A 72,089-nucleotide genomic window follows, 5' to 3' on the forward strand; every position below is an offset into this window, starting at 1 on the left:
ACTCCTTCCCTTCAATAAGCATTCAAATGAAATAGCATTCATGTCCATGATAAGTATTTTAAAAATAGTTTTATTTTGTTGTTTAACATTGTCTACATGATGTTTACAACTGGGATATTCTACTGTGTAATAAGAATGAATGAGCTTCACTGCAAGGATGCATCATTTCCATTAAACAATCTCTTAAAGTTGCATTTGTGTAGTGAACAGATGCTCAGTAAACAGGGGTTATTCTCTACTCCCACGCAAATAAGCCGTTATGTGTCAGCACAACAGAGGAGCCGACCCCACCGGAAACAGTTTTAGATAAGAACTGAACTAACTCATGCTGAATTAGTAATCAAAATAATATCACTATTACCAAAGCAAACAAAGTCCCCGAATGTTGATCTATCACTGCATGTTGGGGTACATACAAACTGAAAGATGAGCATAAACAAATGCTGGCCTCCTTCTTCTCTGCTTTTGACTGAAAAAACCTTAAAAGGTATTTTTTTCCCGATATGTGTGTTTCTGAAAACAGGATTCAGAGTTGAAAGCAACCCCAATTACTCCAGATCCATTTTAGTCATTTGTTTTACTTGTTCATATACTGACTCCCCCCAGGTTTCTTGTTATATCTTAGTCTAGCATCTTACTAAGTACACTGCAGTTATATTTACTGTGCAAATGCAAAGCTAAATATCAGCCCCATCAGGTATAGTGATTATTTAGAAAGGCCAGAAGAGCCCAACCAAAATGAGAACTCTTTCACCATTTCACCTTACTGGCTTACAGCTGTTAAAAAATTGCAAATTGCACGGCCCTCCGTATAGTGCGCACTGTACAGTGATGTGAACTGTGTGTCACGGACAACTGCATTTACTAAGCTGCATGAATAATTCCTTTGACAAGCAGCACCTTCCCCCATTATTTCCATCAGCAATGTAACTTCCCAATCGTGGACTTTCACCCATTTGTCTCGGCCTTGATTTTCTGGGCTGTTGCCCTTCTCTCTCTTTCAAGCTGACACCCAACACACAGAAGTGAAGTCCTCCCTTGCAGCTGATTGGGGTAAAGGCAGGAAACTAGTTTTCAGTATGCAAGTTTGTTGTACGGTATTCAGACAGACATTGTGAGGAAGCACCTACTCATAATGGTACCAAATTGAATAACATGATATAGACTTAAAGGACTTGCCTTAAAGGATGCAAAGCTGTAGCAGAGATATGTATGGGCCTTTTCATCTATTTATAGTGGCATTTCTTTGCCTATTACAACATTTACCCCTGATGTTGAAGCAACCTTTACTCCAGAGACCTTTTAAAATTCTATCTATGATCCTGCAGTGTGCTGGGAGTTTGACTTATTTAAAGTTCAGGTTAAATCCTACTAACTGACTCACACACATCTACTTGACAAATCTGTTGAATTATTTTATTGCCCTAAGAATGAGGGCATTTTCTGCATTGTTTAATATTCTTGTTGCAAGTTTCATCTTCATTTCATTTTCATCTCATCTTTCATGTTTTTGGAAATACAATCTGTCGTCCTGTAATACTCAGGAGACACTTGTACTCACTCAACCAATCCAGCTGACAACTGATCATATCACCAGTGAGTCTATTGTATTTAAAGAACAGTAGAATGACTACAGATTGTCACTTTCTTTTCATCATTTTCATGCAGCCTTTGCCTGCAGCTACCTTTGAATTCTAGAGAGACATCAGCCATATCAGTGACATTTTCCACCTGCTCCAGTCTGAGCTGTCTGGATCAGCAGCTTGAACTCATTGTGTGTGTGTGACGTGTGTGTGTGTGTGTGTGTGTGTGTGTGTGTGACTGTGTGAGATCGTTCAATCTCCTTTTCATTTCCTCAAAGTTAATTTAAAGTGGAACCGTCACAAATCAGCATAGTGTTGTGTGACCACTTTATACATTTCTGAACGCACCTTTAGTACATTTCTAAATCGCTATATCGCTATAAATATGTGTACTTTCGTTTGAAAAAAACCCGACCCAAATCTGTGCAGGCAACACGGAGTCACAGACCACCGGGCGCTCACTAGATTTTTTTCGGGAGCGGGAGGCGACGAAGGCGGGGACAAATCAGAAGCAAGGATGCCAGCCGGTCGGGCCTGCTAGCGCGGCTAAAACTACTACACAAATCTAATACACAAACCAACACTGCCAAGCCTCCTACTGACCAACACCAGATCGATCACACACCAAATGGATGAGGTACAAATACACACGGAACTGCTGCGTGATATTTTGGCTGAACACACTTATCACGGAAGGCAGCTAACAGCTAGCAGCTAACAGGGCGAGCTAGATACCAGCAGAATCGAGACAGGGTAGGTGAATTAAAACTGTTGCGAGGAGTGAGGAATAGTGGACCCAAACGCAGGGAGAGGCAGGCAGGCAGGAGAAAGTTGGCATAGAGGATTTATTGCAACAAAAAACACAGCACAGAGGCTGGAAAAACCCCCGGAAAAGAATCACACGGAAAAACTCACAAAAAAACGTAGGGAAGCACACGAACACACGCAGGGTGGCAGGGCATGGGCACAAACAGACACAAAGGAATACAATACGATCTGACAAGAGACAAAGGGAACACAGAGGTTAAATACATGAGGTAATGAACAAATGAGGGACAGGTGACACGACAGGTGAAACACATCAGGGCGGGGCAGGACAATCAACAAACAACACAAAAAGTAAAACTAGACATGACAGGACAGAAAACAGACTATCAAAATAAAACAGGAAACAGGAACCACTGACAAAAACCTGAAATCAACTAAACACAGTAACTTGACAACACAGAACACAGGAATTAACCAAAAAATACACTATAAACCAGGAGATAACTAAACAGAAATATACAGAATATACAAACACAGGGAACATGCACAAATAAACAATAAAGACAACAGAAATGAACAAACTGAAAACAGAAATATTCCTAAACCGTAACAAAAACAATGTCTGAGTTGAAAACGCATCTTGTTGTCACGTAAGGGCCCTGTTCATGTTCACTCTAAAACTTGCCCTGACAACTGCCGTTTTAGCTCAGTGGAAGCTTGTACACGTAGCTGCAGCTACTCCGTGTTGCCTGCACCGATTCGGGTAGAGTTTTTTTTAAACGAAAGTACACGCATATTTATAGCAATCAAGATTAACGTAAAAATTGTCCGGAATTCTCCTTTAACACAGGGCATATATTCTGTCTAAACAACCGCTTAGTGAAATACATAGCCTACATCTTAGATTACTTATCATACAGTTATTGCTTGCTATTGCTGTGTTTTTAAGTTTGGTCTTTGATCAACTTCATTGTATCAAAGATTGCTACAGGTTTCACTTTTCTTAGACCAAGCAATAATTTTATGTCAAGAGCAAAATTTGTAAAAAAAAAAATATATATATATATATATATATATATATATATATATATATGTTTTGCTTCCCTTCATAAATAATCTCTCTGCAGAAGCTAATCTCATGAACAAAAGACTTTTTTTACATGTTTTGTGAACAAATGCTGATTGTTTGGTATTTACAGGAAGAGTAAAAGAGAAGTGAACCTGCCCAACAAGACCTGCATGTCTGACTGAAAAACATACATGAATCATAATGGTATAACTATGATATGCATATGATGAATTCACAACACACCAAGTAGTAATGCTTGTTTGGATTCCGCAATTAGTCAAAGGCAATTTGTGTGTGCCATTTGTTTTATGTCAGATAAACCAGATATATTCTGATAATGCCTCAGACAAGTAGGACACAGTGGTTTAAAATAGTGAAGGCCAAGGAATGAATGAATGCCAGGAACAAAGAAAGTCTGAAAGGTCAAAAGAGAAATAGGGAGAAGGGTAGCGAGAAACAATTTCTTTTATTTGAGAAAGTTGGGCTCACAGAGTAAGTGGAGGGTTTAGTCGTTATCAGAGAGATAGAAGGGGAGAGTTGGAAAAATGCAAGAGAGGAGAAGAATATAGGGTCCAGGTAATTACAGAGAGAAACATAAGTCATTGATGTCTAACTTGACTTCCAGGATACTTACCCTGATTGAATAGAAGAAAATAGAACATGAAGTTCTCGCTGATGAAATAAACATTGCCTTGGTGATTAAAAAACTCTTCTCATACAGAGAACCCAGGCTTTACAAACAAGTGAGAGATGTGTGAAAGTATGTTAGGCAATACACTGACTGACTAAGATTACATGGAACAATGTAACTAAAATTCCAATACCACAAACCTTGAAGAGTGAGCAAGGACGAGATAACTATTGCTCTTACGTGTTATGCCTGTGATTACAGAGGCCTGTGAAAAATGTGAAGGTAAAGAAAAACAACTATTGAGATCGATAGAAGAAAAATACTTTGCATTCAGGAGATAACTGTTATTCAGATGGGTGGTATAAGTATTTCTTCAAGTGTTGAGGTTCCATGGGGTTATTTTACTTTTCTGACTCAAGTGTTGTTCTGACATTTTGAACATGTTATGAGGCTAAAAGCACGTTTAAAACTTGCCCTGTTTCAGCCTCCTGGGTGCTAACTGAAGCCGGAGGATAACAAGGTGTAGGCAACACCGATTGTTTTCGTTTTTTTCGCAACTGACAGCACTCCAAATTTACAAACAAAAGAGCTACGTGTTGAAATCGACCAGAATTCTACTTTAAGAGTGGAGACACTGGAATAAACACTGAATAGGAAATGTTTTTGCCTGAAGTAAATATTGTCCTCCTCCTTCATTGTCTTCTCAGAGTACACCAGAATGGTACATTCGGACCCCCCTAGAGGGTTCGGGTGTTTGTCACCTTTTTCACCTCTTAAGAGTTACTATCTCTCAAAAGCACTGGGCAATGAGCGCCAGAGAGAATTTGATTCGCAACATGTGCATACTTAGCCTGACAAGCCAGACCCACATCAAGATGTTGGGTCTGGGAACTCACCATTTGCAGGACTCAATCCGAGGGGCGGGATAAACGGTTGTCTTTCAAATTCCCTCTGCACTCATAGCCAACCAGAGCAACGCTAGTTGATAGATTAAACTTTTTCTAGATTTCTAGGCTAGTGCATACTAGCTTTGAGTTGCAAAATGTTCTTCTTCTCTTTCCACTTAGTGAAATTGTCAGTATATTTAGGATCCCAGTCACATACTGTATCGTGATATACAGTCTAACCATTGACATTGACTTCTCATCAACCACTGAAGTATTTCTTTGCCTTGCTTCCAGGACCAGGTTCACTTCCTCCTCCGTGTAGTGAGACAAAGCTATTTTTAAATGCAGGAAGAGGAGGGTGGGAGGTGCATGTTTGCAGCTAAGGTGTGAAGATGTATAATAATGTAAAACTTTCTTTAAGAATAATCCCATTTTAATGAGAGAAGACTCGGGGGCGCCTGGGTACCTCACCTGGTTGAGCATGCGCCCCATGAACGGAGGCTCAGTCCTTGCCGCAACGGCCGCAGGTTCAATTCCAAGCCAGGTCCTTTCCTGCATGTCATTCCCCCTCTCTCTTCCCCTTTCATGTCTTCAGCTATCCTATAAAATAAAGGCCTAAAATGCCCAACAAATAATCCTTGAAAGGAGAGAACACTCTACAAAATGCTTCTCAAGTAAAGATGTGTACAAGGGAAAAGGAATGACAGTTTTCAGTGCTAACTGCCCTGAACATGCCCCTTGATTAACACAGCTTCACTACCTTGTAGTAAAAATTAAGTAATATGCTTTAAGATGTGAATATGGTACTAAATAATCTAATATTTAATACATTCCTAAATGCTCTTGTCTTGTAGAGCCCCTCCCTTTGCACTTCAAGTAAAAGCATGCACATTAAGTGAGGATTTTGTGACAGCTAGGAGATGATTTCACAAATTCTTATAATTAACGTTTAGTACATTTTATAAACAATTTAATGTAAATTGCACTGTAATTAAAAGCATGCAAATGAGTAATATTTATTGTACAAAAGTGTGTCAAACCCATTTGTGATTTAGCTTAGTCAACTGATGGGGGTGATTCATGTTATTTTCTTCTGTCGTTTTGCAAATCATACCCAAAAAGTGTTGCTATGCCAACCAGTAAGTAGGATGAGTAGGTGTATCTTGACCAAACCTTGAACAACAATATCTCTACTCATTTCTGCTATCTACTCTATTCACGTCCTTTTTAAACTTTTCCTTTATCTTTTTTTCATTGCAAAGTGATGATAAGGCTGAATCGCATTTCTCATCTTAACCCTTCCCCTTACCCCTACCCCTTCGTCTTACCCCTAGCCCTTGTCCCTTGAAACCGAGTGGTAAGGGGTAGGGGTGAAAACTAGTGGTGCACGATATATCGGCCGTGATATAATATTGGCCGATATGGTCATTTTTTTACACATCGGTATCGTTCTGATGTCAAAATAGTGCCGATGTGAATCATTCCTGTGTATCTGACATGTGTGTAGGCTTAGATGTGATTGTGTGTGAGAATTTAGATCTAAATCTGACCTGTGGAGGGCAGTAATACGCTTAACAGGTCTATACTGCCGAAATCCTAGAAGAAGAAGAAGATGTGAGTGTGGGGACGGGGATGTTTGTTTTTGCAGATGGAACCTGCGGCAAAGTGGGACAAAAAAAATCTACCGGGAAATTTCGTAGACCACCGGCCCTCGGGGGCGGGGGAGAGATGAATGTTCGGAAATAAGAGGTTGCCGTGGCCTGCCGTACAGGTTAGTTTGACCAGCGGGCAGCAGCGGTGGCCGAAGCGGGCAGCAGCGGCGGCCAGAGCGAGCAGCTGTACCGGCCGTAGCGGGCTACTGACAGCACTCCGAATTTACAAACAACAGAGCTACGTGTTGAAATTGACCGGAATTCTCCTTTAAGTCACCTTTTAAAAAACAGAATGAGCTGCAAACATGACTGCATTTTCCCCACTGTTTGCTATAAACTGTGCAAAACAACAGATGCGTACCCTTTTTCAAAAGTGCCACTGAAATATGAATTTATCTTAAATAACAATGAATTAATTATGGTTCATTGCCATAGTAGAAAATCGGTTCAAAGTTCAACTTGGAGTGAAAGGTTAAACATTTGGAGGGAATGAGAAGAGGATGGAGACGGCGTAGACATCCTGAAGCTGATTGGCCAATACTAGAGACGTCACATCAAAGATATTTTATTGCCAAGTCCACGACATTAAACCTTTTCTCTCACTCCAGTCTAGCAAATGCTGGCTGGCACCCCCCACCCCCCTAAAATAAAAACTCTACGGATGTAAACGATTCACATGGATGACATATTATGATTCAAAACGGCGAATTTCGCCGAAAGGTGACAAGATAGTTTTGAGCAAGATAGTTTTGAAATCTGGAGGTAAAGATGTATTTTCCTGATTGTTCTCAATCCCAGGAATTTAAAATAGTGCTGCATCCTTCTTAATAAAACCGCCGTTCTCGCGGAGATAACTCTCACACACAGGAGGCAGCCTGCAGTTTTCGTTGTTGGTGGTTACACAAATAACCCATAGCACCAAGCTTCACTGCTGCTCTCCTTATCTACAGTTTAATATTAGCGCATTCATTTAGAACTGCAAACAAGGTTTGTCTGGTTATACGGCCCGGTTACTAAAAGTTAACCAACACCCTCCGGCCAATCAGAAGGGATCAGTAGCAACGATATGAAATCTTTTAAAAACTCTTTGTACCATCTCCATACACATATAAACAATGTGCAGAGGAGGAACCTTGATGCTGATATAATGATGTTGATGCCAACGTCAATGATGTCCACCCACATCCCGACAGGTGGCATCCAGAGCTCAGCAGTGGCAGTGTTTTCCACATTAAGATTTCAGCTTCGGTTTTAGTAGTGAGCTGTTCATTTACACAGAATTTAACTCAACATACCCAAGCTTAAAGGGGTGTGGTTTTTACAGCATGACAGCCACTGTAAATATATACTCAGTTCGTAGACAAGCACTTGGTTTACGACTAGTGCTGTTGTACGTGAACTCTCTGATCACTTTGCTCTTCTGCCTACACTAAAAACCCGACAGATTGGGCTGTGAGTTCACGATCGACCCATGCTGTGTAAATATTGCCCTGTCAGTTCATTATGCAGCTGCTGTTGTTTCAAAGAGCAACACAACCCTTTTTTCTTTTTTTACATAACAGACGAAACGCACCGGAGATGAAAGAGGGAATGAAATGATGGAGGAGGGGTGGAGGAGAGGAGTCAAGGCGAAGGAGGAGGGCAGGGAGGATGGTAATCAGATGTCACCGCTGCCTTATCCGCCTGTTCAGATCTGTGCATAGACACACACACATAGCTGGTATGTAGTGATGGAGCACATGGCTCAGGATCCGTGCCCCTTTGTTCATCTTTTCTCTCTCCCATATACCTCTTACTTGTGTCCATGTTTCTATGTACATTAGATGTATGTATGACGTATGTTCCTTCTACCTGGATCTCTCTCCCCCCCCCCCCCCCCCATCTCTTGGTCTGGCTGTCTGTCCCAAATGGTGTGCCCTATTATCTGTAAGTAAAGGACAAGCTGTAGTGGGAGGAAATTAATGTTCTCCTATTTTTCCTCCGTTGGCCTTCTTATAAGCGTCACTTCCCCACTCCTTCTCCCCGTATTCCCTTCCTCACTCCCTCTGCCTCAACACCAGTTTCATCATCCCCTCCTCCTCTCACTCCTTTGCCCTCTCATTACTCACTTGCCTCATCTTTTTTCCTTTTACCAACAAACTAGTTGTTTCTCTGTGTGTGTGTGTGTGTGTGTGTGTGTGTGTGTGTGTGTGTGTCTTTCGTGTTTTCTTTGATAGACTTTTAGCTGGCCTGCATCCCTGTTTTTTCCTCACATGGCTGAACACACACACGTTAGAAAAAAACAAACATCCTTTTCCTCTGCTTTGGCTCACTACCTATCGAGTTTGTCTTTGCTTTTTCTTTTCCTCTTCTCTGCCACATGCAGATGGTGAAGAAGAAAGAAATAAAAAAGAAAGGAAAAACAATAAGTGGTAGCGAGAGACAAAACAGCAATGATGTTCAAATTGGGAGCAGGAAGAAAAAAGCAGAAAAAAACAAGTGTTTGTTTTTTCTTTTGTACAGCTTGCGCCAATATACTATGTTTTGAGTTGTTTTAGAAAGCAGTAAGTGTGTATGTAAACATTGAATTCCAAATAACACCTGAAGTAGGATATGTGTTCATACCTGGAAAACTGTGTGGACACAGTAAGAGATCCAGTGAATGCTGTTCAGCTGCCAGATAGATGGATACCAACAAACAAATCACACACACACACACACACACACACACACACACACACACACACACACACACACACACACACACTCATGCATGTATGAGTAGGCACCATGCTACCATGGTTTAAAATTGCAAAATGCCTGTATTGCCCCATTCAACATATATTTGCAGTGACAAATTCGATGAAAGAAATCACACAAAATGTTCCACAATTTCCTGATAAGATCATATAACTACATATTCCATTAATAAAGAAATAAAAAATTGTATGGAAGTTGTTGATTTTGACTTTACATATCTCTTGTTAAAATGTGTTTTTTATTAAAAAAGCTTTGTTTTTAATATGTTGTCTAAATAAAGATTTTAATATTATAATCATGGTTGTTTTGTAAGTGTATTTAAAGCAGACAGACAAATGGTAAAATTAACATTATCAGGTGGTTTGTGATTTTTTTTGTTGTTGTTGTATCATGCCTTTCCTGAGGCTAAACCAGTCATGCTTTAGGAAACACTCGTAGTTTTAGGTCAAACTGTTTCAAAGACTTTTCTAAAGAGTTTTGAGACCAGAAAGAGAGGTGGAGGGAGAGATGGGGACTGAATGCAAATGAAGAGTAAGAGATGCAGTTATTCTGTCTCTCCAGCTCTCCAGCTGGGTAGTTTGCTGGCATCCTGCCTTCACTGGATGCTCGCGACACAGATAGGATCATCCTATCATCGCACTCATTAGGAATTCAGAGACAGCAAATATTACATAAACTGCAGATTAGCTAAGCCTTAATTTCTTAATACAGCTGGGCAGTTAGCTGGCAGTTTGCCACTTCAATAAGACTAAGCTTTTCCATATTATCATCACATCATTGAACTCACTTAGAATATAACAATGGCTTACATTAGTGAAGCATCTTCATTTCAGATGCAGTGTAATAGTTTGCTGGCAGCCAGCCACTTTGAATAGGCTCTGAAATTGTGATTTAAACAGGAACAAAAGATTTTTTTTTCCCCCTTCATCATTAGGACACATCTGATGTGTGGCTATCTACTAAATAGGGAGCAAGCACGATGTCATTTTTAAATGCCACGACGAGGGTATGAGGAGATCACTTCTGTAGCAAGAAAGGTAAAATAGACACAACAGAAGCCGTAGAGGACCACAGAGAGGATAGAAGCATGTGGATGAGTCATAGTAACCATCTTGTTTGTGTATGTCATGTCCTCCATCACGCCTCTTCAAAAGGTGCATGAGGTTAGGTCAAAAACATGTTTTATTCTAAATGTAGAAAATGCAAGAATTATTATTTGCCATCTTGATATACATTAGGGTACGGTTACAGTTATCCTGTCAACGATTTGATATCACAATGCATCACGATACGCCACCTCCTCAAATGTATTATATATTGCTACACATGGTTTTTATCAACAACTTCAAGCAGTCAAATATATGAACTCCCATTTTTATTGTATCTGCTGTTAAAAAAGATACTTTCTGAATGTAGCAGAGTCTTAACACAGCAGACAACAGACAGAAAATCAACAAGCAACATCAGTATGCAATAATCCATTATGGTATGTCACTGCATCAATGCAGAATCATCATCATTTTAACACCCAACCTACATACTAACCTGTGTTGGATCTCTTTGAAGAAATAACCTAATTTTCATTGATTACTGCATTTATATTATTATATTTTGCCTCCTGAATGCATTGATTTGAATACAGGCATAATTACACTGGCTGTGGAAAATAGAGCTTCAATTTGAAACATTTATCTTATGAGGTAACAAATGAGTGTTGAAAGTTAATGACTAAAATTTACATTTCACAACAAACTATATTTATCAAGTTAATACATGGATGGCGTGTTGTATTAGTCGGAATTGCACGTGTCAGCAAAGCCTATTTAATACCACTCTGACAGCCTGGCCTGGAGTCTGGAGTCTGTTTCCAAAACAAAGGAAATCCATGGACTGAAGATAAACTGTATTCTCCCAGCCAGAAAAATCCAGGAAACATGGATGAATACTAAATTAAAGGCAGGGTTGGTAACTTTTTCCAATATACACTTTCTTATATATTGTTTGAAATGGTCTTAACACCCCGACAGCAATAAATAACTCATGGGCTCTGATGAGGAGCAAAAAAGATCTGTCGTCGGTAGCTGCTGTAATCCTGTAAAAAGGCCCACCAATCACTGCCAAAGCCACAACATTGCCTGCAAGGGTACTGACTTACTGAAAAAAAGTTTTTTCTTTCCTTTAACAAATACATTTGTGAAAATGTGACCGCATGATAAGTGCAGGTTTCAAGAGCATGTGTCTATTGATTTCTAACCCTGCCTTGAGGAAAATTGCACTGAGGCCAGTCTCATGTCAGGCATTAGAATGGGTAATCAGCTTTTTAATTACATGCTTCCCGTCAAGCCAACTGACCCCTGGACACTGGCCTGCTGCGTTTTTCTGTTGTGCATTCAGTCCAACCTCCATTTAGTCAAAATGGTACTTTCTGAGCAACTTATAATAATTTAGGGAAATCTTTGTCAGTGATGTGCCATTGATGATAAGGAGTCAGGCAGCTACTTAAGTGCTGCTAAAATGCATCCCTACTGCTTCTGGGTGATTTATAATTCATGCCATGACCTTGCGAAATCAATTGAGCAAATCCAAACCCCTAACTCCAATGTTTACTGCCACTCTTTGTAAAACATGCATTAAGATACATATACCAAAGCTGGTGCAGGAAGGAATTTCTACTCCCAGTTGCGGCTGATTAAAGTGCAGCAGAATTGAAAAAAACAGATTACCGAAGTAAACTGAGGAGGGTCTTGATTGACAGGCAGCTTGTTACCAATCCAGTGGTTTCATACAGCAGCAGCTTCAGAATGCCACTGGACTCTCTCTCCCCTTTGAGGATGAGCAATTGGAACAGTGACAGGATGTCATCACTCGCAAAGCCATGACAACCAAACAAACAACAGCGCGAGTACAGCATTTTCTCCTCAGGCAGAGTGACAAACAGCAACGAAAGCCTCAATGGCTGACTTCCCATGGAAACCTCATGCGAGTCCTGCAAAATATGACAGCTAGTAGTATGGAAAATAGCGTTATGGGCACTAATTTTGATCAATTTACCGTTTATCAGACCCCTGGTGAGACAAGAAGCTAACGTTAGCGCACCATGCGGCCCCTCTGCCTCGGACTCTCCGCTGCAGTAGACGTATTCCCGCAACACACACTGTTTAAAATGTTTTCTAGGTTAGTAGGGATGCATAGCGCTCAAACCAACATTAAATAAATGTAATGTTCTCTTAGCATATTGTTTTGTTGCTAAACTGTATGTAAAACGAGCGGTGATGTTAAATCGCCTGTTTCACGTATCCTAAGGTGCCGTATACGTGCTGGATTTTTCCTTATCGGTGGTTAGCTAGCAATTAAGCCCACTGACGGCAACACTGTTGTTCATATTTTGCCACAATGTTATGTGAATCAACCTAGCCATATTTTATTTGTAATTAATAGAGTGAGTGATACAGTTCAGTTGCTTCATTTGGGCTTGTGAAGCTAAGGTTTTAATGTTTTCCTAACCTAACTTTGGCCAAGAGAAAGCAAAGGCTGAGTTTACTTGACATCACCGGTTCGTTATGTTGCTTCTAAGTTTCATACTGTGTTAAATGTGTTTAGAATATGGACTCACCTGCTCATGTCAAATATAAAGCCAAAAGGGTTGCTTGTATAATGTGTTGTAATGACAGAGTAGGGGTCAGAGATGCACATTGCAAAATGTGTTATGTATCTGGAATTGTTCATTAGCTTTGTGTGATATCTGTCAAGCTGAATATACTCACAGTAGTAAAACAGATTATATTCTGGTCCAAAGACTGAAATAGAACATAGCACAATATTCTGGAACACTGCACTCCAATTAGAGTGTTTACCACCTCTTGCTGTGTGCATGTGTGTGTGCGTGTGTAACAGTGTATATACTTATATCAGTATAGGTGTGAAAGACAGTCTGTCCGTCTCTAAGTGTATGAGTGTGTTTACAATTCCCTCAGCAGTTCTGGTCCTCTCACCTTTAATTGTATGTTGTATTGGCAGCCTGGTGCAGCAGTCAGAATGGCACATTGACAGATGGACAGAGCAGGTCTCCTGAGGAAAGTGGGTGATTGGTTCAGCTTTTTGTCAGTCAAACTGACAAAAACAACGAGACAAGAAAAATCCTCTTCCTCTCTCAGAGCGTAATCTATTGTATTTTCTGCGTTTTTATAATACATTGGAGAAGGAAAAGTGATGGTCATGCTTAAAATTTGAAATGATTATCTATTGCATAGCTTAAAAAAGCAGTGAACAGGTGATGTCTATTCTGTTGTATTTCAAACATTAGAAAATATAACTGTTTGTTATGACAACAGTAGGAACTTACAGTGGGTCACTTGGACAAAATGTGTTTTGATTAGCGGTCTTAGCCATGGAACAAAACTTCTCCTTTTGGGTCCTGTGGATATTTGTGTGGTTGCATAGCTCAGAAATTTCAGTGACCTCCCATATTACAAATAGTCATACAAAGAGTTCATTTTCAAACACTTTTGGGAGGAAAAAATCTTGGATTTATTATTCAGTGTCGCCACCACACTATGTAGACTGCTTGGCCATTTTGTCAAAGATTGCTTTGGTTATTATTTAAATGTTGTGCTATAGTATAAATAATTTGAGTATGTGTCACATTTTTTTACCCAAATGGGAGTAGTTATAGTAGTAGTTATCGGATTGAAATGCATAGTTTTCCATCCGAACCTTCATCTTAATCTGCTCCAACTGAAACTGTTGTTAGAGCAGTAAACACATCAGTAAATCCCAAAAATGTAATCAACTCTTTGAGTGCCACTTTTCAGTACATTAAAATAAATAGAAATGAGGAAAATCAAATCTCTTGACATTTTTTATAACTGAAACACACACACACAGGCAAAGCTAATGGTTACATGACTGCAATGCAACCAAAGATATTTTTCATGGTTAAATAGAGGAATATTGGAGCAAACAAGCCTGAGTGCCGAGTGCATCTGTACAATATTGGAGCTAGCTGGACCAACCCCTTTTTCAGGGCCAGCATAGCACAGTCACCTAAAAGCTGAAGAGGCAGACGGTGGATTTTAGCAACACAAATACAAAACTTTGACGGAACAAACTCTCATAGGAGATTTGGAACTTATTGCTAATTCTACAAAAAAGGATGGTAAGAATGAGCAGTTCCTTGTATTATGATAATATGGACTAAAAATGAAGAAATATCTTAGAAATGCAGGTATGACTGAGCCAGACAACGTGAACTAGTTTTTACTGACAGCTAGTGTACCCACCTGAATCCGACCATTTCAGTAAAGCTTAGAATAAAGCAACAACTGTATTATTTTATCTTCAAGTCCATTCTTGTTTTAGACCTGGTTTTAGTGCAGTCACTGCAATTAGCTCCATTCATTTTCCATGTTTCCTTTAGCAATGATGGTAATAACCTTAACATGACAGCCCACCGAGGCAACGCAATACATTGACTTTGCACATAATATTCCGTTTTTTGCCCTTATTCCGAAAAAGACGATATTCTGACTAAGCTGTTTCCACTATTCCACTAATATTCCCGTTTACATGTAGCCGTGCAAAATACGATTTTTTCAAAGTTTATAAACGGTGGACGACTTGTTGGACCGTGTGAACACAGCGTCCTGCTTTCATTCCTTCAACCAGCTTCTTGACAAGGTCAGAGTAGCAATGTTTGTGCATAACCAAAAACCTGTTGATATCCAAGTCTTTGATAATGTTTAAAAGTAGCTATGTTTCTCCTCATGAGGTCTGCAGCCTTGCAAACTGTTGGCTGGTTGGTTTTTGTACAGCAAACATAGCAATGCACAGAGCTGACCGTAAGCCGTAAACAGGCAAGAGGCCATAAACTGGGCGTAAACTGCGGTAAAACCCCTGATTGAGACTCATATTCCGAATGCGCTGTATACATATCCAAAGAATGCCTCTAAAACCTGAATTATACCGGAATATCCCATGTCTTAATGGAAAACGAAATATTCAGAAAAGGCCTTATTCGGAATATCCAACCGGAATATGCTGTTTACATGACCTGTATCAAATTCTGAACACTGTCATATTCAGAATAATAGTGGAATATTGGTTATGGTGTGCATGTAAACGTACTCACTGTAGTAAAATCAAAGCCCCACATCACACCATATGGTCAGTCGAGCGTCACTCTTTTCTGCTCTCTCATGACCAAAGTGCTGTGTGATTTGACCTGTCAGTAATGTGCAATGTTCCTTTAGAGAGAATCACTGAGGTGAATGACAGACTTTCTTCTCTGTGTCGGAAGCTATGAACTTACACAAGAGTTATAAAGAGGAGGGCTGTACGTTGCGCAATAATGTGTTACATGGAATTTATATAGGCCAACTGTAGTTTGTGTAGCGTGGTGTGTGTGTGTGTGTGTGTGTGTGTGTGTGTGTATTTGCTTGTGTTTGTACAAGTAAATACTTACTGTATAATATACAGGCTTGTTCATGCTAAATTAATCAATGTATGTTAAACATGTTTCTCTCATTCTGGTGTGTTGGTTTTATGTGTAATGACGAGGGTCAAGCTTAGGGTAAGGAGTGAAAGTTTCAGAGACCGTCCTCAACCGTGTGTGTGTGTGTGTGTGTGTGTGTGTGTGTGTGTGTGTAAGCAAGTGAGTTTCACGTTGTGTTGTGTGCCTCAGGTCTCTGCTCCTCTTTGAAGTATTAGAGCTGTGTGCTTTTGATATGAAGGCATTTATTAAGCCTCACTCACTCCCTCTGCGTGTGTGTGTGTGTGTGTGTGTGTGTGTGTGTGTGTGTGTGTGTGTGTGCATGCATGATTGTGTTTAGCACGAAGAAATCCAATCTGCCTTGCCCTCTCAATGTGAAATTGCCTATGTATGTGTGTATGTTAATTTGAAGACATTCAAACAACCCTGACTCTTAGCACTACATACTTCAAGCATTCTCAATGGGTTTGTATGATATCGTACAAAAACTCATGCACAACAATTTCATATATATCTTACGAAATTACGGTGACCGCCAACCAGTCATGTGATAGTTACGTTTAGCCGACCGGTCATGTGACAGTTAACTTCACACTCTTTACATTTAAATTTAGCCACAAAAGGCAACTGTCTAAGATTAGTTTGTGGTTTGTGTTAAAACACTGATCCCCTTAGCACTTCCGGGACACAAACTCTCTGTTTCCTGGGTGAAAGTCTTATTTTCCCCTTAACTTCTTCCGGAAACTCCGCTCCCCCCGCTTAAAAGTCCTGTGTTTTGGGACCCAACCACCAGTGTTGGGAAGGATACTTTCAAAACGTATTTCGTTACAGAATACAGAATACATGCCCAAAAACGTAATTTGTAACGTATTCCGTTACTCAATCTGAGTAACGTATTCTGAATACTTGGATTACTTCCACATTGAATTGCATTTTATAAGTGTAGGAATGCGGCCATCACATACAGCTTACTAAACAGGCCTATTCTGGTGTGTTCTTCTGTGTCATGGTTTTGAGTTTGAGTTTCTGTTGGTTTTGAGTTTCTGTTCTTGTTTCCTGTTTTGTTGTGTATTTGTTCTGTTTTCTGTTGTAGCCCTTGTTTCCTCCCTTGTCTTGTCTTATTGTAATTCCTGTCTTGTTTTCCCATGTGTGCCTGTATGTTCTGTTTCCTGTTTTATTTTGATAGTCTGGTTTTCTGTCTTGTCTTGTCTGGTTTTACTTCATGTGTTTTCCCGCTCTTGTGATTGTCCTGCCCCGCCCTGATGTGTTCCACCTGTTGTGTCACCTGTACCTTGTTTGTCCTCATTGTCCTGTGTATTTAATCTTTGTGTTTCCCTTGTCTTGTGTCAGGTCATTGTTTCTGTTTTGGAGTTCTTTTTGCTAGTCTACCCGGTTTGTCTCAGTGTTCTTGTTTTCCGAGGATTCCTATTTCTTTCTTCTACTACCTTTTGGATTATGTTGAGAAATAAATCTTCTGATTAACTTACCTTTGCCTGCGCCCTCTCTGCATTTGAGTCCACCTTTTTCTGAAGATCGTGACATTCTGTTCCAAGTGGCTGAATGTGTACCTAACCGCAGTTTAAGCTACCACGAGCTAATTTTAGCTAACGTAAGCTAACATGTCAAACGGGGCTAGTCAGTCTTTCAACGGCTCTGGGGATAGCAAATCAGCACGTAGGAGAATGTAAAGTCGCCCATCAACTATAAAATAGGAAGATGACCAGTAAAACTACAGCAGACGACTACCCTTGTCTAATTTAAAACATCTTACTTTAAGATGCTTCTTCAGGTTGGAGGTGGAGTAATTTGGACGCTGAAAGGAGGTTGGTTGCTGGCAAGCAGATGTTGCACTGCACAGTTATATTTCGTTCTCCCTGTTCTTTCTTTAATGTGAAATGTTGATTCCTGCCCTGGCTCTGTTGTGCCGGTTCTGGCTCCATCACTACCTCTATCAGTGATCACGCAAATAGCACATTTTTTCGTTTTCATATTGGGGCTTCTGGGAAATGCATGTTGCGAGAGTAAATAAACTTGTGAAACAGAGAAGTATCGTCATGTAATCCATTGATTTCAACAATGTAACTGTATTCTAAATACCAACTATGTAAATTGTAACTGTAACGGAATACAGTTACTCATAATTTGTATTCTGAATACGTAACACCGGTACATGTATTCCGTTATTCCCCAACACTGCCAACCATTAACCGGCCTCCTCCCTACGTGGATTTGTCTTATACAGCAGCAGTCAATGTGGGGCTTACAGTAATAAATATGTGGAATACATACAAATTACAGAGTTACTTTTTGTAGCTATATATAGGGATAATTTATGAGAAGAGACTGCATACCGTCATGGTTTGTCTTCACATCATAACATAATTGCATGTGCTCAATGAAAAAACACTAATACATCAAGCTAACCTCATGCAGCACATGGTGTTTAGAGGAAACACATTATCACCATCAGTGAGGGATAAAGAAACCTCATATGGCTAAAAACCAGAAAGAGATAGGCAGGCACTTCAGTGCTTACAGACAGTAGAATAGTAGTTGGGTGTATATGCAGAGACCAGCAGACAACTTGGGAGACAGACTGACTGACAAACAGGCAGGCTGGCAGATAGTGAGGCGGATATGGACAGATGGATGGTAAGAAGGCAGGCAAAACTAATCCAAACAAATTGACCAATTAGACTTGTCTTTTTGGAAAACAATTACAATTTAAATGCAAATAATGTAGCTTGTATAAAAAAAGTATATATATACATAGTTTTCCCAGCTGATGTTTAAAACAAACATCGCAATCTAGTGCAAGAAAAAGGAAGTGTTGCATTGTTTTTCTTTTATTTATAATAACATAATAAAAATACTTTCATTTTGTAACTTTAGCCAGGATAGCGGCATGGATTTAAGGAAATATTTCTAACTACTGGAAGTTTGTACAGACATTCATCGTCCCCAGAGGATGAACCCTACTGACTTTGATCCCTCGACTTTTCGTCCAGCGCCAGCAGCAGGTTTGTGGTATAAAGTGAAATGTCCCAACAATCATTGGATGGATTGGCATTTGGCATATATTATATATTTGGCACAATTTTGCCAATTATGTTCATGCCTACAGATGCAAAGATTAATCGATTAGTTGTCAACTATTAAATTAGGGCTCCAGACTGCGACCAAATGGTCACATTTTGCGACCAAAATTTGAGAGTGTGCAACTGAATTTTACATCCAGTCGCACATGTTCGACCAGCAAATTTGCCCCCTTTTTTACACGTTAAACGTCGAAATTTCGGTACCTGAGAGCGCGTAAGCTCAAGCTTATCTGTCCTCTCTGAAAATTGACAGAGAGCGGAGCTCTGACACAAACGCACGCACACGCATAGCTGCGGACGGTGCAAACTACGTCGGCTCTGCAGTTTTGTTGAAGTCACAGTGAGTCACGGAAATGCCGATAAAGTGGTTTCAAGTGTGGTTACAGTTTTTCAAAACTTCACGCAGAGAGCCGAAAGCGGTTGTGGTGCTGTTGACTTTACACTTCCTAAGCAGACACAACGGTGGTTCTGTGCCCTGGTGATTGACTGACAGGCTGAGGTTGTAAGGCAAGGCAACTTTATTTCTACAGCACCTTTCAGCAATAAGGCAACTTTATTTCTACAGCACCTTTCAGCAACAAGGCGACTTTATTTCTACAGCACCTTTCAGCAATAAGGCAACTTTATTTCTACAGCACCTTTCAGCAACAAGGCAACTTTATTTCTACAGCACCTTTCAGCAACAAGGCGACTTTATTTCTACAGCACCTTTCAGCAACAAGGCGACTTTATTTCTACAGCACCTTTCAGCAACAAGGCAATTCAAAGTGCTTTACATGAAACATTAAAGAGCAGTTAAAAACGGTCATGAAAATAAAACAGGCTAAAAAAGAATATACAAATACAAGAATAAAAGTTACAGTGAGTAAGAAATTAATAATTATTCAATTTAATAGGTTGTAGGGATGGGTTTGGGAGGAGAGAGGGAGGGGTTTTATTTTTGTTTAATTTCTTTCGAGTGTAACATATTCTAATAAAATAACAATGTTCTAAGTACATAGGATAAATAGGTTTGACAATATTTTTTACAACTGAAATAATTGTTTTGTAATTATAGAGGGAAAGTACCAAAAAAAAGGTACCGTTGAGTAACGGAACCGAATTTCAGGTATCGGTACCGACATTGGTTCAGTAGTAGCCTAAACAATGCATGTTTAATTTTAAGTTGAAGTCATTGTAATTGTATACTAGAGCTAGTATGTATATATATATATATATATATATATATATATATTTTTTTTTTTAACGATGGTGCTGTCGGTTAACCTTCTATGTTGCATCTTCAAAAGTGACACTGAATTTGAAACAGCACATTGTAATTTCTGCATCTATTATCAAAGTATTGATTAGTAATACAGTGGAAATTAGTAGAAATGTGAATATTTGGTTAGCATGTTGATTTACGGTGTGTGCCCCTAAAATTTTCAGTTGGGGGCCACTGTGCTCCTAGTGAAAAAAGTTAGTCTGGAGCCCTGTAAATTAATCGCCAACAATCGATAATCTGTTTAAGTCATTTGTTATGGAAAGAAGTTAGTATTCTATGATTCCAGCTTCTTAAATGTGAATATTTTCGAGGATCTTCACTCCTCTATCGCAGCAAACAGTATATATGAGTTGTGAACAAAACAAGACATTTGAGGACGTCATCTTGTGCTTTGGAAAACACTGGCCACTGACATTTTCGGACATTTTATAGACCAAACAACTAATCGATTAATCGAGAAAAAAATCAACAGGTTAATTAAAGTGCTCATATTATGCTCATTTTCAGGTTCATTATTGTAATTTGACATTGTATCAGAATAGGTTTACATGGTTTAATTTTCAAAAAACACCGTATTTGTGTTGTACTGCCCATTGCTGCAGCTCCTCTTTTCACCGTGTCAGGTCTCTGTTTTAGCTACAGAGTAGGGGTGCACGATATTGAAAAAATGTGATATTGCGATATCGATAATGAATATTGCGATATCGATATTAATTTCGATATTTTTAAACATATGCAAAATTACCAAAGTTATGGGAAAACGCATCAAAATAGATTTATAACAAATAAAACAAGTTTTCTTACAACGCAAGGTTTATTTCAACTGACAGTCATATTGGACTGGTCCAACATGTGTCTACAGAACAGGACATGTTTTACTGCTTGGACAGTATAAAATAAATAAATAAAGAGCATGTCTATAGAACAGGACATGTTGTACTGGTTGTATATACTAGGGCTTTTTTTTTTTTCTAGGGATTATTTTAATAATCGATTAATCTGTCGATTATTTTTTTGATTAATCGATGAATCGGATAAAAAAACAAAAAAGCATTAATTTACATCAACTCAATACATACTTAAATACATACTTGTTGTTTTAGTTAATAGTTGTGTAAAGGTAAGTAACCCAAAGAGCAGATACACAAACACACACACACACACACACACACACACACACACACACACACACACACACACGTTCACTTGAAGCTTATTCATTAAATTATTACCATCACTGTAGTAAGTGCGAGTTAAGTTCATTTGTACACCACATTTAAACACAGCTTAAGATGACCAAGTGCTATAAAAGAACTTTAAAATGAAATTAAAAAGTACAACACACACAAATATATTTGTCAACAATAACTGATATGGGACAAAGCACAGAATATATACATGACAATAGATTGAAAAATTAATGGGCCAAAAAAGGCGAGTGAATAAAAACGTATCTTTAGTCCTGCTTTACTACTGTTATTAACGAGCTAACGCTAGCTTGTCATGCTAGTCAGCTAGATAACGAGTAAACACCAGCACCACTGGAGAGACGTTACGTTCCTCACTTCAAAACGGAACAAAAGTAAGATTGTGTAGTGACTTTACCCTGCTGTTGAACTCCCTTCCTCCTCATCAAGGACTCCAACATGTTTACGTTTTAGGTGCTGAATCATCACCATGGTGCGCCCGTGCCATGCCATGTCGCTTTTGCTTATCTTGCAATTAACACGTTTTCGATTTATTTAGTGTGAAATGTTCCCACACCTTGGATGACTTAGGTCATACTGATTTCTCTGCCTCCACCATGTGTTTCAGAACAACGTTATAAGGGTCTCTCCGGTCTCTCTCCGTATTTCCTCTCTACCCCCGCTCTGCTCTTTTTTCTTTTCTTTCGCTCCACGCCGCTCCGCACGGCACTCAACTCAATTGCTTTTATCTCTGCGACTGAGTGGCGTGTCGCACGACACAACGAATCGATAATGAAATTCGTCGCCAACTTTTTTAATAATCGAATTTTATCGATTTTATCGATTCGTTGTTGCAGCCCTAGTATATACACGACTACAGTATAAAAAAACAATGCAATGCACATCTGTTGGCTTAAAACCAAAGTATTTCCAAGCTACCGAGGAGGAAGCATTATCCTACAGTCACATTAGCTACAAGAGACAGCTACCATTCATTTTTAATGGGAGTGGCCGTTTGGCCACGAGCGACTGCCAATCAGAGTGAAGGCAGCGTGAGGGCTGCGTGACGTAAGTCAGTGGCTCAAGTCGAAGAAAATAATTCAAGATGGCGGACAACGCTTCAGGACATCGTATTTATGTATATATCAGATGTTTGCCATTTAATGTCATATATTGTGTTACTTTTATCGAGAAATAAATACTTTTAAATCCAAAAACATCGTTCTTGTGACTTAACAATACCTCTGAAGTAACTTTTAAGACGTGGTTTAAGGTAGCACCGGAGAATTTCTGTTTACTGTTGCCAAGCAACCAGGGCAGGGGTAGGCTAGGCACGCCCAGGAGCACCCACAAGCGAGTGCATGTCGCTCTCTTTTGTAGCTAATACTTTTGGCCTCTAAAGTTTCTTTTCAATCTGTTATTTCGTCTTCTCCCAGAGCAACACTCATTTTCTTACTTTTGTGTTCTTTTTGCTCCATTCTTCGCTCTCTCTTTAGCTCCTTTCTTTTCTTTCGCTTCGTTTTATGGTTCTGCACACGGTGTGTGCGTCGAGCATGTGGGTGTGTGTGGTAGAGCTAAGAAAAGATGAGAGAGTGACGGTGATTTTCTTCGGAGCGAGTAGTGACCGTAGAGTGTTAGTGAGAGAAACTTAAGTGTCTCCTCTGTTCTTTCTGACCACGGTGGAAAATCTGTAGCAGGAAAAGTTAACCCTCTCCTTGATTTCATGTTGTTTATGGAGAAGGAGAACCAGGAAATGAGTCGGGGGAAATACAACGCTACCAAGTGATGTGTATTTTTCGAGAGGTGCATCAAAGAGTATAGACGTAACAAGAGGAGAAACTCAATGGAACTGCAGCTCCGCCATCTTGGACTGAATGTAACACAACATTCTATTGAGTTTCTCCTCTTGTTGCTTCTATACTCTTTGGGTACATGTCGGGCGGGATGCAACGCATACAAAATATCGCGTAATTATCGCGAGACTTTTGGTATAATATCGCGCAACGTGATATCGCGATAACGATATTGAGTCGATATATTGAGACCTCGCAACTTCTGTAACATCTTTGTTGGCAGTCGCACATGCGCAGTAGCTAGGTAAGCTCACAATTGCTAGCTAGTTGTTTCTCCAACTTCGGCCTGTACAAGGCAGGATTAGCCGGGAGACTTCTTCTAAACTAGGGCGCACTTCCAATTTTGCGTGGAATACCTGCAGAACAGGGACATGTAAGTAGTTCTATACAATTTATTTTGTAGATTAGGGTGAATTTGTGTGTGTTATAGCAGTGTTGTGCCATTGAGAATGAGCTAGCATGCTAGCGCTAGCATGCTAACGGTTAGCCCCCTAACCCCCTCGTTTCAGCTACTGACGTAGAAAGCCGTGCAGATTTTGAACAGGTCACCCGGAGACTGAAGGCAGGACACATTCAGAAACCTGTATCTCACTCAAAACAGCATGGATGTTTTTTTTTCAAAGTTTGTATGTGTGTGGAAGCACTAGAGACACAAATAACACCCCAAATCCCAGAAAAAGTGTTTTTTTCATAATATGGGCACTTTAATATTATAATAATTGTTTGTTGCAACCCCAATCATGCCATTTTGTTTCTATTCTCTTACATTGCTGATTATATCTATGATTCATAACTATCTGCATAAAGCACTGTTAATGTTCTTGTGTACAAACTTTTCTCTATAAAAAAAAACTTAATGTGCCTTGCATTGCACCACTTGTCATACATGCATGCAAACCAGAGTTCTGGATTCTTAACCATGTTTTTCATACACACTATACTGTGCAGATAGTGGGTTGTCTTGCATATACTACACCACATTTCGGTGCTTTCCTTTATCTTTGCTGTTTGTGTACACCACCTAGCTAAGGCTAGTTTGGCTGAATCAAATCTGTCCAGCTGCAATGCCTTTTGTCTTCTAGCCCCTTCTTTCTGTCTCTGAACCCCTTCTCCATTTGTTTCCCAATTAGTGTTTCTTTTATTAGAGCACTTTAGCTTAGACCTTCCAAATGACTGCCTCTCCCGCTCTCTCTTCAAGCCTCTGGTTTTATCTCTATCTGGCAGTACCACTTCCAGCTTTCCTCCACCTTGTCTTTCATCTCTTCCCTGTTAGCCTCCCCACTCATCTCCCACTAGAACAGCCTGAAAGCTCTCTCTCTCGTTCTCTCTCTTAAGCTTCCCTCTTTCTCACTCTCAACCTCCTTCTCTCAACCTCCTCCTCTCAATCTTGTCAAAACACCTTTTATCAGATGAGATTTAAAAAGGAACACTCGCCGCATGCTGTGCGGGCGCACACATTTAACAACATCCACATACAACATATACCCATAGACAACAATGGACCAACAGATCCCGTTGCTCTGGACGGAGACCATTGAAGGATAATAGAAGCACTTTTCCAGTGAGCGCCGAGCATTACTGCGCAGCCTCCAACTGAGAGAGACGATGTAAATGTGACGTGAGCAACCTGTCTGAAAGTTGTAAGTCTTCTGGTAGCTGTGCCAAGAGAAATCTCGATCATTCCGAATATTGCAGAGACGGAGAGCGTAGGTATATGTAAGGAGATAACATGGACACAGGCTAATTACTGCTAACTAAAATGCTAGTTAACATTAGTAATTAAACTTAAACAGCTAAGTCTGAACTGCCTGCGAGCTTCTCCTGTACTATACGGTAATTCCTCTACTATGCGACAGTAAGTCGTGTGGTTATGATACAATCGTTAGCCTATTTTTACAAAAACGTCTGCTATGGAGCCATAACGTGAGGTACAAGGTAATGGAGCCTTTTATACATTGTTGTGTTTCTTTAGAAATAAACAATGGACAAATAAAGTCTTTAAACGCTTCAGATGTAAAGTTATTCGCTGTCAAAGTTACGTCAAAATGAATGGCAGTCAACGGAATGCTAACATCGGGTGATCGTTTTGTAGCATCAAAATGGCGCCATAGGAGGTTCGAGCTCTGAAGCGAAGCTTACCCCCTTGCATATACCACCTCTGCATTACACAAACGCTGACTGACACACGCCATTGACACGTGATCATGACTGTGTTTGGACCAACACACTGGTTAAATAAATGAGTAGTACACACACACACACACACACACACACACACACACACACACACACAAGCAGAACATTCTTGTATTTCTAGAGCGTGTGATATTTCCAATCGATGCTGGAAGAGCTGACTATGGAGGAATTCAGTGTTTTGCTGAAGGACACTTGAGCAGGATGGATGGTCGCTGTCACACAGGATTGAAGACAGAGGTCCGGCAGCTAAAAGGACTGTTTCCCAGCTCACTAACCATTCGTCTCTGTGCTGTCCGTGTACTTCCAAGTGTGTGTCAGTGTAGTGTAGCAATGAGTGACAGCAGAGATAGTCAGAGGAAGAGGGTGTGTGACATGTGGGACATGTAGTTCCTATGGAAATACAAGACCCTGCTATGGATACAATTACAAGCCTACCATCATGTGCTATTCACAATAAATGCATGAATATTTCTGTAAAATCTGATTATTTTTGAAGCATTGGGAAATTATTTGCATGTGTGTACACTAATATAATTTCCTTTTTGCTCTTTAGCAGTTTAGTATTTACTTTGTGTTTTTACTTTGGATAACGCTGACAGCATGGAGTAATGTGCCCAGTAATTATCAACTGCACATCAATAAACATCTCAATAAAAAGTTACTTATTTTGGGCTACCTGCTAAGAAACAGGGTCTACTGTGTCTGTATTTCCAGGTGTGTGTCCCGTTGCTCACACTGCTTTCTGTTCGTTAATCTCATTATTCTCTCCATCATCTTGGCTTTGTTGGCAGCTTAACACAGGAATGGGATCAGGCTGGATTTGGTTTCCTTTTAAGGATACGGAGAACAGGTTCCTCACTCAATTCATAATTTTGCATCACTTACCTCACTTTACCCTACTTGTCTCTCTCCCCTATACCTGTCTCCATTTCTCTCTGATTATCATTGTCTGTCTTTCCATCTTTCTCAATATTCATCCCACTCGTTTCTCTTTGTTATCAATCACTCCCTGTCCCTTTTCTCCTCCTCCAAAACCCGTCTCTGCTCTTACTGATTAAATTGTGCTTTGTAAATGAAACAGAGTGGACTCATTTACCGCGTTTGTATTGATCTAGTCTGGATAAACGGAAGTGCATTTCCAAGATAATTGCCAGACATTGTGAGCCACACGTCCTTCCGCTCTCCGCTCTGTGTGTTGCCGTTCTCAAACTCTGTTCGCTTCGGGAAACAAATGCAATCAAACTTGGAGCTAGCAAACTACACGCTGAATCAGTTGAAATTGGCATCTGCTTACTCTGTAGCAACTAAAGTAAACTGCAAAAGACAATAGCATACATGCTGAATATGTGTTTAATTTCAGAACTTTAGGATTCTGTTGCCATACACAGTTTAATTACAGTTTTTCTCAATTGCTAAAACACTAAACCCTATTGTCTGAACCAAATGCTCAGTTGCCTGAACCCACTGATTGAATCAATCACTCTTTTGGCAAAACCATAAGCACTTTTCACCTGTTTAGACACAACTTGCCAACACATTTTCATTGTGATGCACCCGTGCTGCATAATGGTGAGCACAGGTGACAAAAGTCAAACACAATTAAAGCACAGGTGTCACCACTTGAACACAACAACTCAAAATTGATCACACTTGTGGCTAATGATGTGAGGGAACATATAAGCCAGTTCATAGAGCACTGGTTTGTGAGGTCCTACAATGGATAGAAATCTGAGAGGAAGAGTTCGTGTGAGAGGAGGTCGAGGTGGTCAGCGAAGACAAAGAACAGTAATATCTGATGAAATCAGAGCTACTGTGATTGACCATGTTCTTGTCCATGGTATGAGCATGAGGGAGGCTGGACAAAGGGTACAACCAAACATCAGTAGATTCACTGTGTCCACCATAATCCGAAGATTTAGAGAACAGGTAATTACCTTTTTTTGACATTATAGTACAGTATGTAAATGTTGACAGCAATTACTGTATGACATACTATATACTGTACCACAGTATACTGTAAGTAAATATATGTTTCAGTACATCACTGTACCAATGTACTGTAGTATTGTAATGGAGGGTTGGTCTAACTGTTTGTAGGCCTAGTATTCCATGTATATTTTTTGTAACTCCATGTTCTCTTTTTGTAGAATTGAAAGACTGCTACATGGGGGTGGGAAGACAGGTATGTTCTCCCCACACCAAGAGACCCTAATTGTTGATATGGTCCGTGAGAACAATGCCATTAAACTGAGTGAAATTCAGCAGATCATCATTGAGGACCATGTAAATTTTGAGGGTATCAACAGTGTCAGCCTCTCTACTGTTGATCGTGTCCTCAAGCGCAACAGACTGCGCATGAAACAGCTATACAGAGTGCCCTTTGATCGCAACTCAGACAGTCAAAGAGCAAAGATTCCAGTATGTACAGGTTGGCATATATCCAGACACATTCAATGTTGATTACTCTAAGTAGTGATTTACTGTAGTGGCCTAAATCACTTCTGTATCACTTACAAAACTATATCTATTTCTACAGAGGGTTTTTCAACTGGATGCAATGGAAAGATCCCATGAATACATCTACATGGATGAAACTGGGTTTAATCTCACCAAAAGGAGAAGGAGAGGCCGTAATGTGATTGGCCATCGGGCCATTGTTGGTGTTCCTAGGCAGCGTGGTGGCAATGTCACATTATGTGCTGCCATCAGCAATCATGGGGTTGTCCACCATCATGCCAACCTGGGGCCCTACAACACTAACCAGCTCCTCATTTTCCTCAATCACATGTGAGATGCTCTGTTAGGGCAGCAGGATGAGCATCCCATTTATGTTGTTGTTTGGGACAATGTGAGTTTTCACAGTGCCCTCCAGATTAGAGAGTGGTTCAATATGAACCAAGGTTTTATCAATCTTTGCCTTCCACCGTACTCCCCTTTCCTAAACCCCATTGAGGAATTCTTCTCCTCATGGCGGTGGAAGGTATATGAACGCCAACCTTACACCAGGGTAAATCTCCTGCAAGCCATGGGACTTGCCTGTGGTGACATAGGTGTGGAGGCATGCCAAGCCTGGATACGGCATGCCAGGGGTTTTTTCTCCCGTTGCCTGGCCAGAAAAAATGTGGCCTGTGATGTGGATGAAGTCCTGTGGCCTGACCCAGTACGGAGACATGATGCTGTGGCTGAGTAATGCACTTATTTGTATATTTTTGTACTTTATTTTTACATGGGCTTACTGTACACAAGTGGCAAACTCATAAGATTTCTGTTTGTTTTTACAAGTGCTACGTGTATATGCACAAGATTTCTGTTTTGTCTTTTTGTACAAGTGCTAAATGCACAGGTTTTTTTTTTGTTTTGCAACATGCATTTAGCCTACAGTGAACAATAAACATTTATTTCTCCAGCTACATGTCCTGAGCATTGTGTTTTCTATTTTTCTACGTAGTGTTTAGTGACTGTTCAGTAGTGTTTAATTTTGATTGACTCGGGGCATGATTTGACAACATAGTTCAGTTTTGAGCACAGATTGAACTGTTTTGAGGTGAAAGTTTGGTTTTGCAAGAAGAGTCTGAGGTTTTGTGAATGTAGCTTGAAAACTGGGTTTTGTGTTCACAGTTTAGAGAAAAGGAGAGCCGCTTTCAAGAAATGTGTCTTAGCAATCGAGAAAAACTGTAATTGTATGTTTATTTTGTACTATTTTTTTCAAGTGAATAGAGAATGAATAGTGAATAGAATCAAGTGATTCTATTCACTTTTATGTTTTAAAAGAAGCAGAAATGAAGCTGCATTATCTGACTTGTGTTACCTGGATGATATAAATGGGTGATACAAGTGAGATAAGTGGGTAGATTATGTTTTTAATTTGTGAGTTCAGTGCCTTTTTTAAATATGAGGCAACTTGATTCTTACCCAATGCCGAGCAAGACACTAAACCCCAAGTTGGCTATAATCTGCTATAAGGCCAGGAGGAGCTGGGGACTGATTTGGTTGATTCCCTCCACCACCTGAGCTACATTCACCCACTAGTGACAGCTGTCACGAAGGTTTCTTTCTCGCTTTTTTCCTCTCAGTCTGTATGAATCTCTACAACTCTCACCATCTCTTATTTTGTGTGTGTGTGTGTGTGTGTGTGTGTGTGTGTGTGTGTGTGTGTGTGTGTGTGTGTGTGTGGTTCCTGATGAGGTTAAGCACATGATTAATGGGTCTATCTAACAGCATTTACACTGCACTCATCTCTACTTACCTACACACAGGAGCACACACGTACACACTCTTAACAACACACATACACACGTGTTTGTCTCTCCTGCACCTCGTCACCCAGGGCAACAGTATGTAAATGATATGAAGATGACACAAAGTCAATTAGGAGACCAGCGAGCTATGACTCTGCAGAACTCTATTAGTGAAGCACTGATCACCTCTCTGACTGTCTCTATGACTCCCTCCCTCTCTTTCCATCCTGTTATCTATCTAGGTGCGTGTGCGTGTGTGTGTGTGTGTGTGTGTGTGTGTGTGTGTGTGTGTGTGTGTGCGTGTGTGCGTGTGTGTGTGTGCAGAAATCCATTAGTAGTGCAGTGATCATCTTGCAGACATAGCTGTGCTTCACAGCTGACAGTCTGTCTTTTTGCATTACCTTAATCACAACATTTCTTGAAGTTTACATAATGTTGTAAAACAATTTGCACAAAAATAGACAAAAACTAAATGGGTATATGAATACTAGTTTGGCACTGACAAACTGCAGTGTAGGTGTTGGTTCTCAACTCTTAACCGGGTCAATTCCTTGAATATCTGTCAAACCCCAAAGGGAAAATACATTTACTTCAAAACAGGTCTAATGAAGTAAAAGTTATAGTTAATTAGGGCTGTCAAGCGATTAAAACAATCAAATGAATTACAAGCTTTGTGATTAATGAATCTCAATCAATCACATATACCAATATTTGCCTTGAAAAGCATTTCAAAATATCCAAATGGATTTTGGCAGATGAGTGAATCAATGAATAGACATTAGGCTGGACCTAGTCTCACATTGCCAGACATACCTCCACAGCGCTGTGAGGTAAGGTCTGGCTACACCACAGATACATTCTAAGATAGGAGAAATACACGCTCTGGGTTGTTTGCATTTCTTTTAAACAAATCACTATCGTCTTGGGTGGCGCTAAGCTCCGGACACAGTGACATTGGCTCTGCAAAATAGTCTCAGGAAGGAACTTGTTTTGGTGGAACATTTGTGCCCCACAAAAGAAAACAACAAAATATTAAATGAACTATGAGCTATATATATATATATCAATGCAAAGACGCGAATAGACGCAAATTGAAGACGCGAATGGCGTTAATTCCCATGAGTTGTAATATTTGAACTTGAGCGAGAAATTCAAAAGCCAATCAGTGTTTAGATTCTCCTGATGTCCTAAAGTTGTTGAAGCAGAAAGGGAGGAACGCATTACTGTAGCTGTCTGTGGCACCCAGAGCTCTATAGAACTTACTATTTGGACAGAGACCGGATGAAAAAGAAGCTTTATTTGGGAAAAGTAAGCAGGTAAGTTGGACTACCTGGTAAGTTCTGAAATTAAATATATGTTGTCTTGTTGATGGAGCGGCTCCAATGTTAGCACAGCCCTGATCGATCCGAACTCCATTCAGAAAACAAGCATTTTAAAAGTTGTTTGTTGTGTGTCAGGGTGATTCTAGGCCTTACTGACTGAGGTTTTTTATTTCCATCCAAGTCATACATCTGTAAAATGACTAAAATACACTGCTGTAACACATCTAGGTGAGATATAGACAACACAAGGCCATAGCCATCTGTCTCAGCTTACTACAGAAAAAATCAAGTCAAAGTATCAAGATTCAAAAATGGATTTTATATGATTTTTTTTCTACAGGTATGTCTGTCCGTTTTTCTTGGATCCATTTGGAAAGTTCAAAGAAAAAAGCCAAAAAAGTGCAAAAATACAAAACTTCTCAAAAACACACCCACATCAATCACACACATACTTGAAATAACTATATACATAAATATATAGAAATAAGTAATTATAAATGGTTCAGGGAGTGCTATGCATTAAAACAGTCCCTGTGTGTGCTTTGAAACAGCTACAGCCATTACAGGGTTAAAAATGTCATCATGTTGCATGGGCTCATTTGAATCGTCTCCTTATTGGCTAAAAAGGTAGGAGGGTCTCATAACATGAAATTGTAAGTGGCTGAAGCAAATGTCGATCGAAGCCCCCATAGATATATATAAGGGCTAGATGTCTTACGGCGGAGTCTCTAACGTCATCACCGGCGGCCATCTTGTCACATGCGGGCTTTGTGGTACCTGATGTAAGGTGAGTGATCTGCACGAACACAAATACTCTTATCTCGCTGAAATCTTGACGGATTTACAAACGGTTTGGTTTCTTACAAACGTTATTAACGTGGCTATAATTCTGGATGCTTGAACATGTTGAAATTGCAGCTTTTCTTTTCGAAAAACGACTTAATCGTGCAGCATAGTTGTGTATCACAACTACTTGCAAGTTATCAAGGCTGAGACCACAATCAAGCTGTTCAATTATATAGGTTTTACTGACACCAATAACGATTTTATGATGACTAATCTTTTGTCTAAATTACAATCTTTGTGGATGTGATTGTAGTTATTAGCTGGCTAATAACAAGAAGCTGTGAGTGTGGTTGTAGTTATTAGTCTAGCTGGCTAATGACAAGAAGCTTTGAGTGAGACCTAGTAGCAGCTAACGTTACAGTTTAGCTGCTACCCAGCAATTTTACATCAGTGGGAGGGGCAGAATTGCTCTTTTTTTTCAATATAACTTAAGATGCACATGATTTCCAATCGGTTTGGTTTGTTAAAAACATCTTACATTGTGATACAGGAAATTGCTGTCTTTATAAGAGAAGATGCCAGACTTTTGTGCAGCCTACGGATGCTCCAATCGCCAGAGTCTCAAAACGAGAGCCCGTGGGATCACCTTTCACCTGTAAGATATGACAATATTATGATGATATTTGGGATAATCGTTAGTTACTTAGTGGATATATGTACAATACAGGTCCTGTTACACAGGAACAGCGGGGCTATGACATAATAGTATTACAAGATTGTTGTTGACCCAAGGCTTTTTTTAGAAGTTTGTTTACACAATCGCTGAATGTTTCTTTTGGACACCTTTTTGTAACTAGTTTAGTGTGGTTGTCTTATTCTAAAGTACATACATGCATACATGATGCATACATGCACACATGCATACATACAATTACTCCAAACATATGATAATTTAGGTGTGTATTTTTGTCCTTACCGTTAATGTTGAAAGAAGGAAAAAAGGGTTGGAAATGTTGACAATAATTTATATATCTGGGTACATTTCTCACGTTTTTAAGGTTTCCCAAAACCAGAAAGATGAGGAGGCAGTGGGAACTTGCCCTAAGAAGGGACGGTTTTGTTGCCTCTGACAGGACATTGCTCTGCAGTGAGCACTTCAGGAGTGAGGACTTTGACAGAAGGGGGCAGAATGTCCGGCTTAAAGATGGTGTTGTGCCACCATTTTCAACTTTCCAGCTCATCTTTAAAGGGTATGTGTATCATTGACCAACACTAATTCAAGGTGTATAAGATTGATATATCAATATGTGATTAAATGTCACTTTAGTTTTTGTTACTGCAAGTTATATAATGTGCTGTTTATTACAGTACATTTTAGACACTCAAAACGTCTTTACTTATGTTTATTTTAGCTGGTAGCAACAAGAAGCACAACCACCTCTAGAAGAGCGGAAGACAACCTGCCGATGGACTTGTCTCAGGATGCACCTCAACCTGATATTGTGAGTATTTGCATGTGGAATGTCAAACAAATGAGAGCATCATATGGCTTGTTATATTAAATCCTTTATCTTGGTGGGACCCAGAAAGGTCTATGATGGTGTTAGTAGTCTAAGAGCCCAACATTATTTGAGGTGGTACTCTGTGTAAAAAGTTTGAGAACTACTGGCTATCTCACTTGCTCTGTCACTCATACACTTGAATGAATAAACATGTGTGAACATTGAAACTACACCCAGGGGTAGGCAACCTTTTCAATCAAAAGAGCCAACCCAGAGTTGGGACTAGCAAGCAGAGCTGCTGTCTGTTTAAAATTCTCCTCCTCACCTATAAAGCTCTTCATGGTCAGACCCCTTCATATCTTAAAGAGCTCATAGTACCCTATTACCTTTTTTTAGAACACTACGTTCTCTGAATGCAGGGCTACTTGTGGTTCCTATAGTCTCTAAAAGTAGAACAGGAGCCAGAGCCTTCAGTTACCAAGCTCCTCTCCTGTGGAACCAGCTTCCAGTTGTGGTTCGGGAGGCAGACACCCTCTCCACATTTGAGAGTAGGCTTAAGACGTTCCTCTTTGATAAAGCTTATAGTTAGGGCTGGATTAGGTGAGTCCTGAACCATCCCTTAGTTATGCTGCTATAGGCCTAGACTATCGGGGGATTTCCCATGGTGCACTGAGCTCCTCTCTTCCTCTCTCTCTCTTTCTGCACTCATTCATGTCCCATTAATGCATGTTACTAACTTCACTTCTTCCCCGGAGTTCTTGTGCTTTCTCGTCTCGCAGGTTCTCATGGATCATAGTGGAGCCTCCTGCCATGGTCCTGCTTGACTGCCATTGCCAATACTGTTGTTACTGTGCACCTGTCTGTCTCTCTGTCTCTGTCTCTCTTTCTGTCACCCCAACTGGTCGAGTCAGACGACCACCCACCTAGAGCCGAAGGGTCTGTCCTAGGTTTCTGCCTCTTAACAGGCAGTTTTTCCTTGCCCTTGTCTCCAAGGTCTTGCTCATGGTCGTACTGTTGAGTCTCTGTAAATAATGTTATACGGAGTTCGGTCTAGACCTGCTCTATTTGAAAAGTGTCCTGAGATAACTTTTGTTATGAATTGGCGCTATACAAATAAAATTTAATTGAATTTTTTTATCTCTATCCTCCATGTGTATACCTCCACAGTAGTGTAGTTCTCTCTACATGGTGAGGATTTCAACATGCAGCATTTCTTTATGTATATTTGTAAAGGGAAATCAAATGTCCCTTTTATAATAGTTTAAACTTGTTTAAAATAAACATGTAATAATTCAAATTATTTTAATATATTAGTAATATTCATATTATAAAAGTATATATATATATATATATATATCTCATGTTGCCATTCTGCACACTGAGTTTTAGTAGCCTATATATTGATTTAACATAAATACCTTGTGCATGTGTATATTCATTGCACCTATCTGTTTAATGTTATTTTCATATGGAAGTCCATGGTTATAATTATTCATAAGTATGCAGTGTCATAACTACATCTCTGACGTTTATAACAAACCAAACCATTTGAAAATCGGTAGAAAATTGAGCAAGTTATGGTTATTTAAAAAGTACATGCACTATTAAAACACAATGTTACAAGTGAGCGAGCTGACTGTGGCAAGACGGCCACCAGGTGCGGACGTCGACCTCCATTGCCCAGCAGCGCAGACGAGACATCAAGCCTTTATATATATCTATGGAAGCCCCTGTGACCTAGATCGACTGCCTACCTATCATTGGGCTTTCAGCTGGCTATCTCCGGCTCCTGGGAACGGATTGGCTTATGAGAGGTCTTGTTTGCTTTGTAAGACTTCAGAGAATAGAATGGATGCCCTCATTGGCCGTTAGAAGTCTAATGTGAGACGAGAGATGCGTTTAAAAAGCCTGGAAGTGGAATAGCGTTGGTCTTTTTTTGTAATTCGGGTCTCGTAATTTCAAGATTGTGAGGCAAACAGCTAGTTTTGGATAAAATGGCTTGGATATTCTATTTCTTTGGAGTGTTGGCGAGGTATGAAAAAAATGTTTTTGGGACAATATCACCAATGTCGATAAAGGGAGAATGAAAAAGGTATGAATACACACTCGACTCTTGACACCAGCTGCGCAGTGTACTTCTGTATTTCTTTATTTTCTTTAACTTGATTACAGTTGTAGAACTGCTATACATCATCTCATGCTTTGTGTGTGGGCTTAACTGAATCATGAGAGGCTAAGCTTTCAATTGTTGTGTTGCATGACCGTATATTTTGAAGATTTAATGCTTTAAAGTTATAACGAAATTTATGAGTGGAGGTAACAGCAACGCCACAGCGACTAAGTGTGCCATCCACGGTACACTGTTCTTAATACATTAATCACTTAAGACTTACTACATAACACCAGATGATCAAGGCGTGGGCCAGCAAACACAAGCAGAAACAAACTCTCACAGGGTACCTTAGAGCACCCGCACAGCTTCAATCTAACTACAGACAACTTTCTGCCAGTCTTTGACTTCACTTTTAAACTTGGGCAGCCGACTGTAGTCTCCAACTCTAAATAGCCCTTTATCCGCATCTGTCTGACCTCTTTTTCCACATTCAACTCTCACTGCAACAAATGTGTACTATCCATTTTATGAGGTGCAAGCCCAGTGTCCTTTCCCTTTCAAACTTCTAACCTTTTTCTAAAAACATCTCATCTTAAATCATGCATGACTGTACCTTCGCCAGTCACAGTCGGGCAAAATGGGGAACTGAAGCACACCTGTGTCTGCTCTATTTTTCTTTCCCCTCTTTCATCTTTCCATCCTGTACGCTCTTTCAGTGTGTATTGATGAAGTTAACCAAAGTGCTTTCTTCCTTCCCACTCTATTCTTCTATCTCGGTTCGATATGATGAGCTCTTCCTCTTTTCCTCCTTTCTCTCCCTCTCTCTCTCTCTCTCTCTCTCTGTCTGTCTTGTATCTGTGTCTAGTCATGCGGCTGACAGCAAACCTGTCCTTATCGCAGATGCTTTTTGTCCCTCCTTCTCTTTTGCTCTCCCTCTTTACTTCTTTCCATCAACCCGCTCCTTTATTTTTACCCTCTATCTTCTCTTTCCCTGACTGTCGTCCCTCTCCTCATTTCCGTCCCTCTGCCTTTGTGTGACCGGTTGTGCCGTTAACAGCGAAGGCAAGCAGGTAATTGCTGCCCACCAGGTGATTCACATGGTTCACTGAGTCTCTGACTTGCCCCGGCCGAGCTCAGATACACACAGACACGGCCAAGGCTCACAGTCTTTCACCTGCCATCCATGGAGTGCATTCATACCAGTTAGTTTATCAACAAAACTACAAAAAAACAGGGAGCAAGGAGCATGGATCCCTCACATCAGGACACAAGTTCCTTTTACTTTTTAAGCATTGTGATGTGGGCTTGTGTAAGCTGAGTTGTCGCATTTTTTACGTATGCCCATTACCTTAACTATGAGCCAAGGATTTCTATGTTCTTCCTTCACAGATAACAGAGTGTACCTTATGTAGGAAACACCCTGTGTGTATAACATGAGAAGCCCATATCCCCCAACACACACACACACACACACACACACACAAGATTGGATTTCCCTTCAAGGTACAATCAAAATCCATATGACGTATGCAAAATAAACGGCAAAAAACATGTTAATTCTCTACACAAACATGCACAAACAACATCCCAACTCACAGACACATGAAAAAAAAATTAAAAATCTCGGCGCTTGCCATAACACACATCACACATGTACCGTAAACACACCTCAAGGAAAGTATGTTGAAAGTGAAGCCTGTGCAGCTGTGTGGGCTGCAGAACGTGTTATCAGCATCAGACAGTTTGAGTTCCAGATAATTGAAAGGAGTTGAGGAATCTGTCTCACTCTGTCAAACCACACACACACACACACACACACACACACACACACACTTCGGGAAAACCAGCTTCAATTACTTGTCTTTGCTCTCTCATATTATACAGCTCTTTAACTATCAAAAAAGTTTCCACTGCACTGCGTATAAACGCTAAACAATTGTTTAATACTGTAAAAAGCTGTTATGCTATCGCCAAGAATGCACAGTGATGTGATGCTGCTAGTTTTGCTTTTGATGCAAGAAGTGTTGTCACGTAGAAATAACAGTGATTAAAATAAACTGATTTCAAATGTGAAGGTGAAAACGGTATTCACCTTTTTTCATTGTCATTTTCCATGTTTGTTTACATCCGCTGAGATTTAATGCCTCCGCCGTTCCCTCTGTTTCTGTCTCTTTCCTTTGCTTGTATCTCTTTCAGGAAGTAAACTAAGTGTTGTCACTCAAACACTGTTCTCAAGTAACTTGCTCTTGCGTTTTCCTCTGCTGCACTTGTCTAAACTGTTGTTAGAAAAATGTGGCTGAAAAAACGATTTGGGCTCAAAGTTCAAACCCTCCCTGCCTCTTGAACTACATGAGTGCCTCTGCCAGAACTTCCTCTCCTGGGTTTCACTTTCTACTTTTTGACTACCAACAACAGTTGGATTTTTGTCCCTGTACCAGCTGTTTTGAGAGGAAGCAGTTGTGCTGAGAATAAATAGAGCAGCGACAGATTACTGAGTATAATAATTTGACAACAGTATACTTCTTCACACATCATGCATACATTTGCAAATTGGCCCTCCCAGAATCAGAGAGGCACAAAATTGGAGTAATGGTATTTCAGAGTGTATGCAGAATTACCACACAATAAACCACAAGAGGGTATTTTTTTTAAGTGATTTTACAACTGCTAAGAGCTGTTCATAGGCTCTGCAGTGAGGTTACAAATTATAATGCATAAAAAGGGTCATGTTCAATTCATGTTTTATGCTTTTAATCCATAAAAATTTCATTAAATTCTCCCACCACTACCTACCAGTTTCCTTACCATCAATCATTTGAAAACACAACCACTCAGGCAGACATCCTCTCTTGTTGTTGTTAAAATTCACTAAATGTTTCCTTTAACACTAGAACAGCCATGACGGTCATTTTGACCGTTTTGAAATTTATATTTGTAATAACTTGTGAATAAACAATAAACAAATAACTGAATAAAAAAATACAATCCTGCTGGTACCTGACTTTTCCTAAAGGAGTCTATATTTTCATTTAAAATTGTTTTTATATACATTACACAAAAGGCAAAGAAAATACAATCACTTTTACCTATTTTGGCCATATACGGTCATATTGACCGCCCAGATTTTCGCGGTACTCTTTTTAATCTTTCGCCCGGTTGAAGATGTATATTGGTTGCTTAGTAACTATCATCGTCTCTATCAGAGAAATGTCACAAGTGGTCTCGAGTAACAAGTGTGGGCATCACACATTCATGCAGCAACTGGCAGAGGAACTGAGAGCGGAGTTTATGGAGGAAAAAAGGGCAGCGGCGCACGGTCCGAGCAGCGCTGCACACCGCAGCAGACGCAAAAACAGAGGCAGTGCCAGGTTAGGTTAGGTTATAAATGTTCAAATAAGATACTGTTATGAGTTATGTTGAATGAATTTTCATAGCATATTTTTTGGATATGAATGTAGCCTATGAAATAATTACGGTTTACTATGCCATGATATGACTTATTGAAACACGTAGCCTATTAAGCCTACTACTCAAATGTATAATTAAACTCGTTAAAATTTACATTTTGGTGTTATTTCGTTTTCCTAAAGATATCGTAACACAATACATGCATTAATATCACAATTAGGTATTTATCATGAGAGATTATAGAGTTTGGAATATGGCGGTCAAAATGACCGCTCACGGCAATTCTAGTAGTTATGGAATTCCGGCACTTGTAGTGCTAAAGCCATTTCCTATCAGATTTCAGTTGTGGGCTCGATGCGGTCAACTCTGGTTGGATACTGACTGGACTCAAAGTGAAGGGCCAATGTCTTTAGCGTCAAAGCCTTTCACTTTCAGAGCTTCAGATTTGCCCAACAAACTCTGACTTCCCCTGATGGTTTCAAATGGTCCTGTCAGTTTTCCAGTTGGCACCCATTTAGTATAACAAAGCCTTTTACCCCCCCCCCCCATCTGTATTTCTCTCCATCTTCTCCTCCAGCCTTCTGAATAACTGCTCACTTTCCTTCTGTTTCTATTTCCTCATATATCTCCTTTAATATTTTCTTTCTTTCTTCCTTTAGTGTACCTGTTTCTGTCTTGATTTAGTTAATCTTAAGGCTATCCATACTGTAATTGAGATGTGACTTCTATCCTCAGTGGAGCTCAACCAAAATACAACTCGCTCCACTGCTGCTACTGCCTTAACTAAAATAAACCCATGGGACGAGGATAAGAGACAGACTTGACTCTGGGTATATTCATGTGTGTGTGTGTGTGTGTGTGTGTGTGTGTGTGTGCGCGCACATGTCTGACAGAAGACAGCAGCTGGAAAAGGGATGAAAATAAAAAAATATGGAAGACATCTTCTAGACTCCCCATTGAGAGAGTAAAGCAGGGGTGCATTTGGAGAGGAGGAATAAAAGGCAGCATAGACAGCTGGAGTTGTCTCCATCCATCTCGCATCTTAAGATGCAAACAGACAGGGGACTGAAAAAACAGGAGGATGGGATGTTAAAAACGATTCAGGGGCGTGAGAAGTTGACTGATGAAAATGGAGGCAGGTACAGAAAACTGAATGATGGGAGGATGTCAGAAATAACCGATGAGAAGAAAGTCAGCAGTGAGGATGCAGACAAGGTGAGAGAAGGTGAAACAACAAGAGGCAGACTTACTAAAGTGAAATGGTCTTGGCCCTTAGGGCTTATATTTTATTAGCTGAATAATCGCTATACTTTTACAATTAAAAACTTAAATGTATTCCATCTTCTACTGCTGTCTTATGCATGCAACAACATCTCCACTTTAAAAGTTTAGAGCAGTGGTTTCCAACCAAGGATACTTGTACCTCGAGGATATTTGAGTAGTTGCCAGGGGGTACGTGGACATATTGCGGAGCAGTTCAAGAAAAAAAATTGCATTTCTGATTTGATTAAAAACAACTATCCACATATTAAGTCAGCAAATACACCTGAATAACGTACATGAACAAAGTGATGGACAAATGGCTGAAACATTTAAGACCTCTTAATGAAAAGTCCAAATGGGTCCACTTTTCTTGAGGTCAAAGAAAATATTCACGACCCAATTATCAACGGTTTTATGACAGCCAATGTCAAATCCACTTTAATGCAATGTTAACACATAAAGCCAAAAAGTTTCTTTAAGCTTGATAATTAGGCCTGCCATGACATATTAATGACAGATTATGTTGTTTAGGTTCATGTTAAGTTGTCACAACAAAGACATTGACAGGTTATATTTAGCTGGGCTTAGATTCTTTGGCATGTTAAAGCATGTTGTTCAAGCTGACCTTTATCAGATGTCCCTTCATTATACAAAAATGTCTGTGAAAATAACTATTGGAGGAACATTTTTTGTTTCCACTGTCTGCTGTGTTTAATAAATTATTATAGGTCCCTAGATGTTTTCTGTAGCTACGTATTTTGCACAAGAAGAGTGTCTTATTTTTAGACTTGATAAAGAACTCCACTGGTAGTCAAAAACAGTTTTGGTTTACTTGCTGTTTTTACATGCTGGAACTAATGTTGCAACAGCTGCATCTAAACCTCCCTGCTAAAGCTGTATGATACGATTGGCCTTAGGGACCAGCCTGATCTTTTTTCCCTGACAGCCCCACCCAGCATTTTAAACCACTCTGACTCCACTTGTGTCGTATATGACAGCACAGGATAAATAATGCAGTGCCTCTTACAGTGCACATGCTCTTGTTGCTTCTTACAACACTTAGGTTCTACAGGAGTGCTTAAGACACAAAAACTGAAATGATGGCCAAGATGAGAAGAGGGAGATTAGCTAACGCTAGCCAACATATTTATATAAAAAAAAAGTCACATTTGAATAGTAATTTCAGCATTCGAATAGTATTGATTTTTTGTACTATTTGAATTGTATTTGACTTTCGGTATTCGTTCCAACAGCCCTTGTGTAAAGAGTTGAGAAGAGACTTATTTTTAGATCCAAAGAGGACTGTAGGTCAATGCAGAAGCAGATACAACAATATTTGGCTTTTGGGCAATCAATGATGATCCGAACCAGGCTTTTTCAACTACAAAAGTCTGAAAAGCTGTTTTGATGTCTATGACTTCAAGTCAGAAAAATGTTTTTTTTGGATCAGAGTGCCCAATTTTACTGTTCAAAAACCAAAACTCACGGAATTTCAGCTGTGGTCTCAGGGTGAGAATGCAGACTTTCTCTCACCAACCTATAGTTACAGCATAAACTGGCACAAATTGAGTGAATTTTTTTACATTATTGTTGATTTATTGAGTCATGTCCCTCACGTCTAAATGGGAATTGAAACATACCGCAAAAATGCGGCAATGTGTTTCCACGGGTCGGCTAATGGAATAATCTGGGATCCCAGCATGACAAATAAATGTTCTGTGTAGCAGGATAGACTGAATGTGATAACATTCTCCTTAGGGTTTCCAGCTCCTACAGATTATCTGTGTGATCTGCAAAGAAGATCTGCAGTAGCTACCACTGCATGCCAGCAGCGCCTTTTGAATTTCCAGGATCTGGAAACACCTACAGTTTGTTTTGACAAAGACAAGGTTTTGATATTACGAGGTATTACCATCAGTATTCCCATCAACAGAGAGTGTTAATTTAAAGATGTGGTAGGCACTTTAGTTTTGGCATTGTTGGGCAAAAGCTCCAAAATAATGTTTCAGCATATTGTATTTCAATAGTCTGAGGAAAAAAAACCTAGGCTTCTGCACCTCCTCTTGACTCCTCCTGTTTCCAGGCTTTATGGTGCGTTCATGCCACCTCGGAATAACAGGGACCGCCCCCGTGATTACGTTGTTTTTCCGACTACCAGTGTTCACATGGTTAGGATGGTGAGGATGCGTGTTCTTCTTCTTCTGTTATATTGGTGTTTGGCATAACAACTTGTTGCATCACTGCCATCAAATGTTGGGCATAGCCTATCGCATCAGGTGTGTGAAAACCTGGTGAAAACATGGAGGCTACAATCATTTGCTGCTGTTTTGTTATGCGAGCATACAAACAGCACATCGTCAGGTGTTTGTGTTATCTGCAGGACAACGAACAGGAAAGGACACAGATAATGTGTTGTTTTTTTTTTTATACATAGGCCTATTTATGAATAATTTGAAACATGTTATGTCTGTGTATGTTTCTCAGCAGAGGCATTTGTCCACAATAAACAGTTTATTGTCATTGAAATATGTTCAGTGAACCAAAGTCGCCTACATCAAACGTCAGTTGTCAACAACGCGTCACCAACTGGGAAACTCGGTTAGCAAAATCTGGCCCGAGTTTCCCACCTCTGATTCCGACAGGAAGGGACGTGAATGATGACGTTTTCACTCGGAAAAACGTTTTTCCGATGTCCATGAACGCACGGATAGATAATCTAGCTGTGATGGGACACTTCTGGTCAATCTCCGGTCATTTCAGAGCGAACAAGCGTTCCTATTGGCTGTTCTGCGCAATGTGTGTGGCCGTGTGACACAGGGCAAGAGGGAGCGCTGTAGGAGGAAGTCTCACTCCACTTCAAATTCTGGCTTCTTTTTTTTATTCTACACACTGCAGCTTTATGCTATAGCAGTGTACAACCGTAATTCTCTGCTCAGCATATGTAAGCATCTTGATACACTTTGTTTTCTTGGGTTGGCTTCAAAAAGGTGGGTATAAACAGAGAATATTTGAAATGAAAATGCAAAAATCAGAGTCTTCAATTGCTCCACAGAGTGTGCATTATGAATAATCTGATCCTGGCACATATAGTAAATCTCTACATGTATGTTCTGAAAATATTTAAAATCATGTGGTATAGGATATGTTGGGCATCAGTTTTTTTCAGTTTTTCTATGATCTTTTGAAAGTAAAAAAGATAAAATTGCACTTCTTGCATGGAACTATATACACTAATGATACTGCTTAAAGGGTAGGTGCTGTGAGCCAGGTAAATACTTTTTAAATATGATTGTGCATTTGTTGGTCCTCATGTGAAAGTCTTTGCAGCTTGAAGTGAAAGAAGCCCTTGCTTATGAGTCTTTAAAGACTTTGCAAATGACTGTAGTTATGGCTAAATCTAGAAATATTGGTGTAAATTGCATGGTGCAAAAGCCTGCTGCTATGGATACCATAAGCACATGTTGAAACCAGAAATATCAAAATGTATTTTGTCTGATTAATCTCTGTATGAATGTATGTGTAAATACCTACAATAACAGAAAAGAGAAAAACAGTCTAATCCTCGAAGCTTCACCATGGATTCTTGCCAGGTTTATTCCATGGGTTGTCAGATTGTGATAATTTTTGATAAATGTACAGGGAACATGCTGGCTTTAATTTGGAGGTTCTTAAAACATTTCAACCCACGACCCACGTGAACCTTTTTTGCTCTCATCCAAAGACTAAAAGGCGAGGTTAAATATAATAAGCACATTGGTACTCTTGCCATGTGTGAAAGCACCACAGGTAGGTGGCCCTAGGCTGAATCGTATTCAGGAATCATTTATAGGGAGCTTGCTTGAAGCAAGTATAGGCTGGCAGAAATGGGTGAAATGGCTCCCAACAGGTTACAACAAATGTGAACAACCAGGGCTTGACATTAACTTTTTTGAACGTAAATGAGCAATGAAAATCACTGCCGACACGCGTCCTCGGTGACGGGAAAGCGCAGTGCACAGACCAAATGTCCTGCTAAATTGTCCTGCTGCACGCTCTCTCTATACTTTAATACAGTATACAGACGCAACTGTTGCCTCGGCTTGCCATGTCGCGTGCATGCACTGAACGGAGCTCTCGGGGATATTTTAAGGAATCACAGCGCTGCACATTGGGTCACAGCTGTGTTCCTGTGTCAGGCGGCGGCACAGCACTCCAGCCACCAGTGTTACAATATAAAGATATGCCACCCGTCAAAGTGGCTAGTGAGAGTCCGAGTGTTACCCTCCACTGCCGAAATCTACCTGCATTTGGGCGGGTTGGTGTGTGCTGATGTCAAGCCCTGTGAACAACTGATGACAAAAAGCATGTGGCACATTTGTCCGTGTGCTGTAACTAATGTATTTTTATGTTAATTTAAATTATCCCTCCAATAGCTTTCATGATTATAAAAAAGCTGATGTAGTGCTATTACAGCTGCAGGCCTGCAGACCTGCAGTGGTTGTCTACTCGTCTCCTGTAGAGTAACAAAATGTGCATATTGCATTCACACTTTCATGAATTTCATGCACTGTCACGGTGAAATAACATGAGTACTCAGACAACAAATCAGAGAGAGGCTAGTCTTTCATAAAATGTAGTTCACCTACTTTGAAATGAGGAAGAACAGCCAATGCAGCTTTAATTGCAAATGCCTTTCGGGATTTTCACTGTCTCCAACTCTCAAACACAGACTCAGTGATGATTTGATGGCAAGATCTCTTGACTCTGCTTTCCGGAACACACATTTTCTTTTCTCGTTTTGATTAGAAATGTCAGTGTCAGAAGCTGATGATGTTTTCGGCATTACTTTTGATAAAGAATAAAGAAATGATCCGTAGATGTATCTGTACTTACTCTATTAGGAAGGCAAGAGGCAAGAAATAAACATGAATGTTTGACCTTATTGATCCATAAGCTACAGATGATATGACGCAAGACATAAGATATAATAATAAGAGTTTATTGTATCAAGATAAGTTGACTTATGTTCATATAAATGTAGTCAATATGCCTCCAGTTCCTAGCACTCCTCTCATATTTTACAGATTTTAAAACAGACTGTTAGTTTCAGCTTTAGTAAAGCATTTCATATTTTCGGTATAATGATATACATTTGATATGGTGCTTTGAGTATATAATGCACTCTTAATTAACACGGTAATGTTATCATTTGCCTGGGTTAAAATGCAATTTCTATTTTACTTAATTCTGGGCTGGAAGAGTTTAACAATTCCCACCATATAAAGCTTTATACATATATATATATATATATATATATATATATATATATATATATATATATATATATATATATATATATATATATATATAATAATTACAGTATTTACAGTTAGGTCTCAGTGATTGAGTTGCTACACTCTGCTAGGTCAGCACCATATAGTGCACAAGGAAAAGACCACCATTGAGTATTTAATAATGCATAGAAAAGTGTTAAAGAGATTATGAGTAATGTAGTAATGCTGCTGGCAGCACTATCAGGCTAAGAGGCTACATTACTGTGGGGAAAGCCAGATAGTCTGAAGAGGATTACATAATATCACCAAAGGAGAAGCGACTTATGCAGGGATATGACTAATGCACTTCCCAAAAGGCAATAAGCCACTGGCTGGGAAATAAACCCTATGGACCTGTGTCCACAAATCACCTTTATTTATTTTTAGCAAGAAACCTTTATTTATTTTTAGCAAGAAGTGCTTAACAGCTGAGGCCACTATCGTCTCCATCTTTAACTGGAAAGTTTTTAGCTTTCAGGAGCTGGCACTGAGGTGCTAGAACACATGCCGACGAGTGACAATGTAAGAAGACGTCCTCAGGGGGAAGTATTCTTTAGCCTAAGGAGGAGAATGACACATACCCATGTAGGAGATCTTTCATCAGGCCATCAGGGATTTGGAGATTATGAGTAACATACAAGCATAAAAGCAGTGTACCAATGGCTGCTTTTTATTCACCGTAGGCCTGAAGAGCTTTGCTCTCATTATCTCTGTGGCCTAAAGATGGATTTAGCTGAAGCTTCAGGAATGGATTCACTCACAAATAATTGTGAATAAAGGCATCCGGCAGCAGATAAAAAGATTCAGAAAACTAAATGCATGCTTTGTTTTTCGTTAGGTATCTCCAATTAACATGTCTTTCATTTCAAAAATATTCTTTGTTCTCTCTCTCATTGAACTGCTAAATCTGATTAGGATAATACATAAAGGAAAACAGCTCCACCCTTGCATACTCTCATACTGTCATCATGAGTCTATGATATTCACTGTAGTTTTATCACAAGGTGCTGTATAAAATACTGTACTACCACTGCCTCTCTACCTAAGTTCTTTCCCTCTACTTCAGTAAACAAAGAGATCTCCTGTCAGGAAAAAAATGCATTGCCCTTTACTCAAAACACAGCATGTTTTAGGGTGCATTATATTATGATCTATTGAGGCTACTTTCTCTGAAGAAATTGGTGTCTATGCTACATCCCAAATATAAATGATCCTTGTATAATAGTTCTGTGCATTGCGGTGGGGTACTGCTCTTTGCTTTGTAAAGGGGCTGACACAAAAACCTAACATTCAGCAGTGATGCTTTATTTACTCAAAAATGTATCTGTATCAGTTCTGTCATCAGTCCACTGTAGCTGCTGGAATAATAAATACTGCATTACAAACATTGGAGGCCTGAAAATGCAAGATACATCAGCTTTTCTATTTTTCTATAATTTTACAATGACTCACAATAACACAGGAGAATTTGGGGGATAGTGTGCCACTTAGGGGCAGTAGAAAAAGTTACACATGACTGTAGAGTTTAAAAATGTTAAAACAATGCTGATCTTTGATGTCAATGTACTTTTTTGTTTTGATGTATTCACAATGAGTTAGGCAGGAAAATGGCATCCCTATCAATATCTTGCCCTCTGCAGCTTACTGTGCTAATTAGATCATGTCTGTCACTTAGCATATAGGAGGAAGCTCTTTGTTCACACGGCAGGAAGAACTATTGTTGTCTCTGTCTGGAGGCCGTCTGTTGATTAGATTAAGACCAAAAGACTAACGTGAAAAGAATTTGCTTCCACATGTTAGGATCTTATTTGTGACCGGAAGTAACCTCAAAACACATGGATTTGGAAATAACGCCTTCTTTTGGGCGACGACAGACCAATAGAAAAGGTTTTTATCCAAGGAACCACTCACAACTTCAAGGGAATATATTTGTGAAACTGAGAAATGTTTGGGACTGTAAAATGTAGAACCATGAGGGAAATACATCTTGCAGTCCGCTGCAGCATAAAATCCTGTTCTGTCATGTCATTTCGTTATTAAATCTTTTTGTTGATCTTCATTGGACAAAGCCTCTCCTTTCTCAAATTCAAGAAAACGCAACATGACACATCACCTTTCTAAGTTGATATAGCGAACAATTGCTGTTTACCCAGTCCCGGCGGCAAGGACGAGCATTTGGGGTCCGGGCCCGCCCATTGAGTCAACTGTGCCCGTCCTGGACAAGCCTCCATACCCAAACTCTGACTGGCTGAATGTAATGGATATAACACACTAGAGCTGGGCAATATATCGATATTATATCGATATCGTGATATGAGACTAGATATTGTCTTAGATTTTGGATATCGTAATATCGTGATATGGCTTAAGTGTTGTCTTTTCCTGGTTTTAAAGGCTGCATTACAGTAAAGTTATGTCATTGTCTGAACTTACCAGACTGTTGTAACTGTTCTATTATTTGACCTTACCCACTTAGTCATTATAGCCACATCACTGATGATTATTTATCAAAAATCACATTGTGTAAATATTTTGTGAAAGCACCAATAGCCAACACTGCAATATCGTTGCGGTATCGATATCGAGGTATTTGGTCAAAAATATCGTGATATTTGATTTTCTCCATATCGCCCAGCCCTATAACACACACACACACACTGTTGCTAACATGGTGACTTTATTGCTACACCCTTTTAGCGACTTGCTTCTCAGAGTAAACTCAGTCAGCAGCTGCGGCTCCTCTGGCAGCAGCACTGCTCTCTCTCTCTCTCTCTCCTCTCTGTGTAGCCAGGTCCAGAGGCGGACTTTACCATTAGGCAAAGGTCGGCAATTGCCTTGGGCCCCGAGCTACCTAGGGGCCCCCAAAATGCCCCATTAACTTATGCTTAAGGTTTTTTTTTTTTTTTTACTTTTTGCAAATTATATATTTCTAAAACTCCATTTGCGAAAAATGGCATCAAATCATTACTTTCGCAGACCGGAGGGGGGCCTCCCACCTCACTACATGATTGGACTATTCCATTATCTCACTTACTGTGCATCTGCGAAAGTGACAAGGCTGTAATGCGGCAAAATACGGAGAAAAAAAAGTGACAGACAGACAGGGTGAGTGTGTAGAGTGACAGACAGTGTACAGAGTAGAGCTACAATGAAGCCAAACTACCCAAGTGGTGCTGAAAAAAGGAGGAAGCGGGAGGAAAGCAAAACGTTTTTAAAAAAATTGCCGAAGTTAACAAAGTTTTTTCTGATGCCCGCCGCTGACAATGACAACAACGCTACAACCCATGCCACAACCACCATCACGACCGTTAGCACTGCTGCTAGCGAGGAGGAGCTACCTGTTGCTGCCGACAGTGCCAGCCCAGGCTGCTCAAGTGATATTGCTGCTAACGTTATGGATATGGAATCAGTGATAGCAAGATTTGCTGAGGCCAAAGCTCGCAAGGTCAGATTATAGCGCTTTAGACATGACAATACAGACACTCACTCACTCACACACAGACACTCACCCACCCACTCACACACTCACTCACTCAAACACAGACACTCACACACTCACTCACACACACAGACACTCTCACACAGATACACTCACTCACACACAGACACTCACTCACTCACTCAATCACTCACTCACACATAAACACTCACCCACTCACTCACTCACACAGACACTCTCACACAGACACTCACACACAGACACTCTCACACAGATACACTCACTCACACACTCACTCACTCACACATAAACACTCACCCACTCACTCACTCACACAGACACTCTCACACAGACACACTCACTCACACACAGACACTCACACACAGACACTCTCACACAGACACTCTCACACAGACACACTCACTCACACACAGACACTCTCACACAGACACTCTCACACAGATACTCACTCACACACAGACACTCACTCACTCACTCACTCACACACACTCTCACACAGACACACACACACACACACACACACACACACACACAGTCTCCTCCCGCTGACACTGTGTCAGGAAAGTGATACATACATACTTACACACATGTGCCACACTATCTGAAAAATGTGAATCAATATACAACACAGTAGGCTGTGGACCAGCTGGTATTGAATCACCCAATCACACTGCAGAACTTTGACCAGCTGGCCCATTCATCACCCAATTATGGACTAGCATGCTAACCAGTGGCTCCTGACTCGAGGTCTGTCAAGAGGAAGGAGAGCACTTTGGAAAACATGCAGGTAGCCACATGTACAGATGTGCATTTGCTTGCAATTACAGAATGTAACCGTTCATAAATACACACACACTGACACATATGGTGCTTGTAGGGTTGTGCATCTCTCCCTAATAAGGCAATCCAATACGTATCTAGGTACATGGGCAACATTACGTTTCCGGGACAATATATTTTAATATGGAATGATTCAGTGTGATGCAATGTTGAATCGATTCGGTGAGATACGAATCAATATGAAAGATAGTTATTTGTTTAATGTAAACATTAATTTTCCTTAATGAATTAAAATAAGCCAATTAAATAAAAGAAGCATTGCCTACCTTCAAATACATATCTATTTTGTAAAAGGGACCAGGGAATAGCAAAGCTAGGGCATGCTAATATTATAACTTAATTATTAATAATTAATAATTAAGCTAGCCACTTATAACAAAGTAATAACCCTGCTGCTGTAATCTTAGACCCAGTAACTCAAACATAGGTCCACGTTTCACAGCCATTGTGAGCACTCCAATAATTATCATACAGTTTTGCATGAGTATACATATGAGCACAATATACTACTGCAAGCGTTGGTGTAATATGGATGACAGGATCTCTATGGTGGAATTCCTTAACTTCACTTTCACTTCACAATTTCACTTTAAAACCTATGTAACACATAATGCCCGGAGATCTGCTACATGCATTTACATTTCAGAGGAGTAAAAGATATTTCACAGGACAGAACCGGAGATTCTAATCTAGAACACTGAAATGTCAAAGAAAAACTGATGTTTACATTTCAAGTGAAATGGATACGTTAGTTTTCCAAATACCTGATCAAGACACAGGATGAGCTTCGTCTCACAGAACTCCTGCTGTGAGAAAAGGGGTGCTTCAAACGTAGGACATTCTAAAACTACCCCCTTTTTTCAAAGAGTTTATCAAACACCCAAGCAAAGCATGTGATTTCAAAAGTCATCATTTATTTATTTATTTGTTTAAATTCTGTATACACAGATATTCATACTCATATACATAAGATATATGTACAAACATAGGAATGCCTTGATATTTTGTTATGTAACCTCATCCTTTTAATGTGATGCTGTTCAATGCTGATGTTACAGTATTTTTATTATGTTATTATTCTGAATAATACTGATGTTTATATTCAACTTGCAGCTAAATGTCTCGAGATTTCAATTATGGGAGATTTAGATTAGTGAGAATATTTTATTTCAAATAATGCACACGTGGATGGATGACTCACAGACCACAGCTAGTACAATTAACAATTTGCAATGTATTTTTCTCAGCCCCTTTCCCCGGATAAATCCCAAAACAAAATCTAGCAGTTGGCACGTTCTTTCTGCATAAAAAAGGGGCTCATTTGCTGATCCCTGTCACCCCGAACATGAATGACCGAGTCCTTTATCACACAAATGGCGAGGCTTTTGTCCAAGTTTCCCTCGCGCACATTGATAAACAGACACCCGTCTCTTTCAACAGCATTGCACACACACCTCAGTAGCTTTGTTGAATTGACCAAAAAACTACAGTCAACCTAGGGCTGCTCGATATGACCTAAAATCTAAATCACGATTAATTGCACATTTTACCTCGATAACGATAAATGAACAATAATTAAATTTTTTTGTGATTCGACGACGGACACTGCATTTAAAAAAAAAAATTGTATAAAGTTTTAATAAAATGTCTTTTGCATGATAAAAATGTAAATAGCCTATACAATCTATTTCTTAACTGCTAATTAACTTGTTAGTCCTAACTTTGAACCAGCAAGTTCCTCTTTTTTCTGCTTGTGGAGAGCTATGTGACAAATCTAACTATATTGATGAGGACTGGCGAGTTAAACCGGCCGTCCGAGAGATAGGCAGACACACCGCTGACAACCTGCAGGTGGAGGCGCTGGAGACAGGCTCGGACATACACGCCGCAGGCCGCTGTGGACTTGTGTCAGTCCTGCAAGCAGTTTCAGGAAAGTGGCTGTATGTGTCCGACAATGCACAAAACATCAACCCCGGTACAAGCCTAGTTGTCCGCGGACACGGAGTGCGGAACGCGTGTCAGAGCCTCCCGGACGGGTGAACTGAGACTCTGTTTCCTGCTTGTCGGTCAACGGTTAATGATCGATTAACATTTAATTTCATTGTGCTTTCTTTTGGAAGGCTGGCTGCCAAAAATTGCCACTTACTAGCTAAGTAATCAGCCCGAGTTAAACGCTAGCTATCAGTAAACAGAAGGTAGTGGCTGGTGTCTGGTGTGTGCGCCAGTGTTTGCGTGTGTGCGTGTCGGCCCACCCCCGCATTTGGCGACTGCCGAGTGTTAATTTCGGACCCTGCACACGCGGTACAATGTTTTTTAAGGAGAAAGTAGGCCAATCAACAGAAATAACTTATCGAAACTATCGTCGTGGGAAAAATATGTCGATAACAGCTTCAGAATTTCGATGTCGATACATTTTCGATTAATCGTCCAGCCCTAAGTCAACCGGTTGGTAACGTTAGAATCAGGTCATCGGTTTTCTTGTACCATTCTTGTACCATTTAGATCGATCAAGGGGTCCACGTATCAGTGTAGTCATATCTGTGATAATACAAACGGATACCGATTCCTATTGGTGAATCTTTACACACCTAGATGCTTGTGTGTTATTATTTTGTATCCTGCCTTTTCTTCTCTCATTTACTTCTCATTTCAACATATCCTGCAGTGGTGCAGTCAGCACTGTCCATCCACACAAACACACAACTGTTGCAGAATGAGTCTCCTCTCTCACTGTGTGACAGATAATAGATCAACCAGCTCTATGTCCCCCTATACACACATCCTCTCTTAACGCAGCGCGTACACACACAAGTTAGACTCCTCCCTGCCAGTGTAGCAGATAAAAGAGAAGCAGGACCAGACCCCCTTGTTTCTACCTGCAGCAATGGGTCATTAAGTTACTGCAGACGGTGTGAAACATGAAAATGGAAGACAAGGTGAGACAAAAAGAGAGACTAAAGGAGAAGGAAAATAGCATGAGAAGGAAAGAGGGAAAGTGGAATGAGTGAGAGATGGCGAGAAGACAGGGGAGTGTCAGAGCGGAAGAGAGACAACAAGAAACCGAGTAGACACACAGGCAAGTTTGGTGGGTGGGATGTGATGAAAAATTCCACCCATCATTAGTGAAGTCATGCCAGTCTCTGAAGCTCCCCTAAGGCCTTGAGATGGAGGGTTGAGCTAGGGTCGCGTCTTTTAACTCCACCTGGCTGCTGCTTCAATTAGTCAGCAGTAGACCGAGTTTCACTTTCTCTGGCACCGCTGCTGGGAATTTAAAATCACAGAATATCCAGGAAGCCATTTATGACTGTGTAACCTTCAGTTTTCGTTGCCTGGAAACATTGGTTGAACTTAACACTTTCATTCCAAAGTGGTGTATAATAATTTTTAAGAAATAGTTGCTGCCTGAGAAGCACCAGCAAATATTTGTAAAAACACAAGTGTTGGCCAGTGATAGTCTAAAGAAATCTCTTCTGAGCTTCTCAAAGCTGCTGGTTGCTTAAGGTGCCCTTAAACAAGGCACTTAACCCATGTTTGCTTCAGTGGGGCTGCTCGTGGCTAACAGATCAGCCTCTGGTTGTACCGGGCAGCTTCTAGGTGTGAATTGTATAACAAGTGCAAGTGTAGAACAGGGTGCTCCTGGAAGAGAAAGAGTACCTATGCATAGCAAAACTACACTGGTTAAATAAAGTATGTAATATGACTCACAATTCACTTAACCTGACAAAGCAATGATAGTGTCCCACCTGTGCTGTAATGTAGTGTAATAGTAATAAAAGAAACCGATGATTATGCTAAACATGCATGCAGGTTAACCTTTGTAACCTGCCACAATGGTTTATGATCGAGGCACGGCATTAATAAACAGATTACTATAGACCGAATTAGGGCTGCCACCTCTTAGTCGATTAGTCGACTAATCGGTCGTTTTGGTCTTAGTCGACTAAGATTTCTTTAGTTGATGAGTCATTTTTTATGCTTATTCATGCTTAATTACTCATTTCCAAGAAACTTATGAGCACATTTCTGGTAAGCACAAGATTTAAAGTGGTGCTTTTGCGGGATTAATTGTGGAGAAACTCAGTTTTACAGATGGTTCATTAACTACATTTATATTGGGCTTTTCTAGTCTTAATCACCTCTCAAAGAGCACAGCTCTGTCGATTACATCAACTAATCGATTAATCGACAAAATCACGTAAGTGTTAGTCGACTAAGAATTTCTTTAGTCGAGGACAGCCCTAGACCGAATGAATATGCAAAGACTATATATCTTGTTCATCAGCCCTGTTTGCTTACCGTCGTTAAGTTGTATGTAAGGGGCGCAGAATTTTTTTACCCCAAAGTTATTATAAATAAACATTGTGATTGGGTCTATACAAATAGTGTAATGTTTGATGGCCTACTGGAGTGCCATATTATCAAAAGGTCTAACAGATATTTTCTTCCCTGACAGCCATTACTTTTCACGTGTGTAAGGTTTCTGAACAAGCTTAAATCATAGTGTTGCATTATCACATGTTCGTATGGTGATACCAGGGTTTACTGTTGTTTAGTTACAGTACATGCAGGTGACATCACTACTGAAGAAACTAATTGTTCCGTTTATTAATACTGTTTCCAGTTGTCTTGAACTCACAGAACGGACTGATGGAGGACTTACTATGGGTGAATACGCAATTCTGATTGGCTGCAGGGTGTCCATTAAAAAGTGATATAGGTGGTAGCTAAGATTGGAAAGTCGTTTCTAAAGTCCGTCCTATTGAATGGAGCAGTGAGCATTGTTTGCATTGCATAAGAACCTTATGGGATGGGAATGATTGTTCCAGATATTAGTCCTTGTCAGGTAATTAATGGAATTCGGCTGAGGCAAGCGTCATCCGCACTCTGGCCTTACCGTCGTCCATTAATTCCTGATAATGGACACCTCGTTGAGAATTAACCCTTACTTAATTCTAATTTTGTTTTGTACTAGAAAAAAGAAGTAAGTTCCAACAAAATTCAAAGCAAGCCAGAGTAACTTTTGAAAGAAGAAATAACACAATCTTCAAAGCAAAGGAGAAGTTGAATTCATAAGCAATAAATCTGTTGCTCAGTTTAATACACTCAGGGGTTTTGCTGCTCTCTTTTCTTGGTCTAGCAGGATTTTTGTAAAAAAAGAAAAGCTTATTACAATCGGCCCTACATTTAAACAAATAAAAGTTGAGATGTTATTTTTTTGTCCATATCAGCCAGGCCTTGTACTTAAGTCGGTTAGCTGACTTTCGATCCTTCTCTACATGTGACACCTTCCCACTACATTTGAGCATTTATTTAGCCATCACTATCCCGTTATTATCCCACAACTGTGGCCACAGTGGACGCTATCAGAAAAAGTTATGGTAGAATAAACCTCTGTCAAGCATGCACGCACATTCACGCACATAATGCTTGTCGCAATGACATACATTCATATGCATAGTACCTACACCTACACACACACACATACACACACACACACACACACACAAAACAAAAAATGAGAATCAAGACTAGAATGTAATTGCGTCCTAAATCCTGTGATTAGGGGGACTGAAGCACAAAGAAGCTGATCAGCTGATTTGGTTGATTAGCATGACGCTGACGACTTTAATTCACTGCACAGAGTCAGACAGCCTCTCCCTTACTTAGCCAGCAGTACCTTGGCAAAGCTTGAAAGAGCATTTGTTTTGTACAGTACTGTGTGTGTGTGTGTGTGTGTGTGTGTGTGTGTGTGTGTGTGTGTGTGTGTGTGTGTATGCTTCATCATGATTCTGCCTTCTTCTAGAAATAACAATCAACTAATTGCAGTATTAGGAGTGCTTTGTTCACCTTTTCAGAGTACAATCACAGACATGTATCACAAGCACATTTGGCATTTCCTCCCACACTCTGAACATTATCAGCAAGAATTACAAAACTAAGCATGCCATGTATTTTTTGCAGCTTTCTAAAAAAGATAACTAAACCAAAATGTATTTAGAAGCTTAAGTCAAAAGTCAAGAACTGTCAAACGTTTCCCTTGCATGAACCCCAGTTTCTGGTTGCTATGATCTTATTTTGTCCATGTTTCATCATATCCAACTGCCCAATCCAACAGCAGTTTGACAGAAGGTCAAACTATAAGGCCTAATTCTCAGAGGAGGTGCTAAACTCTCTTCCTCTCCCTGATGAGTCTCTAGGCTCTGAGTGCTGGTGCTGATGAGCCGATTTGGCTGACAATTTCATGGAGAATTGCCAGAAGTGAAGTTACCCTACTATGTGGTGTGGTAGACAAGAGAGGATGTAGTGCTGAATATGTGACTGCCACTGCCTCTCCCCACAGTGCTGGTGTTGAAGGGCAGTCTTGTTCATGGAAGGGGTCCTAATTTAGGACCAGCACAGCTCAAGCAGAGTGACTGTTTCTCCGGCAAAGTGGCAGTTTCATCGGGAACTAGTGATTTTTACTCCCACCTAAGCCAGTTCCGTAATTTTGTGGCCTGAAATGGGTGGTCCACTAGAGAGTGGATTTACAAGTCATGAACATGCCAACCCAAAGCACTATCCGCGCAAAACATGTTGGCATTGCAGGTGTAACCTGTACAGCTTCAGCCGGCAATGGTGAATATACAGGTTCAAGGTTCTAGGTTCTTTATTCGTCATGTGCACAACAATACAGAAGTAGTCATTGGCAATGAAAATCTTAGGCATCAGGAACCTACAACAATGCTCATTAAATAACTTTAAAGGCAGGGTTGGTAATGTTGAAAAGCTAGGAAGATTTTTGAAAGTAGCATCTCCTCGGTGCTCCGTCCGACCCCTCCCCCTGCCCTCGGGGCTCCGACCCACACACAGACATATACGAGCACCGCTGCGTCGCTGCTTCAGAGCGGAGGGGATATCAGTGTTTCCAGGTCTATGCAATTACTTTGATGAGTACATCATCATCATAGACAATAGGAATGATGCCCAGAATTATGATCCTTGGGGGTAACAGACAGGCAGTTCCAGTCTAACCTGTGTCATTACCGCAGTATTAGCTGCGGCAATCACCGCATGAGCACAAACTGCAAACAATAAGGTGACACAACTGCAGTTTTTGTTCTTTTTTTTGTAGCAGTTGATTTGGTGTGTATTGTTGTGGTTTTAGATTTTAAGTCTGCAAAAATGTTTTAAGAGTTTTGTTAACCATAATTTCAAATGACAACCAAAACCCAATGTGACTTCAAATTAAACACAAATGCCATGAAACTTTAAATAGAAAATGTGTTTAATACAACCTAGTTTAATCAGCAGGTAATGACGGTCAGGTTGCATTCTTAGTTGGAAAAGTCACTTAATACATGATAAGGTAGTGAGAGTGGTTCTATGCTGTACTGCTGGAATATAAGTGTGAATGTGCATTGACTCCATAATTACAAGCACCACTGTTCTACAGGATATGCATGACAAAAGAGACTAAGAATTGGTAAATATTGTGGTTTACGGGAAAGGTCTGTGACTTAAAGGGGTGGTTCAGAATTTTGGACATAGGACCTCATTTCCAAGTTAGTGGAGTCAGTGAAGACCGTTTAACACTTTTCATCCAGTCGAGTTCGCTGGTGCTAGGCTAGCGCAAGTCAACAGTATCTGCTAGCCTGCCACTAAAAACAGTCTCAGAGAGAAGACACACCAGCCCGATAATCGGCCGTCGGACCGGCTGGCGAGGTCGGTGACTCAAGTCTGTTCGGTGTGTCCCGTGCCATCGGCCGTCCGAGGAGCCGTCGGCATTCATTTGGGCCGACCCGACATGTTCAGTCTGGAGACAGGGCAGTCGGGACTCGCCCGGAAATGGGGAGCGGATGAGCCGCTCAAAATCTGACGGAAATCTTTTAAACTGACCTTTGTCAATCTGAAATGAAGACAGATTCAGAAACTGCACGGCCTATTTCTCGCTTAAAATGTTTTCAGAAACACGTTTCGGTGAACTATTTTAGTACAATATGAGATCGTATTCTGAACAAGCCACCATGACAGTCTGCCAGTTTTCATTTTCTGGGAAATAATCAGACTGTTAATGGAAACAATACAGAGCAGCGCCGCCTGCTGCTATGGAGAAGTATTACGTTTCGCGCACGCGCAGAGCGTACGCTCAAGTCGTACGCTCAAGTCAGCGTCGCCTCAGTGTGTTCTGAGGCATTTTTTGGACCTCGGGGACCCGACTGATCAGTCCAACTGCCTTTTCTGCCGACGGTCGGCCCGTCTGGTTGGTGGGTCAGGGCCATTACCCACTCCACAGTACACCCCAAGGCAAATAAATGATAACGCCAGTAAATGTCTGTGTTAATAGAATAATGTTAGAAATAAAACTACTCTTGCATCTCAATGATCGCATTACATTTTGAGGGACTAGTTTCTCTGCAGCGGCGGAATTTTACTTTGCCGGAGTAGTACTGCGCCGAAAAGTACAGAGAAGCGCACTACAGTCGGGACACCTAGTAGTAGCCTAATACATTGGTATTGAAGCATTGGATTGGAAACTAAGGACTAGGCAACATGGTGTTTCAGTGTGCATTTAGAAATTGTAAAAATTAACCAAACAGATGGGCACCACAAAGTTTCCACAAATTTCCATTGGGAGATCCAGAAAGGAACCAACTGTGGCTTCTTGCTGCTGGCTTGGACATCAAAGCGGAGACTCTACTCAAGTGGCAAATGTGTAGTGATCATTTTAGACCAGACGACTTTGAAAAACCTTGCAATCTAAAGGACCACAAGTCACTGACAATGAATGCGGTTCCATCCGTCTTTCCAGATGCACCAACAGCTACTGATGAACAGGTAATAACTTTTGGTAAGCTACTCTAGCGAATAAAGCTAGCCCCTTTCATAACGTTAGTCTAGCTGCTACTGCTAGATTGAGACTGACAACGTTAGTGGAGATGACGTTACAGTTCAATGCATTGTGGAGAGTGACAACGTTAGCTAACGGTATAGCTACACTCTTGGTAGATACCTGGCTGGGCTAACCGCTAACTTTAGGTAATTGCTGACAGAAAAGACATGTAAGCTCGGACAGTTTACATGCAAATTGCAGTGGCAGGTAAATAAACTTGTGTGATTGTCATGGAAACCGGCTTTCTCAGTAGCCTAGGTAATATCACTCTGCTGCTGCTGTAGACTATTCTACGAACTACAGAGAACAAAGTCTAACTATTGCAATGCGATGCAAGGGTAGTTTTATTTCTAACATTCAATCAACACAGACATTTACATCGATAGTCTGGCGTTATAATTTATTTGCCTCGGGTGTACTGTGGAGTGGGTTAGACTGTTTTTAGTGGCAGGCTAGCAGATACTGTTGACTTGCGCTAGCCTAGCACCAGCAAACTCTGCAACTAAAAGGACTGGATGAAAAGTGTTGAAAACGGTCTCCACTGATAAATAACACACTGGCTAACTTGGAAATGAGGTCCTATGTCCAAAATTCTGAATCAGCCCTTTAAGGGATTTTCCAAACTGGGGTTAAAAAAGGGGTTAACTGTTTCAGTTAAAAAACAGCTAATGAAGACAGAATGATCTATGGACTGGAAATATTGGCACTAGGGCTGCAACTAACGATTATTTTAATAATCGATTAATCTGTCGATTATTTGTTCGATTAACCGATGAATCGGATAAAAAAACAAAAAAGCATTAATTTACATCAACTCAATACATACTTGTTGTTTTAGTTAATAGTTGTGTAAAGGTAAGTAACCCAAAGAGCAGATAGAGACTACACACACACACACACACACACACACACACACACACGTTCACTTGATATTATTCATTAAATTATTACCATCATTGTAGTAAGTGCAAGTTAAGTTCATTTGTACACCACATTTAAACACAGCTTAAGATGACCAAGTGCTATAAAAGAACTTTAAAATGAAATTAAAAAGTACAACACACACAAATATATTTGTCAACAATAACTGATATGGGACAAAGCACAGAATATATACATGACAATAGATTGAAAAATTAATGGGCCAAAAAAGGCAAGTGAATAAAAACGTGTCTTTAGTCTTGCAAATTATACCAACCCTGCTTTACTACTGTTATTAACAAGCTAACGCTAGCTTGTCATGCTAGTCAGCTGGATAACGAGTAAATACCACACCAGCACCAGAAGAGGGACGTTACGTTCCTCACTTCAAAACGGAACAAAAGTAGGATTGTGTAGTGACTTTACCCTGCTGTTGAACTCCCTTCCTCCTCATCAAGGACTCCAACATGTTCACGTTTTAGGTGCTGAATCATCACCATGGTGCGCCCGTGCCATGCCATGTCACTTTTGCTTATCTTGCAATTAACACGTTTTCAATTTATTTAGTGTGAAATGTTCCCACACCTTGGATGAGTTAGGTTGTACTGATTTCTCTGCCTCCGCCATGTGTTTCAGAACAACGTTACGGGTCTCTCCAGTCTCTCTCCGTATTTCCTCTCTACCCCCGCTCTGCTCTTTTTTCTTTTCTTTTGCTCCGCGCCGCTCCGCACGGCACTCAACTCAATTGCTTTTATCTCCGCGACTGAGTGGCATGTCACACGACAACGAATCGATAATGAAATTCGTTGCCAACTTTTTTAATAATCAAATTTTATTATATTTTATTTATTGATTTTATCGATTCGTTGTTGCAGCCCTAATTGGCACTTACACAAAAGGTCCATAGGCTACTCAAAAGGACTGGTGATCAAGAAATCTAAAATTAGTACAGCTATGTAATATATGCAGCTTGTCTGTCACGAAACAAGAATATGGAAACAACATGTAGCAAGGCAACATTTAAGTTGCATGCATAGTCCATCAATTATATAAACTAGACCTAAACTCAAACCACTTTTTTTTTTTTTGCATGGGTGGTTTGCCCCACAGACATTTTACTTAATGTATGTATTTTGACTCTGACACACAACCACAAAACACATGTGACAGACTGTTGTGTTTCAGTAAGGGGAGCAGAGTTCACAACATGCACCAGCATCTTGAGAAAAAAGATTTGTGGGATCCACCATACTCTCCCCTTAACCCTTGATGTCATTTGTGGAACTATGTGTCAGACTATACCAGTTGTCTAGACCAGAGTTTATGCACAAATGATTGACAACTTATGATTTACGGATTTTCAAAAATTGTCTGTACTCAGTGAAAATCAGTGATTCAAGTTTAGATTTTGAAATGGATATAGATGCATACACTTACAATTACTTGACATAAACGAATCAATGTTGTGCATTACACATGTAGGAGTGTTATGGCTGCTGGAGTTTTCCTATTATACGATATGACAATGTGTGGGTTTGATAGGGACATTAACTGATCAGTAATTCAGTGTCTGTGCTAAGATTAAATTACTAGATGACATAGGCCTACATTATGTCATTACTCTGACACACCTGCCGTACCATTTTAAACTGCTTACAAATGAAGAGCAGGGTTATGGTCAGGTGACTAATAATTAAAGACATTTGTAATCAAGCCAAACCCATTTCAATATTACAGCATGTTGTGCATATAACCTGCCACCTCAACAACACCTGAAAATGTCCGGTCACCAAATTAGGTTAGGAATTGACCCTATTTTTTGCCTGAAATATTATCCTTTACATGCCAAAAAGCTTGTTATTAGTTAAATTATTTCTCAGGCAAGACAGAAATCATTTAGATTCCCAATATGTGATCAGTTTATCCAAATAACGTTTTAAATTTGGAAATTTGTGCCAACGTTTTCAGAGCTGTTGGCTGTGTGAGACCAGCCAGTTGGCATACTGGCACATGCAGACAGTGTTTTTGTAATGACTCTTACTGTCAGAAGGGGGTTAAAAGCTCGAAACTTGAAAACCAGAAGAACAAATACAACTGTGTTACAACCAGAAAATTTAAAATGGGCGGGGCAGCATAAGGTGAATATGAAGTATGGCGAATATGATGGTAAGGTAAAAGAAGGGGTTACAAAAGCCAGTTCCATTTTGTATCAAGCATTGCAAACTAAACAAACGACCTAAAAAGATTCAGTTAGGGATTCGAAAGGATTTGGATTTGATAAGCAGATTTGGAACTGGATTCAAATTTGATAAAATGCCACTTAACCCCACCATTTCGTCTAGAATCATTTATAGATACTCAATTTCCCTCTAAATGCTTTACTTCCTATTCAGTGTTTTCTCTGCAATTACAGTATACAGCTTTTGCGCACCGCCTAAGCGTTTTTGCGCACTGCCTAAATGTATGAATGTAAAAACAATGTGGCGAGCATCTGGACCATCTGTATTTTATAGTCTATGATCCAGACGAGCCGACGCATGGGACGGGCATCCGTCCTGCCCTGTTTGTGTTCATCTGAATACAAACTCTTAATAGTCTCGAGGGAAATACAGCAGACAGTCTACATATTAGAAGGCCATTAGGCAGATAATGTGTAGTTTAGACATGGAGGCAGTAGCTCAGTCTGTAGGGAGTTGGGTTGGGAACCAGAGGGTTGCTGGTTTAAGTCCCCATACGGACCAAAGTATGGTGGTGGACTGGTAGCTGGAGAGGTGCCAGTTCTTGAGCAAGGCACCGAACCCCCAACTGCTCGGGGCGCCTTTCCATGGGCAGCTCCCTCACTCTGACATCTCTCCATTAGTGCATGTATAGGTACTGAGCATGTGTGTGTGTGTAATTCAGACCTGTGTGTAATAACAACAGAGTGAAAACATTGTAATTTCCCCTTGCGGGATTAATAAAGTATAAATTATAATTATTATTATTATTATTATTATTATTATTATTATTATTATTGTTATAATAATAACACTACCTAAAATATGATTTTAACAGGCCTGTTTCTATTATACTATTACAACGAAATCCATGTGTACACTGCTACTGCTATGTCCCGGTTTTTCCGCTGCAGTGCTTTCAGGTGAACTGGCAAAGAGCACAGGGACATCGACGATACAGGGCCATAGATTACCAAGACCCTGCTTTAATGAAGTGGCTGTTCATGAGATTTGTAGCTGATAGTAAACAAGCATAACAACACTGTTGAAGTGCAGCCTCATCATTTTGTGCATGTAAACAAAGACCGGGTCTATAAAGCCAGTGCTGTTAGTGTGGTGGCAGCATGTTATAAGAGATTACACAGGACTGGCTTCATTTTCATTGTGGTGTTATGGTGCAATTTTATGCAGCTGGTAAAAAATGTACACATGTCATCTCCTCTAGCATCAGGAAAGAAATATATAAAACACTTTTTTTTCCATGCCCTGGGGGTTATGAAACAGCAGAGCAGTTGTAAGACGGTGGAAAGATAGCTATAAAAACAAAAACCACAATCAGCTACAGGAAGTAATCTGCCAGGGCTCCGAGAAGCTGAGTACTCCGACAAGCATCCAATTGATGATGAATAGGGTGTGTGTGAGAGTGTGTGTGCGTGCGGCTCTATGGTGTTTTAAGCCCCCAATGTCTCCTTCCAGGCAGCGCTGCGACCGTTGACTTCAGGGCACCCAACCCTAACCATAACCTAATCCTAGTGCCTTCCAGGCAGCTCTGCCTGGAAGGAGACGTTGGGGGCTTAAAACATTGATAAACGTGCGTGCGTGCGTGTGTGCGTACATGCATGCGTGTGGTGACCCAGTCAATGCAGTGCTAGTAGGGCAGAGGATAAGGGGGCTAAACAGTCCCCCAAGTGTAAACCTCTTAGCTAAGCGACTATCGGCTTGGAGATCACTAGCTGGTGGCACCATTGGGTCAATGGTTTAGCCACTTATCTACTTTGACAGTAGTATCTACCTACATTAACTGTGACCAGTCCCAGAACCACGTTCATGATTGTGGGGCTGCAACTAACCATTATTTCAAATATCGAGTAATCTACCAATTATTTTCTCAATTGATCGATTAATCGCACCGTCTATACAAAAAAAGACAGAACATTTGAAAAATGTTTGTTTGTTTTCCAGAGCCCAAAGTGACATCTTTAAATAGTTTAGCCCAACCAACAGTCCAAAACCCAAAGATATCTCAGTTTACAATTGTAGAAAATGAAATAAACCACCAATAATTCAAATTGGAGAAGCTGAAACAAGAAAACGATTAATCATTTATTAAAATAGTTTCTAATTCATTTTCTGTCGATCTACTGATCAATTGACTAATCGTTGCAGCTCTAAAACACTGAGTGTTGAATATAACAGAATTCTTTACAAGACACTGCAACCGAAACCAAAAATAGTCATTTTTGGCCCAAGCAGTTCCATTAAATGGATCCACTGTGAATAAGCGATTTTATGAGCCAACCACAGGCTGCACTCAGCAGCTACTTTCAATTCTTCTTTGAGCTTTGATTAGCAAGTTTAAAAAGTAGTGCAGTCTCTTTTCTGTTATCCAAGGAATTTCTCCTTAATTGAGCAGTGTGTGTCCTGAAGGAATCTGAACAGAGTCGTCTGCGTTTCTAAATCCTCTCTTACAAATCCGTCTGTATCACTGCCTCAGACAAAACTCTCCACTCCAACTTCCACTTGTCGTAAGAAATGATAACAGCAGTTTGAATTCAGCATTTTAACGTTTACTACTTCTTTGCTTCAGGATTGATTACATTTCGGATGTTTACTCATCATTGTATGGTATGGATTGGCCAGGAACCAAGCACCATAATGGATCTTTTAACCTTTGCCGTTAAGTGGTCTGTGAAGAGAAGATTAAGGTATTTTTATATAATTCTTCAGGTACTTTTACTTCCAACCTGTTGGATTGGTTGAAACAAACTCTGATGTGTTTTCTGGTTTGATTCAATTAGTTTGGGTTGGTGTGAAAGCTGCAAGTCAAACTCTAGTGCAAACTAAACAACTGAAATCTTTTCATCCTGCTGTCACCATGCTTTTAAATTACCTTAATCTGCAGCATAGCCAATCTGCGGTGTATTTGACTTGTGGTTTAATAGAAAAACGGTGTGAAACAGACATATTACGTATACATAGACCACAGCAATCCCAGATCACTGCAACAATGTGCAGTGGTAAATTGGGTTAAATCAGCCCACATAGTATTCAAAGGATTTTGTCTGGGCCCTGAGTGAAAAAAAGTGATCTTCTCGATTGAAGATTTAGGATCTGTGATACCATGGCAGATTGAAATTTGTCGCAGACAGATTTATAGTGAGTTTTCTCAGTTTGCCCTGAATGCCCCTCTGGTCAACAATAGTTCGTTTTGGTGGGAAGACAAAATGAAGAGCAACACCGTCATGTCCTATTAATCATTTTTGCTTGGAACACACACACACACACACACACACACACACACACACACACACTATCTATTTCTATTTGTTAGTCATCTTTTTAAATAAGAAGCCTCCCATATGGCATTAGGATACATGCTGCATCATGTGGCATATTCAGTACATGAGGTAAATGATTGATTGAGCGTGTGTGTGTGTGTGTGTGTGTGTGTGTGTGTGTGTCTGTGTGTGTGTGTGTGTGTGTGTCAATCTGTGCATGGATGAGATTTTAATATTTAGTTTAAGAATTTTACAATTTAGGAAAAAACAGTGATAGCTAATTCTCCTACCTCAGATTTGAATGATTAATTGCGAAAAGACTTTGCATACCACTACTGTATGGTCAAACTGTAAAAGTTCATTATTTGAATTCCCATGGTGCCCAACACACCTAACAAATGCCAAAACCCTAGTCTCCATGGCGTCATGACAAAGCATTTGTATATTGTGAAAAGTGCAGAAATATCAATTGGAACATCAGCCAGTATCTTTCTCAATCGTCTCAACACAGATTTCCTTGATAAGAAAACAAATCATGTCACACAGTTAACCAATACGGGTTGCTTCGGTTCACATCAACCTCCTGGACTTTGTACATCGTAAGATCAGCGTGAATAAGAGATGAAAATACACAGCAAATGTCAAGGAATCCAGCAAAACATTTATATAACCTAGAATCATCTGTGGGAAGATGTTTTGTTTTCTCTTCTGCTCTGTTGCACTCTGAGAGTGTGTGTGTGTGTGTGTGTGTGTGTGTGTGTGTGTGTGTGTGTGTGTGTGTAAATGGTTGAGTGATATCTGAAATCTGAAGATAAAAAAGCTTAGTTGGACGGTCGAAAAAAATGTGGAGGAAGAGAGGGGAGTCGCATAAAGGAAGAATAAAAGGAGTGAGATAGTGACGGAGGTGAGGGAGAGAGTGTAACGGGAGAGCAGGGTGAGTGATGGAGGGATGATGATAGGTGGGAGTATAGAGAGAAGGAAGAGGGAGGGGGGAACAACAGTGGGAAGGATGGAGGAGGAACAGTATGTCATGCATTGTTTTATTCTCATCCAGAGGCCAGTGAGAGGAGGCAGATATACCTGCTGATTATTCTGTTGTATTATCTAACACTAAAGAGAGAAATGTGTTAGATAAGAGCTGATGTTGATATACAACAAACATTAACCCTCTTCCCCTTCCTTTCCTTTCTCTTCACCTCTCAACTCACCTATCCCGATTCTTCTTCCCGTCTAGGGTTAGGAACCGAAACCCAGTTCCAAATTAGAACCGATTTCAAAATGCCAAGCTACCCGGGTACCCTTAATAAAATAATAATCATTTTGGTTCTGCTCATCCGTTCCAACTTACACATGGCGCTCTTTCTGGACTGGCTGACGCTGCGCAAATCGATACTTTTTGTTTTGTTCAGGCAGTATGGGCAAGAGTTGCGAGCACATGTGTCAGCTGTGCGCCATTGACCGCAGGTTTTCTACTCCGCTCCCATCGCCCCCGGCTGTTTGCTGTCAGCGCAGCCGCTGTCTTTCTCTCACTCTCACACGCTCCCTACACACACAGTCACACACATCATTCTCAACCCAGTGGTATGTTTTTTCCAAGTCGCAATGAATATTCTTTGCTGTTCTTTTACGTTTTAACTCATATGTTATTTATATTGACCGCCACTTCAAGCCTGCCTGTGTCCGTCTCTGTGCAGCGTGCTGACAAGACAAAGGCAGAGTGGAGCAAAGTCTCAGAGAGAAGAGCCAACGTAGTAACAATGCTTGTGAAGCAAAGTCCAGAAAATTATTTGAATGAAATGTTGTTTTTCAGGCAACTGGCTGATTGTATATGGCCTGATGTATGTTGGACCCTGTGTTATTTAGGGGGGTTACAGTTAGGGATGCAACAACGAATCGATAAAATCGATAAAATTTGATTATTAAAAAAGTTGGCAACGAATTTCATTATGGATTCGTTGTGTCGCGCCACTCAGTCGCAGAGATAAAAGCAATTGAGTTGAGTGCCGTGCGGCGCGGAGCGAAAGAAAAGAAAAAAGAGCAGAGCGGGGTTAGAGGAAATACGGAGAGAGACCGGAGAGACCCGTAACGTTGTTCTGAAACACATGGCGGAGGCAGAGAAATCAGTTCGACCTAACTCATCCAAGGTGTGGGAACATTTCACACTAAATAAATCGAAAACGTGTTAATTGCAAGATAAGCAAAAGCGACATGGCATGGCACGGGCGCACCACGGTGATGATTCAGCACCTAAAACGTAAACATGTTGGAGTCCTTGATGAGGAGGAAGGGAGTTCAACAGCAGGGTAAAGTCACTACACAATCCTACTTTTGTTCCATTTTGAAGTGAGGAACGTAACGTCTCTCCAGTGGTGCTGGTGTGGTGTTTACTCGTTATCCAGCTGACTAGCATGACAAGCTAGCGTTAGCTCGTTAATAACAGTAGTAAAGCAGGCAAGACTAAAGACACATTATTATTCACTCGCCTTTTTTGGCCCATTAATTTTTCAATATATTGTCATGTATATATTCTGTGCTTTGTCCCATATCAGTTATTGTTGACAAATATATTTGTGTGTGCAGGCTTCCACTGGGCTACACATCACTGTGTGTGTGTGTGTGTGTGTGTGTGTGTGTGTGTGTGTGTGTGTGTGTGTGTGTGTGTTGTCTGTATCTACTCTTTGGGTAACTTACCTTTACACAACTATTAACTAAAACAACAAGTATGTATGTAAGTATGTATTGAGTTGATGTAAATTAATGCTTTTTTGTTTTTTTATCCGATTCATCGATTAATCGAAAAAATAATCGACAGATTAATCGATTATTAAAATAATCGTTAGCAGCCCTAGTTACAGTACAGTGAATGAAAAAAGTATAGTAAGAATGAAAACAGATTATTATTGAGTTTAATAACAGCAACCAAATTGAACTGTATGAAATTCATTTACAGGTTCCATAAAGTGCAGTGAATATGAATTGTGTTGTAAAAATAAAATCCAAATGATACCCAACGCTATATCTCCTCCTCCTTTCTTCCTCTCCTGCCTGTCCTCTTATGACCTACCCTGTTCTCTTCTCTCCTCTACTGTTTTGCTTCCTCTCTTATCCCTTCCTCTCCTTTGTTTGTGCTTCCCCTTTCCTTTCATCTCCCCTCTTCCACAGTATTCTAAAAGGGATCTCCTGATGCTTTGCATCCAAACTGGAACAAAGAAAAAAACATTCTTAAAAGATGTCTGAACTCTAGCCGCCATATGTTACATAACCAAGCTCTAACAATGTGAACAACTGCACACACGCACACACACACACACACACACACACACACACACACACACACACGCACACTCACTCACTGGACGGGGGAGAGCGGATGTAGAGGTAAATAAAACTACACATGAAAACCATCTCGCTACTACTTAGGGCTGAACGATTAATTGCATTTGCAATAATATCGCGATATGTTAAAACGCGATTTCCTAATCGCAAAGGCTGCGATTTGGTCACGTAACTCGCGAGAGCAAATCAGTCTGCACTCCGCAGAGAAAGCATCAACTTAGCACGCTAATGCTACTCCGTACTTTGAGCAGATTTCTGTCATTCAAACAATTCTGAGTTGTAGTTTAAAACTTTTACAGCCATTTTATAGGGCTGCCACCTCTTAGTCGATTAGTCGACTAATCGGTCGTTTTGGTCTTAGTCGACTAAGATTTCTTTAGTTGATGCATTTTTTATGCTTATTCATGCTTAATTACTCATTTCCAAGAAACTTATGAGCACATTTCTGGTAAACACAAGATTTAAAGTGGTGCTTTTGCAGGATTAATTGTGGAGAAACTCAGTTTTACAGATGGTTCATTAACTACATTTATATTGTGCTTTTCTAGTCTTAACCACCTCTCAAAGAGCACAGCTCTGTCGATTACATCTACTAATCAATTAATCGACAAAATCATATAAGTGTTAGTCGACTAAGAATTTCTTTAGTCGAGGACAGCCCTACCATTTTAATAAAATGAAGGGTTTTATTCGGGCTCGAGTCCATACATGCAGTTAATGGATACAGGCACGCAGAACTGAAGGCTCGGTTAGTAACGATTAGCTCTGATTAGCGGTTAGCTCCAGTTAGCTAGCTCCATTATAAAAATGGAGTGGAGGAGAATGCCACGGAGAGGGGTAACAACCAGACTCTGATAAATGACGTTCGGGGAGCTTTCACAGCAGTGTGTCTGCGTTGTTTCAACGGTTTTATTAGTACAGTTAATCCCACGGCAAGACCAGCAGCAGCATGCTACTGCTAACGTAACGATAGCCTCTCTGTCTCGTGAGTGCAACGTTGATGCTGTCGTGCAACGTTGATGCTGTCATGCACGCGGCACGCAACTTCATGAGGGGAGGGAGGGGCTGGAGGCAGCTCCTCTGTGTGCGCTGTAAAAAAAAAATACACCGTTGTATATACTGTATATACTCTATTTTTACTTATTTAACTGTCTGGTAAAGTTCAAAGACAGTGTTTAAAAAGTGCAATCCACATGTTTACATATGTTTATTACAGTAAATAATAATTAAATAATCTAAATACTACTAAGTGTGGTAAAGCCACATATTTGTTTTTATATTTCTGTAATCTGCACTTTAGTTTGTGTGATTTGTTTCTGACTTTCATATGAATGTTTACACCAGGCTTGGTCAGTGCTCAATATACTACTGTGACTGAAGTAGTTAAATAAAAGATGTCATTCATATAAATTCATGCATCACCTAATTTCATCATCACATACAGGCCTGGCCTCCAGGAAAGAACAATTTGTTTAATCTGTCTAATCTTGTGTTGTTCATACTATACAATGATTTATTGCTTGTCTTTGTTGAATACTACAGAAGACAAAGTCCTTAAAAAATAATCGCATATTAAATCGCAATATTTAAAAAAAAAAAAATCGTTCAGCCCTACTACTACTGCATGTACAGTTCTGTCATTCAGTTCTGTGCATGTGACTGCTGCACGTAGATGTTCCCTTGAGACAGACGGTCTCAGACACAACATTTACATTCACTGAATATGTGGTGTGTATGTGTGTGGAGAAAACAAGGGGGTTAGAGATTTCCCTTTAAACTCTTGTTTAAATATTGATGCTGTCACACCGTACATCCCACACATGAAGAAAGGCAAGCATTATCGGAGTACTCTCTTCCTTTCCCACTCGCACAGAGGCAGCTCAGCTTTGGGGAAGAGGTAACACTTCTAATTTGTTATGGTGAATATGAGGAAATGGCTGTGTTGTTGCGTGAGTGAAGGCAGGAACAGAGTGGCTTACCTGCCATGTAAGAATGAATGTTTGATGAGGCTGATTTTGTCCCTTGACACATTGATGAAATGTTTATGGACCAAAAAGGAGGGGACCATGAGTGTGTCTGTGCAAACGTGTTTGCATGTGTGTGACTGAATATGTGCCTACAGTAGACATAAACATGTTTGAATTCAGACATGTGGGTGAATAAGTGTGTATAAAGTAGGGTTGTGCAATTAATCGGATTTTGATCACGATTTTGATTTCAGCTCCGAACGGTCACAAGAACAATGTAATCGAGAAAAAATGATTATTTTGCACATTACGTTTTGCAAGTAAGCTCTTATTTTGTCTCGTGTTCTGAAGGGGAATTAAAAAAGTTCAAATGGGAAAAGAATTAAGGGAAATGTCACAGTACAATGTATTTAACTGTTTCATTGTTTTTTTTAAGTTCAATAAATGCAATATCTGTCCAAAAGTCAATGAGTAATCATGTTAAATGATCTTGGTTTCAATACTGACTGAAATAATTGTGATTATGTTTTTTTCCATAATCGAGCAGACCTAGTATAAAGTGTTCATGGGTGATTTTGTGAGTCCATATTCGTTAAGAGTCTGTACAGTATTACAGAAATAAGTGATCAATCCGACTGAGAAAAATGTTAAAAGTGTCTGGAAAAACAGGAACCCAATTTATCTGCTAACCCAGCCAGGAGGAAACCAGTAGGATATATGCAGCAAAAACAACTGAAGCACACGAGATTTACTTATACACCCCCGATGAAGATTAAATGACAGGAAGTGTGTGCAAGACGTGTTTCACTGAGCACACACACTCACAATAGAGAACACATGACCAAGTTAGAGGCAGTGAATGCAAAACAGCACCTTCTCACTACTGTGTGTGCGCTTTATCTGAGTGGGTTTGAAAACCTAAAGAGCCAACAGACAAACAGAATGAGTCTCCTGTTATTTGTGTGTATTCTGGGAAAATATGTATGCAGGAGCTGCATATATTACACAATCTGAAAAAGAGGGTACCCAGTGAAGAAAGTTAACACTGTTGGCTGCTTATGTGTACTTTTTACTCACTTTGCAATGACTTGTAAAGACCTGAGATAAACCAAAGATCATACTATCCATAGTCTCGCTTTGCCAGACCATCCACACACGCTGCGGTGCGAAAGAGGGTCTGGTTACTCCACATAGCATTCCGGGATGGGAGAAAAACGTGCTCTGGTTTATTGGCATTTCTTTAAACCAATCACAATCTTAATGGGTGGCGCTAAGCTCCACACAGAGCCGCTGTAAAATAGTTGTGTGTGAGAAAATTTGACAGTCTAGCTAGCTGTCTCAATTTACCCTGCACAGATCTGAGGAGCAGTCAATGTTAGTCCTCATAAATCAACTGGAGTTTAAAATTCCAACACAAAGACAGCAGAAGCAAACGGACATCGGCTAAAATACATGCATCCGGCGGAATATCCTGCAGCACCGGAGCAATCCCGGAAGTGGAACGTCAGGGATATAGACTATACTATCCAATACAAGATTTTTGGCTTACACTGAGAGGTCACATTTATGTTAAACTTTTAACAAAAATGTTTGTAGCAAAGTTTTGTTTTTTTTTGGGTATTTTTTACATCGCTGAAGCAGTATGTGGTGGAATTTTGTGAGAATATTTGGCCGGAATCTAATAACCTAACCTGTTCATGAATGAATATATGTTTGTGTCTTTACATATTTAAAGAGTCTAGGCAGCTGCATGATGAGGGAATGTTTTATTCCAGGACTGTCTCCTTTTGGCCTAAAGGGGCCTGACACACTTTAACATACGTCCCAGAGAAAGATAGTATCAA

The 72,089-nt window shown here is 40.1% G+C and overlaps 2 long non-coding RNA genes across 2 annotated transcripts; one reads left to right on the forward strand and one right to left on the reverse strand.

The window, feature by feature from the left end:
- Positions 1–9,055: 9,055 nt before the first annotated feature.
- LOC118495040 lies at positions 9,056–10,841 on the forward strand. The gene is made up of 3 exons (XR_004897329.1): positions 9,056–9,068; positions 9,128–9,137; positions 10,772–10,841. It is a non-coding gene; the product is annotated as an uncharacterized LOC118495040 (long non-coding RNA).
- Positions 10,842–22,832: 11,991 nt separating this feature from the next.
- LOC116048282 lies at positions 22,833–46,950 on the reverse strand. The gene is made up of 3 exons (XR_004104599.1): positions 46,871–46,950; positions 33,427–33,433; positions 22,833–22,844 (listed from the first exon to the last, which is right to left on the reverse strand). It is a non-coding gene; the product is annotated as an uncharacterized LOC116048282 (long non-coding RNA).
- Between the last annotated feature and the right edge of the window lie 25,139 nt (positions 46,951–72,089).

The sequence above is a fragment of the Sander lucioperca genome, chromosome 5 (assembly GCF_008315115.2).
Source record: "Sander lucioperca isolate FBNREF2018 chromosome 5, SLUC_FBN_1.2, whole genome shotgun sequence".
Taxonomy (NCBI): domain Eukaryota; kingdom Metazoa; phylum Chordata; class Actinopteri; order Perciformes; family Percidae; genus Sander; species Sander lucioperca.